Source organism: Ictidomys tridecemlineatus, chromosome 6 (assembly GCF_052094955.1).
Source record: "Ictidomys tridecemlineatus isolate mIctTri1 chromosome 6, mIctTri1.hap1, whole genome shotgun sequence".
Classification (NCBI taxonomy): Eukaryota; Metazoa; Chordata; class Mammalia; order Rodentia; family Sciuridae; genus Ictidomys; species Ictidomys tridecemlineatus.
In genome coordinates this window covers 62,581,717-62,650,727 of record NC_135482.1, presented here as the reverse complement: position 1 = coordinate 62,650,727, position 69,011 = coordinate 62,581,717, and the positions used below count along the sequence as shown (strand labels likewise).

At 48.6% G+C, this 69,011-nt stretch overlaps 4 protein-coding genes across 4 annotated transcripts; all 4 read right to left on the bottom strand.

Moving 5' to 3' along the window:
• Positions 1 to 5,707: 5,707 nt before the first annotated feature.
• Krt82 (keratin 82) lies at positions 5,708 to 17,686 on the bottom strand. The gene is made up of 9 exons (XM_005324987.4): positions 17,282 to 17,686; positions 15,371 to 15,579; positions 12,999 to 13,059; positions 12,260 to 12,355; positions 11,755 to 11,919; positions 8,454 to 8,579; positions 7,840 to 8,060; positions 7,514 to 7,545; positions 5,708 to 6,997 (listed from the first exon to the last, which is right to left on the bottom strand). The coding sequence occupies exons 1-9, from the start codon at positions 17,684 to 17,686 to the stop codon at positions 6,762 to 6,764; spliced, it is 1,551 nt and encodes a 516-aa protein (XP_005325044.2). The 3' UTR covers positions 5,708 to 6,761.
• A 1,949-nt stretch (positions 17,687 to 19,635) lies between these two features.
• On the bottom strand, positions 19,636 to 32,907 carry LOC101968623 (keratin, type II cytoskeletal 5). Its single transcript, XM_078014642.1, has 9 exons — positions 32,425 to 32,907; positions 30,466 to 30,674; positions 27,803 to 27,863; positions 27,237 to 27,332; positions 25,024 to 25,188; positions 24,154 to 24,279; positions 23,518 to 23,738; positions 23,018 to 23,052; positions 19,636 to 21,501 (listed from the first exon to the last, which is right to left on the bottom strand). The coding sequence occupies exons 1-9, from the start codon at positions 32,905 to 32,907 to the stop codon at positions 21,290 to 21,292; spliced, it is 1,608 nt and encodes a 535-aa protein (XP_077870768.1). The 3' UTR covers positions 19,636 to 21,289.
• A 1,701-nt stretch (positions 32,908 to 34,608) lies between these two features.
• LOC101969105 (keratin, type II cytoskeletal 75) lies at positions 34,609 to 44,937 on the bottom strand. The gene is made up of 9 exons (XM_005324990.3): positions 44,271 to 44,937; positions 43,545 to 43,759; positions 42,520 to 42,580; positions 42,071 to 42,166; positions 41,086 to 41,250; positions 39,101 to 39,226; positions 38,742 to 38,962; positions 37,405 to 37,439; positions 34,609 to 35,255 (listed from the first exon to the last, which is right to left on the bottom strand). The coding sequence occupies exons 1-9, from the start codon at positions 44,916 to 44,918 to the stop codon at positions 35,029 to 35,031; spliced, it is 1,794 nt and encodes a 597-aa protein (XP_005325047.2). The 5' UTR covers positions 44,919 to 44,937; the 3' UTR covers positions 34,609 to 35,028.
• An 11,804-nt stretch (positions 44,938 to 56,741) lies between these two features.
• On the bottom strand, positions 56,742 to 60,938 carry LOC101958101 (keratin, type II cytoskeletal 6C). The gene is made up of 9 exons (XM_005325121.4): positions 60,402 to 60,938; positions 59,634 to 59,848; positions 59,249 to 59,309; positions 59,002 to 59,097; positions 58,713 to 58,877; positions 58,103 to 58,228; positions 57,743 to 57,963; positions 57,514 to 57,548; positions 56,742 to 57,412 (listed from the first exon to the last, which is right to left on the bottom strand). The coding sequence occupies exons 1-9, from the start codon at positions 60,936 to 60,938 to the stop codon at positions 57,183 to 57,185; spliced, it is 1,686 nt and encodes a 561-aa protein (XP_005325178.2). The 3' UTR covers positions 56,742 to 57,182.
• Positions 60,939 to 69,011: the final 8,073 nt, after the last annotated feature.

Here is a 69,011-nt window from a genome sequence, read left to right as displayed (position 1 = left end):
ACCAAAAATCTTGGAGTGGTCCTCGTTCCCTCTGTTTTTGCCATATCCCTCGTCCCATCCATTGGTGAGTATATCTGGACTCTTGCCTCTCCACTGCTGCCATGTGGGTCTAAGACTGTCACTCCTCACTGGCTCCAACCATTCATCCTCCAGCTAGACTCCCTGCTTCCTGGACTGCACCTTCAGACTTCTCTCAACATTATGGTCAGGGGGATCCTTCAAAAACCTGTAAGGCCATATCATTTCTGCGCTCATAGCCAATGCCAAGGAAGATTCTCCAGCATGCCTCCCATTCCTGACCTTCCTACTGCTCACTCTGCTCCCACCATTGTGGGCTCTGGCTTGTCCATCAAACAGGCAGAAACACTCCTGCCTTAGACATTTACCCACTTGCTGGTTTCACTGCAAGGATATTTCCTCTCAAAAGCTCCTCAGCCATGTCCCTTAACTCTTCCAGGTCTTTCATCATGTTACCTTCTGATCTCCATCCAAGCTCCCTGCTCCTTTTTCCTTAGCACTTCTCACCATCTGAGGTCATCTCTTGCACAGAATTGCAGTCTATCATCTGTCCACTCTGGCTGGAGCATAAGCTTTAAGTAGTGACAACGTTGTGGATTCTGTTCTCCTGGGTGACCCCAGTACTTGGTAGAGTGAGGGCACATGGCAGGTATGCTACCTAGTTCTGTTGAATGAATAAGTACACCACAAAAGTTAAAATCAGGAAGAGAAAGGAGAGAGGAGAGCAGGGAGGATAAAGAAGAGGAATTGGGGCATTTGTTTTTGCAGATATTTTAGAAAGAGAATCTCCAGGCTTCACAGTGAGCAGGAATGACCCTGGAGATGCTGGGTGTGCAGAAACTCAAGAGCTCACAGGAGAACTAGTCCAGATTCTCCAGATCCTGCTTCTAGGGGCTTGAATCCATCTGGTTGAAGGAAAAGACACCTCACTCCTCTAAGGATAGGCAAAAGTTTCCAGGATATTGAGAAGGGAACCAGAGGAGCCCCACTGGAGGAGAAAGAGGGAGGGGGAGCAGGAGGATGTCATCGAGGGCACCAGTGAGGACAGAGAACTTGATATAGACTTTGGAATCAGATGGACCCGAGTTCACTCCAGTTTTGCCACCTGTCAGCAGTGTGATCTGGGAGAAGGATGCACTGAGGGGAGGATGGTGACAGCATCCTGCTTCAGGTGCATACAGGCCGTAAGGGGTGCTTGATTGTAGACAACTTGAAAACAGTAATGCAACCAGCTAAAATCAGTTTTTCATTATCAACGTGCCCTGGCTGTTCTAAATAATGCTGGTAGTCAAAGATCACTCTGATTCCATGGCATATCAATTACCTTGGCCGGGCGAGGGGTGTTTAACCTCTCTGAGCCTCAGTTTCCTCATGCGGATATGGAGTTAGACCTGCTTCACATCGTTCCAAGGATTCAACGTGGACACATCTGGGATGTGTGTTGTCAAGGCCTGGGGACCCTTCCCGAGCTCCATTGTTTTCCCTCCCCCTTTTCCTCCTTCCTGTCCTCTCTACCCTTTTCTCTCTCTTTAGCCCAAACCTCCCTCCATTTCTGGGCAGTCCTCCCTATTCCTGTCCTGCAACCCACACCCCTCCTGTGGCTCATTATCCCATTAGGCATTCCTGGGCTGTCCCAAGTTTCAGCTTCCTTGATCCCTGAGCAGAACCGGTGGAGTGGGGGTGACTGGGACCAGCCAAGCCTAACCCTGTCACCATCAGCACTTTATAGTTCTGAGGTATCATTTCACCAGATGATGCATAACACAACACTCAGACATTTTCAAGGGGGTGGCAGGTAGAGAGAGGGGAGGAGTTGTCCTGGCAACCCTGGGCTCGAGGTTTTGCTGCCGTGACAGTTTCTTTTTGCTGTCGTCAGTCCACCTGAATGTAATCCTGGAGATCTGGCTGCGCCCAGCCGTGGCTCCTCAGCTGTGTCACTGGCCGACTGCTGGGTCATCATGATGCTATCTGTGGAGTAGGGAGGCGGGCCGAGTGGCAGGGGAGGGGACCCCCTCCTGGTTGGCTGAGCAGGGTCTGGGAACCCTGGGCATGCGGTGTGGCAGGGTGTGTGTGGGTTGGGTGCGGGGGGGGGGCGGGGGGATGAAAGGGGGCAGTCCAGGCGCTGAGCAGCCTTTGCTAAGTGCCGCCTTCCGAGTGCTTCCGTTTTGCCTGGGGATGAGTTTGTGCTGGAGCAAGGCACTGGCCAGGGAGGAGGTCCTTTCTCACGCCGAGACCTGCCCCTGCTGGGAAAGCATGCTGGGAGTCCCCACAGAAGGAGCCGGAATGGGAGGGGAGGCTGAGTCCACTCTTGCCCATACCTCCACCTCTGCCCACTCAGACTAATGACCACTTGCTTGAAACCCAAACATCTCCCCAGGGGAGATAAAGTGCCTCTTCTCATTGGGCACCCTCTTCCTGCAGGAAGGATGAGGTTTTCAGGTTTAAGCCAAATTCCTCCCATTACTCATGCAGTGCCATCTGGCCGGAGTGAAAATGTTCCTGCTAGGTGCGGTTTGCTTCAATAACCCTTCACTGAGTGCTCCTGTGTGCCCAACACTGTAACTAGGTGCTGGGATGGCCAAGGGAGCCCTTTTTTCTGCTATCAGATCCACTGACTGAATCACTGTGCCATTTAGGAAGTCATTGTCCCCTGCCAAGATTCTTTCTGGGTGCTCAAGTAACCCTAGTAGAGAGAGGCAGCAGGTAGAGGGCTTGGGGCCACAGTGAGGAAGGGACCATTTGAGGCAGAAGCAGTGGGCACCTGGGGATGGGCCATCGGAGCAGGTCAGGGTGTGTGGGGACAGGAGAGGCTCTACGTGAGTACTTGAGAGCCAGGGGAGGATAAGGGACAAGGAAATGGGAAGACAGGAGCTCCATCTTGGTCCTTCCACCATCCCCGACCTGCTTGTTCCCACGCTGTCCTCCCTGGCACTCTGCGTGGGATTGAAAGCTGGATTCTCCAGGCAGAGTCAAACGTAGTGAAGTTCTGGCTTGCTGTAGACAGTTCTTAGCCTGCCTCCACCCCAGGCTGGTTCCTTTTGTATCCCAGCACCCAGGGAGCTGGCCCAGAGGGGAAGGAAGCTCAGGAGGTGTTTCCTTTGTCGAGGGGAATGAGAACACTGTGCTACCACCAGGAGGCGCTTTTGTCTCACCTGTTTTGAGTCATCACCACCCCATGGGAGGAAGGGAGAATGGGTTACAGCCAGACAGTGAGGAGTGGGGGAGTCCTTGGAATGTTCTAGAGGGGACAAACCCAGGTCCATGAGCTTATCTCCAGACCTGAGCAGGGGGCGTCCCACTGCTGGGATGAGTAGTGCTTAGTACATGGTTCCAGGCAGCCTCCGGCCCAGGTACTCGGGAACCAAAGTCTAAAAGGGGTGGCAGGCAGGCCAGAGAGGCCCCCTGTGAGGGCGAGGGATCATTTTAATTATTATTCAGCTCAAACACCTAAAGGGGGTGTCCCCAGGGCCTCAGGTGGTCTTCTGTGAGATGGAGGTGGCCAGTCTCTTTGGAATCCCAGGTTTCGGCGTACTCCTGGCCAGAGTGTTTCTGTTGCTTCCAGAGCTGAGTTATTAACGGGCTGGGAGCTCTGCTGGTTTTGGGGCCAGGTCCAGAGCAACAGGGATGCAAGTGGCACTGAGGCTCCTGAGACCCACCATCCCCTCCCTCCCTCCCTCGCACCTGGCACACACCTCTGGAATCACAGGCTCTGCTGGGCCCTGGGCACGTGTCCTTCCACTGGAAGCTCCCACTGGCTTCCTTCCCCTCACAGTCCTGCGGCTGTTGGGATTCAGGCTGGCCTGCTTCCTGCTACTTCTCCTGGGGATCTTCCAGAGTCCTGTGACTCAAGAGGGACCCTCGGTTATGTTTCCCATGTCCCTCTGCTCTGCCACCTTCACAATAGTCCTCTCAGCTGGAGTTTCCTGTTCCAGGCCCACATTATTGCTAAGTTGTACATTCCATGGTCTTGGGCCAGGCTCCTTTTTAAAGGAGCCTCATGGACCTGCTATACTCATTTATAATGTATGATTCAATGAATTTAATCTATTCCCAGATATGTGGAACCATCATTGCAGTCAATTTTAGAACATTTTCATCATTTAAAAAGAGAGAGAGAGAGAGAGAGAGAGAAATTTTAGTTATCTCCCAACTCCTATCACCTACTTCCTCCAGCCCTAAGCAGCTACCACTCAGCTCCCTCCCTCTCTAGATTTCCCTGTTCTGAATTTCCATTGCATTTATTATGTGAATGAAATAAAATAATAGGTGGTCTTTCGTGTCTGGCTTCTATCACTTTGTAAAACTTCTTCATAGTTCACCTATGTTGTGACAGGTATAATTATTCCATTCTTTTTTTATGCCCAAGATAGGATTCCATTGTATGGATACGGATCCTATGTTGTTGATCCATTCCATTCACCTGTTGATGAGCATTTGATTGTTTCCACCTCCTGGCTACTTTGAATCATGTCGAAAGTTTGTGTGGCCATGTATTTTCATTTCTCTTGGTATATACCTAGGAAAGGAATTGCTGGGTCATATGGTAACTCCATGTTCAAGAGTTTGAGGAACTGCTAGAATGTTCTGCACATCATTGTACCATTTTACAGTCCCTATCCTGGGCCCTCAGCGCTGGGCCTGCTGTATGTACAGGGCTGTCTTGTTCACCGTGGTGCTACCAGGTCCTGGATGGTCTGATCCAGGCCGGGCTTGATAAATATATATTGTGTGACTGAAAAAGTGAATGAATGAGTTCTATTGAACATGTTGCCACAAATCTGCACCTACAGGCTTCCTGTCAGATTCTGTCCTTGCAATCTTCCCTTTGAGCTTCTCTCTGACCCTCTTTTCAGCACAATCATTTGTTGCTTCTTGTGTTCTCATACTTTTTAGCATCATTATTTATGACTCCTTGATGAGGCTGAGAGTCCCTCCAGGGGTAAGAGGGTGTCTTTGTCATCTCTGTATCACTGGCCTCCAAAGCAGTGCTTGGCACAGGATGGGTGCTCTGTGGCTGTCAAGGGAGGGCTTCATCCCAGCTCTCAGGAGGGGGAGAGAGCCCTAGGGGAGGGGCTGTTTCAGGGGTCATTGAGGCAACAGGGAAGGGCACTGGAACCTTGCAGAGGGTAGAACCACTGCCACTGAATCTTGTCTCCAGGTCTCAGGGTTTTCCAAATGGGAAGAGGAGGTTGGAGTGTCCTGGGCTTCCTTCCTTGCTGGGCTGATGCCCATCTTCACTGGTTTGCCCAGGCCATGACTGTGTAGGCCCTGGGGGTGGTCCAGAACAGGGAATGGAGCCCAAACAGGCTTTGGGGACTGCTACATCTAAACATGATAGCGGGCCCCAGAGTTTTCTATAGACTGTATGCAAGGCCCCATGCAGTGAGGAGGCCTCTGTATAATATGGTTGGTGTTTTAACATGGCAAGTGACATGCAAAGTAGTGAAGTGTGATATGCAGGTTTTGAGTATGAATTGTATGGAGCCATATTTATTCCACAGGCCACTTGCAAATCAGGTGTGTGTTGTTTTCCCATTGGTAGAACGACTTTCCTTCCCATTCCCAAGCTTCCAGTCCCTAAAGATGGCTCATGATTCCTTTCAGCCTTATCTCATCCCCCGCCCCCCCCCCCCGACACAGAGCAAGATGAGCAATCCTGATTCTCAAAGTGTGAATAAAGTTAGTTTATTGGGAACACGGAGCCCAGGAGCTCCGGGCAGACAACTTGTATCCCTGGTGGGCAGGGCTCCTGGGAGGTGGGTGAGCCCAGCACCTTCTCCTCCCTTTCCCAGATTCCAAACTAGAGCCTCCAAGTGGCTGGGGCAGCTCCACAGAACTGTTGTGGAGAAATGTGTTCATGTAGACCCAAAGCCTCAAATATAGAGGAGCTAAAGGGAAGAAGCAAGAGCTGTTGGCTACGTACAGAATAAGGGGTGGGGAGTGGGGCTTGATCCCATTGAGTAAATAATGTCAGCTCTTGATCATCCTTCTGCCCAGAAACTATTTCAAGTCTTCTTACCCTTTGTTTCAGGAATATTCCACCATCCACTGCCAATATGGGCTCAGGCAACAGACTCATGTGTGTAGTTTGAGATCAAACAAATTCGTGTAAGTAAAGCTACTACCCAAAGACTGCTTTTTGAGTCTTGGTGCTGGCAAGACATGGGCAGATCCCAAATGATCTGAAATCGTGGCACTTGGCTTTGGAATTCAGAATGGGATTTGGTGATGGTCTCCTTTTGATGTTTACAATAGTGCATATTTCAGGAGGGTGCTAAAAGAGGTTTACTTTTTTTTAGGTACATGAGGGCCAGTGGAAAGAAAGGTGGGAGGCTTGGGTGGAGTGCGGAGGAGGAGGCTGGCTTTGAGGGGAAACTTGCATGGGGTTTTCTGCAAAGCAGAACTGTGATGTGCCCATTTGGTCTTATCTGAAAGTGAAGTGATTGGGGTTATTGCCATTCCTAGGCCACACCAGGGCTGACTGTCACTAGTTTGGGAGGGACAAAAGAAATGCATCCTCTCTCTCTGCATCCTACCTCACCTCAGGTCCCATTGCAGATTTTGTACCCAGCTACTTGAAAATAAAGATGAACTTGAAGGTCAGCTCAACCCTAAGCAGAAATCCCAGGGGTCTCTGGAGTCAATACAGGAAGGGCAGGATTTTGGAACAGCTTTTGGCCCTGGGGGTACAACATCCAGGGCCCTGTCCCCTGGGTTTCCAGAGTTGGGGGCCAGTGCTAACACTAGTGCGTGCAAGAGCTGCCCCCAGTGGCCAGTTTCATGTTGGAGCTCCGCCCACTCCCACAGCCCAGGAGCCCCTGGGCCTCACAGGGGATGTAGAGTTCCCCGGTGCCCACCACGCTGCAGCCCCCGCTGCTCCTGAGGACACCTGTGCTTCCAGGGCAGTACTCGGTCCTCAGCACGGGTGTGCCCACCACACAGGGCTCATACAGGACGGCGCCTTTGGAACTGCTCACCGCTGTGGGAACATGAAGGGATGCTCAGGACCCCACCCCATGTGGCTCTGAGGGAGCTGCCCTGGAACTTCTCAGCCAGGCCAATACCTCCCACCTGCTGCCACTCACCTCCAGCTACCAACTTCCATGTCTCCCCACCCTAGCAACATCCACTGCTTGGAGATCCCCATGGGCTTCTCTCTCTTCCTCAGAGCCTTGGAGAGGTCAGGCCTGATGTTACCCCCTCTCAGCTTCTCCTTGTCTTCTCTCTCTTTTGTGTCTACCCCAAACCCTTGCCCTCTAGCAAAGCATCCTCTGGTCTATGTGGCTTCTTGGGGACTCTGAGACCATGCTGGGCATCTACTCCTAGTTGTGATACCCCAAATATGGATAGTCCTGCCAGAGACCTTTTCCATCAACCCAGGGCTCTTTGTGAGGTGGGGGATGCCCCAGAGGTCTGGGTGGAGTGGTGCCAACTTGTAGGTTGTGTTATCAACTCCCACGACCTGGCACTTTAGGGCCAAGGTTCATCTACTTACAGATATTCACGGGCCCGATGCCTTCACACAGCCTGGAGAGAGGAGGAGACAAGGTGACTGCATCAGAAAAAATGAAGTGGGAAGGTGCTTGCCTAGCATGTGTGACGCCCCCCGGTTGCCATCCCCAGGACCACAAAGAAAAAAACAAAGAAATAAACAGAGCGAGGCACTCCAGGTGGAAGCTCCCCTTCTCTTGCCCTCAGCATGCCGAGCAGGAGGGCTCAAGGACTGAGTGCTGTTCTGGGTTTTCCACCACCCGTGGGTGGTCACAGCAACACTTCAGGCTGGGTAACACCCTGATCCCCGCCCTCCCTTGCAGAGCTCACCTGTGCTCCTCGCCCTCCAGTAGGCGCCTGTAGGTGGCGATCTCGATGTCCAGGCCCAGCTTGAAGTTCATCACCTCCTGGTACTCCTTCAGCTGCCTGGCCATGTCCTGCTTGGCCTTCTGCAGGGCCTCCTCCAGCCCCGACAGCTTGCACTTGGCATCGCTCAGGGCCGCCTCGCCCTGCTGCTCTGCCTCGGCTACGGCACCCTCGAGTTTGCAGCGCTGGGGGAGAGGGCACGGAATGGCCTCACTGGGGGCCCCTGAGTCCCTGAGTGGGATGCTCAGAAGGATAAGCAGACATGTGGTGGCACCTGCCAGGTTTGAATTTGCTGTGGGCTGTATCCTAGGATTGTGACATCTGGCTCTCCTGGGAATGGGGAATTGTTTTTTCTGGAAGACACTCCGGGGAGAGCTGAGATTCCCTCCTAGATAGGCTTAGCACTGGGGGTGGAGTGGGGTTAAGCTCTTATAGAAAGGATCTACTTCTTCACCAGTGGAGGCGGCCAGGTTTATTCCCTCCTCCGCGGTGCTCCCTGGGAGGGTTGGACCTGCCCCACAGCCTGCGGGAGAGTCATCTGTGCTGGGCTCCCACAGCAGAGGCCTCCCCCGCCTCACCTGAGCTTTGACAGTCTCAATATCTTGCTGCAGCCGCTGGATCAGCTTGTTCATTTCCAGGATCTCATTCTTGCGGTTGCGGAGGTTGTCACAGTGGTTCCCAGCTGTCTGCCTCAGCTCCTCGTACTGCCGGGACACAGGAGTTACACCTCCAGGCTCTGCACTGTGGCATCTCCTAGCTTCTTCCTCACTGTCCCCAGTCTTTTCTCCAGTGACTTCCTAGCTTGGTGCTCTCTGGTTTCTGATACTTGTCCTGCTTTCAATTCCCTTTTTATTTCTGACCAATGTTGATGTCCTTCCATGGGCTGCTCCTTATTTCTGTTTCATCCCTCAGTTCTGAGACTTCAGGCTTGTTAACTTCCCCTCCAAGCTCCAAGATCTTCACCTTCCCTATCAGATCCCCTTCTCTCTGCCCCAGAGCCCTAACCGTCTGAGGACTCTCTCCCTTTTAGATGTCCCTCTGGATCTTGGGAGGGGGTTCTGTGCTCAGCCTGGAATGCTAACAGATCAATAACTCAAAACAATCAAAACCAAAATGCAAAGTTATGTCTTACCTCAGCTGAACACTTTTGGAAAACCTTGTCCCTTTGCATTCAATTTCTGAAGAGTAACTGTATACAGATTACATTTGTATATTATTTAAAAAAAATTAGCCGGCTTTAGATTTTCTGATAGTGTATGGCAATATCTTTCATAAGAAAATACAAAGCAAGGGGATTATAGCTCAGTGGTAGAGGGCTTGTTTGACATGTGTGAAGTCCTGGGTTTGATCTCAGCACCATAAAAACAAACAGGTCCGGAAAACAAGGCAGCTGAGTCATTCCCCACTTAATTCATATTAAGCACAATCAAGTGGGCTCTTCTGTTATTGGGTTACTGTGGGGAAATCTGCAGCTGCCTAATAAATATCCACTCATTTTCCCTTAAAACAGAACCATTTGAACCCAGATAGGAGAATATTTCCCAGCTTCTGATCAATGAGGTCTATGGTCATTGCTGGGTAGGGATTCTAGGAAAGCTTTTTAAGTGGGGAATGACTCAGCTGCCATGTTTTCCACCTTCTAGTTTTCTCCTTCTTGCTGAACATGAGTGATGTTTGTATCTTTCTTGAGACATGAGGCAATCATGAGCCTGAAAATGTGTGTTAAAGATGGTAGAATAGGGTCTGGGGCTGTGGCTCAGCAGTAGTGCACTTGCCTGGCATATATGAGGCACTGGGTTTGATTCTCAGCACCACATATAAATAAATACAATAAAGGTCCATCAACAACTAAAAAAGTATTTAAAAAAAAAGATGGTAGAATTGACTGGGCAAGTGGCACATGCCTGTAATCCCAGTGGTTTGGGAGGCTGAGATAGGAGGATTTCAGATTCAAATCTAGCCTCAGCAACTTAGTGAGGTCCTGAGCAAATTAGCAAGACCCTATCTCTAGACCAAATATATATATAGGACTGGGGATGTAGCTCAGTGTTTAAGTGCCCCTGGGTTCAATCCCCAGTCAAAAAAAAAAAAAAAAAAAGGCGTAGAATGGAATGTTGGAATGAGATGGACATCATCACCCTAAGTACATGTATGAAGACACCAATGGTTTGAATATACTTTGTATACAACCAGAAATATTAAAAATTGTGTTCTATATGTGTAATATGAATTGTAATGCATTCTGCTATCATATATAACAAATTAGGAAAAAAAGTATCCTGAGTGGTATGATCCTGGGCAGTCTATTTTTTGTACTGTATCACATGAAAAAAAAAAACAACTGAATTTAACTATTTTTTCAAAAATTTCTGATTCTTATAGCTAACTAAAAACAATCTTTAACCAATAGAATCATCTTTATGGTTCTTATGGGATGATGGGAAACTGAGCTTGTGTCCCCTGAGCCCACTTGACTGATGGATAGTCCAGGAGCAACCAGAGGAGGGGCCAGCAGGGTGAAGCTGGCCATGGATGGGCCACAGACGGAGTCACCAGGGCTGGCTCCAGGCCAGGGTTTGTTATTTCTGATTACCACAGATCTTCAGAAAATAGGCAGAGCAGTACTTGAGGCCCTGGCTGGGTGGGTTACCTATTACCTTCAGAAAGAGCCCCAAAATATTTGGCACAGCCCTGTAGACGTGTGGCAACCCAGCCCCCAACTGTCTGTCTGGACCCAGCTCCCTCACAGCACACCAGAACCTCACTTTCTTGCCTCTGCGTCTCCTTCCTTCTGCTCCTCAGCCTGCTTCCCCAGTGCTCTGCTTATTGACATCTCTATGTACTGACAATTCTTCTGCTGTTCAGGTACAACGTGTTGCTTCTGTCTCCAGGCCCTTGAATCTGCTGCTTGACCTTGGCAATCACCACACACTCTTTGTCTCTCATGGTGATTAGTTATACACTCCCCCTATCCCCCAGAAATATAACTCCTCGAGAACAGGGCTGGTCCCACTCTTGGTATCTGGATATTGCCCTGCTCCATAGGGCCATCTTTCACTGGCCCCCTATCTAAGCCACCCTCCACACACTCCCTACCCTCTACCTGACCTGTTTCCTCCCTAGCATACACCACTGTCTATCATACATCCTCTGGACTTCCTTGTTTCCTTCATTGTCTGCCCCCTGCCTCTGCCTCTAAGAAGGAAGTGACATGTGGGCCAGGTTGCTGTCTGTTCTGTTCGCTGCTGGATCTCCAGCTCCTAGCACCACCCGATGGATCCTCAATGAACAGTTGCCTGAATGCAGGAACCAGTGAGTGGACGCATGCGCGGTGCCTTTCACAGACAGGGCAGTGACACTGAGATGATAGTGTTTGTTAACTCAGATTGCCCTCAGGGGCTCCCCTGCCCTCCCAGCAATCCCCTAATTACTAAGTCTGGGCCCACCTTAATCACTGTTTCTGCTGTACCATTAGTAACCACCCCATGCCACCAGCCTCCCACGTCTCCAAGCCCAGAGTCCTCTTTGCCATCATCGCCAATTAGGTTTATTGAAGGCTGTTTAGAGGAGCGCTTCTGGTGAGTCTGAAGGTAAATAAAGCTGGGCACCTTGATGACAGGCCTGGCCTATCTGTGGGGGTCCCTCCTACATGCTCTGTAGGGAACTGGCGTGAAGCTTGGCAGAAACAATAGAGCTGGGATTTATGGGATTCCCTGGCTCCGTGGCATGGCCCAGTGCTCTGTGCTCCTTACTCGCTTCCTGGGGCCCAGAGCATGTGGGGGTCCTCCCCTGGCCCTACCTATTTCCTCTCTCTTCTCCTCTCTCCCTTGCTCCCTTTTCCTCCCTACCCCCAGCCCTGGCCTCTGCACCCCAGCTCACCCGGCACTGGTACCAGGCCTCTGCCTCAGCTTTGCTGCGGCTGGCAATGTCGTCATACTGGGCCTTGATCTCGGCCACGATGCCGTCCACGTCCAGATCCCGGCTGTTGTCCATCTTCACAATGACTGAGGTCTCGGAGATCTGAGACTGCAGCAGGAGGATCTCCTGGGGACGGCCAAGGTGAAGGAGTGAGCTCTGAGAATCAGCAGCAGGAAGGGGACAGCCTGCTCTGGCCTCTCGTGGGAGATTTGCACAGGTCTCTGCTGTAGCTGTACCAGGACTTTAGCCATCAATATTCTCCTGGTCCCTGTCCTTTAGTGAGCCAGAGCTTTCCCTGAGGAGCCTGAGAGCCTGGGATCTGGATACTCCAATTTCTGAGAGTCTCACTCCCTGAGCTCCAGCTGTCCCCCGGGGATCTATCTGTTCCAGGCACCTGCTGGGCAGATGCCTTCTTAACCTCCTGGCCCCTGACCAGCCATCTAGAAGGCAGCATGGCTGCAGGTACCTCCTCAAACAGGCCTTTCATGAAGTTGATCTCCTGTTCTAGAGCCTCCACGTTGGTCTCCAGGTCAGCTTTCACCAGGAAGGCTGTGTCCACATCCTGCAGCAGAACAGTGACAGAATCATGACCTGGAGCTGGGGGTGTGCAAGGACCACAGTCTCCACCAGCCAGGTACCAGCTGGTGGCAGGTGGCAGGTGTGTCCATGTGGAAGTGAAGGATGGAGCCAAGGTGGAAGGACGGGTCCCCGGCCCTGGGACCCCTGTGCCTAGACCTGACACCCTGATAGAGAAGGATCTGAAGGTTGTAGGGGTTTAGAGGAGCTACCATGTTGGCCTACTATGTTCTCAGCTCTGATTGTAGAGCTCAGCCTAGAAATCCCCAACTGTCTAAGGAATCCTGGCAATCAGTTCCTCTTTGGGCGTTTGAGTCAGAGTTTTGTTTTGTTTTTGATTTGGCATAGCCACATCTTCAACTGCTTGGGCAGGTGCAGACATGACCCTACCTGGCTTTGGCCTACTGAGCTGGGAGTGGGGGACAAACCAACCCTTGCCCTTATGCAAGGGGGATGGGAGAAGACTCCGACCTTCATCTTTTTCAGGGTCAAGGGGTTGGCAATGGAGGGTGGGAGGGACTCTTTGGATGGGATGGCTGTAGACATGTTTGGACACAGTCTAGGGGCTGGGTATCTGAGGCTGGCCAGTCCGGCTCAGTGGCTTCTGCCTCCCTGTGTAGACCCCTCACCTTCTTCAGGGCAACAAACTCGTTCTCAGCGCAGGGGCGCAGGGAGAGCTCCTCTTCATACCTGATGGAGTGGGCGGGAGAGAGTCTTTAGTTGGCATGTGGAGTTTGGAAGGGGTCTTGGCATCAGGTATTTGGGGGCCACTGTCTGTCAGTGACTGACCACCCTAGGGAGCCTCTCTCTGGACACCTCTAGATAATTATTATCAGAGCTTCTCACAGCCACTTTCCAAGAATACCCCCTCCCACTTCCCTGTAGCCTGTTTCTGTGGTGAGTCATCCTCTGGGAAGTCCTCTTTGAAGCTATCCTCATTTCTTGCTGCTGAGGAAGCTCCTTCATCTAGTTGATTTCTCTGGGAATCCTCTGCTGACCTGGCTGCTTTTCTTGACCTGAGACTGGCTGCTGTCTCTGAAATACCCGGCTGACCTGGGGCCTCCTCCTTGCTGGGAGGGTGCCGAACCTGATTTCTACTTGCAGTCTGGTGACAGAGGTAGCAATTACCCACTTCACCAGACCCACGGAGGCAGCCCGACTATTTCCTGCAAACTGCCTGGGGGCTCCGCAGCCCACGCAGGGCTCCTCTGAGGGGATCAGTCAGGATTCAGCCTGGCCCTGGTGACTCAGCTTGGTGAGCAGCGTGGATCTATTAGAAGCGGCTCTGTGCTTCCTGACGCCCATTTCCACCTTTCCAGGAGAGCCCCTGCACAGGACTCAGGGACCTATCACCTGGGTTTGAATCCTGGTTCTGTCACATGCTAGTCATGGCCAAGACGGGTAAGTGACTTGGCCTTTCAGCTCCTCTCCTGTGGAAGGAGGGTAACTCTGGTCCTGCCACACAGGGCCGTTGAGGGTCAGTTGATGTCTACCACACACTAGGACAGGGCCCAGCCTGAGCCTGGGCTAAGTGTGGTGTCAATGATGAAATACCAGTGGCATCTCCTCCTCTCCTTTTGGCCATTTTGAAAATCCCAAGTTCTCCTCTTGAACTGCAAATCATGTCTCCCAGAGTAACCTTGCTACTGTCTTCTCAAGAAGGGCATTGCTCCTTCTGCGGGGCCAGCCTCCACTTTCCCACAGCCTGCCACAGTCTGTTAGAGACGTTCCCCTTTCTTGGCACACTTTGGACCTTCCTTGTCTCCTGCTCCCATTTCTACCCGTTTCTGAGGTCTATTCTGGGCTCTCCTTTTGGAAGAAGCCATCAGAAGGGACATTATCCCTCAAGGCCCCAAGCAAATGGTGCCTCCTCCAGGAAGCCTTCCTGGCTCCTCCTGCTCACTCCCTCTCTTGGGATCTGTTCCCTTTCTGTTCTGTTCTGCATTGCAGCTGTTTGGGTATAGGTGTATAGGTCATTGTGTACTAGATTGGGCCACCTAGAGGGAAGAAGCCACCTTTTCCCTTTCTATAGAATCTCTATTTCCCAGCACAATGCCTGCCACTGAGAGGACCCATGTTGGCACCTACAGCACGAGTGTCCCCGACATGGCTCCCCTTCACTGGCTCCTATCTCTTAGGAACTGCTGCTCTTGGAGTGTGTTTCTCCTCACTGAAAATGTATCTCTCCTGACTCTCTCACCAGCATGTGTTCCCATGAGGCCCTGCACCTGGGGCAGACTCACTCAGGACTCATCAGGAGGCAATTTATCTGGCCTCCGACTCTTGCAAGCACTGAGCTGCTTTCCTGCTGGTTCCCCATGAACATGTGCTCACCAGTCACCTCCTTCAGGCTGTGAATCACACCCGAGGTGGGTACTTGGGGCAGGAGAGAATACACGAGCCCCAAAGCACTGAGAAAAAAGGAGTTCAAGCTCCTAATAGTGTGTGTGTTGTGCACGTGTGCACAAGTTTTCCAGATCATTTCCAGCTGTGCTGGGGAGGGATGAGGAAGCCGGAAGTCAAGGGTGAGGGGAAGTGTGGGCTGGCTGGATGGTTGGGGGGCAATGCTGAGAGGGCTTATCAGGTGTAGGGAACAGCAGGTGCATAATCTTGGAGGGAGGGGCCTGCGGATCTTTTGGGGGACTAGGAAGAAGTTCTGGACCTACAAAGGAACTCATGAGGCAGAGCAGGTAGGTAGCTCAGAGTAGAGATGGGGACTCCTTCATGGTGGATGAAGCATGCTTAGGGAGAAAGAGCATGAGGGCCTTCCTTATTTAGGCAGGGTGGTGGGAAGGGAGATGAAGACAAATGCACACATTCAGGGCTTCCACCACGCGCTACATACATGATCCTGTAGGATGCTCTGCCTATATTGTCCCACTTAATTATTGTTCCACCTAATGAGCTGTTTTCCCATTTTATGGGTGGGAAAACCGAGGCCCAGGTCGTTTCTATAACTCATCCTAGATCCCCTCATGGGATGAAAGCTGAGCCAACTCACTTTTTCTTGTAGCCCTCCAGCGCTTCCTGGAGACTGCAGAGCTCCGACTCCAGCCTCGTGTGGTCCCCTGACACGCAGTCCAGCTGCCTCCGCAGGGCGCAGATGTAGCCCTCAAAGAGGGGCTCCAGGTTGCTCTGGCAGCACCTCTGCTGCTGCATGAAGTTCCACTTGGTCTCCAGCAGCTTGTTCTTCTGCTCCAGGAACCGGACCTGCAGCCAAGAATGGGGTGTCACCAAGTAGGGGGGACCCTGGGAACCAGGCCTTGGAGAGGGTGGTGGAGTGGCTTTTGACCTTTCCCAACACATCAGTGCCAATGCACTGGGATTCGCAAAAGTTAAGGTCTCTGCATCGACTGGCACCTGATGTGTCTTTGTGTCTCCTCGACTTTGGGGACAGTAGAGGATGCCTACCTTCCCTTCAGGAGCTGTGTGTTTTAGCCGAAAGAATATCGCCCAAGAGGCCTGGGCAGGTCCGTAGTGTAGCCTTCTCCGCCTGCCTCTCACTACCCTGTAGCCTAGACCAAAACCTTTACCTCTTCAAACTTCACTTTGCTTCCCAAAGCTCCTACTGGGACTGTGAATGGGAGAGCACCCTGCAAGCCTGCGTCCTAAGGTCCCTCTGTGATGCTTGGGAGACCAGGCTTCTGGGCACTCGGGGAAGACCATCAGCTCAAGGGTGATGCTTTAGGACTCCAGCTGTTCCCACCCATCCTGTCCCATCCTACATGGCTGTGTCAGAAAGAAGTCCAGGTCACAGGAATAGGGACAGTTGCTGGCCCACCTCCCCCATTTTTGTGGACTGGAGCTGAGGTTAGAAGCAGCTGAGTGGGTAGACCCTGGTCACCCGCTAGTCATGGGCACAGGGAGCATGGTCTCTGGGCCTTGCCCTGGGACTTATTCCCTTATGGTGCTTTGCCTCTCAAGAACATTGTAGAAGGGAAGTTGCCCCAATTCTGGCCAATGGCCACATCAGCAGGAGGATCCCGGCCTCACAGAAGGTTGATGACCAGGGCCCATGTTGTTGGATGAGTTTATAACTAGAACTTGAAAAAATTAAAAAAACTAAGTGTGACTGAACAAGTTTATTTCTGAAGCATCCCTGTGGTGTGGAGTGCTTCCTTTCATCCTCCCCCCCTTCCTCCTTCCCCCATGAGGCACCGGCATCCCTGAGGCTGAGCAGCAAGGGCCTTGCTCAGGGATCTGGGCCACAGGAGTGGAGTCAACTAGGGGCCAGGACTCCTGGCTTCTGTCCCACAAGCCTGGCCACCAGAAACACCAGCTCAGCCTGTGGCATGGTCCCGACCCCAAGAGCCTCCCTGGACTGGGGATAGGCTCAGGGGCAGCTGAGGGATGACACCTGGTTCAGCAGCATTTAGAGGCAGTGTGTCCCCCTCCCTGCAGCCTTTCCAAGCTGGCTCTGGGGTTGACAGATGTAAGACTTGGATGATGGCCACCTTGTGCTCCCAGCTCTGACTGCTCTTCTATTCCCTCACCCCAGGCCTAAACCAATGGCAAATTTTGGGGGTCATAGTACCTATCCTCAACTTCAGAGCCTTCAAGAGCCTCAACACAGCTCAGGCATACAGAAGGCAGTTGGATTGTTAAAGCCTCATCAGGAAGGGCATTTCTTTGGTTATAATCTGCCTTGAAAGTTCCTCTTACAGTCTGACCTCAGGCAACCTTAGTGATTTTTTTCTGAGATAACATCCAGAGAGACATAACTAAAAAAAAATGGACTGGAAGCAGAAACATTCAGTGCTGATCCAAACACTTACAAAAATGAAGGCTGGAGTGGTCGATGGGCAAAGGACAGCTTGTGTATTGCTGGCCTTTCCTTGTCCCTTGACTGGCCACCAGGTACACTCTGTAATGAGTCTCGTCCCCACTCCTGCACCTTGGGCCCACGGCTTACCTTGTTGATGAAGGATGCAAAGCGGTTGTTGAGACACTTGATCTGCTCCTTCTCATCCCTCTTCACCCTCTGCACCGTTGGGTCGATCTCCAGCTCCAGTGGGACCAGAAGGCTCTCATTGATGGTGACAGGGGTGATGCAGGCAGAAGACCCACAGGTGGCCCCTGCTCGATACCCAAAGCCAGGCAGGCTGCACCTGGAGGCCACTCGGGGCCTCCCGAAGCCCACATTGCACAGGCTCCGGGAGCCAAGGCAGCCTAGGGCGCGGAGGCCCCCACCAGCCCCAGTCCGGCATGGGCCCTTGCTCACCTCATAGTGGGTGACCACTCGGGGCATGATGGCCGAGCATGAGCTGAAATTCTGAGTACCATACCTGGAGCCTGCCTGGAAAGAGCGGCACGACATGTCAGGAGAGAGAGAGGCAGAGAGACGGAGCCCTGGAGTGGAGAAGAGGGGGCAGGAGTGGCCAAGTCGCGGTTTGACTTCCCCCTTTTATCTCCTAGAGGGGTGGAGGGCTGAGCTGGGTCAAACCCCAAATCACCATTAAATCTGGTTTACAAGCTTGGGATATCGGCAGCTACTGGGGAGCAAGGTGGATAATTAGGGTAGCAGAAAGCCAAGAGAAGGAGCCAGTGGCCCATGCTGGTGGGGCCTATAAAAAATCCAAGACTTCCTTGTTTATGGGGGCAATGAAAGGGTCCATACAGACAGAGATGCCTGCCATAACCCGTGGAGCAGCCTCGAGGAAGGGTAGAGTGGGACTTTACATCATTTCACAGGAGGGAAGGGGAGGGACATGAAATACACACCCCAACTTCCCTGGGATTCAAGGGCAGATCAGACACATGGAGGATGCTCTATTTGCCCAGGGCTGTCTCTGTCTTCCTATAGACCCTCCAACCCAAGTGTCCTCCATGGGCTCTAGGTGATCCCAGGAGTTCCTAGGGAGGTAGACTTTTGGGCTGGAGGGAGCCTCGCTGGATCTTCCCCTTCTCAGGAGGCAAGGCTCTGGCTCTGTTACAGTGATCCCGGCCCCACCCGGGGTCTTGAGGGCGGAGGGCTCCAGGCATATACACTTCTCTCCAGGGACCCATTTGCATGCACACACGCACACACACACACACACACACACACACACACACACACACAAATGCTGTATAGGAGACTCAAGAGGAGTCTGAGGATGGGAGAGGAAGGGATGCTTTCCCCCACACATGTGGGTCCCCCAGGACATGATGTTGATGGAGCTGGTCGGGGGATTCAGCATTGGTCTGGGGTTCTGTTTTGTGTTCTGGAGCCTCCCTGAGGTACATTCCAGCTTGAGGACCTCTCTTCAGACAGTGCCTGCTCTAAAGAATGTGCCAGGTAGATGTGGGTCAGGCTGTCTTCCCAGAACTAGGGCACAGACACAGTCTCTTGGAGAGGCCTGAGGCCCCTGCCCATTTTCTTTCCTCTTCTCTCATCCATCTTCACAGTATAAACTCTGCTTGGTCTTGCCCTTCCATGCTGAGACTTTTTTCCCAGGTCAAAATCAAGCCAATGATAATAATAGTGACATTGACTGAGCTTTACCATGTGCCGGGTCCCTCTGAACTCTTCCTATCCATTATCTCATTATCCCCCACAGCAACACTTCGCTGTAGCAACCATCTTACAGACAAGGAAAGTGAGGAGCAGAGTGAAGGGCTGTGTCCCCGTCACTGAGCTTGTCAGTGATAAGGTTGGGATTGAGTCCTGTTCCTCCTAACCCTACCTTGCTCTGCTGCTCTGAAGGCCTGGGTTGGGGATGGGGAATCTGCACCAACATGCTTCACATTCTTTGCCTGTAGATTAGGAGCCAAGAACTTAAACATTTCAGCACCTTGAAAATTCTCAGTCTGATTGTGCCATTTCACACTGTTCCCTCTTCAGTAGTCTTGACTTGGGGCCTTGAAGTGAGGGGTGTCATGGGAGGCCTGGGGAATGGTGGGAGGTGGAGGGTGGTGTGGGCTGGGACACTGTTGCGCAGCGTCAGGGAAGGAGACTCTCACTCTACCCTGGTGGGCCCAGGAGGTGATGTTCACGGAGCTGGTGCTGCTGAGAGATTGGCCAAATGGCAGACTTGCACTTTAGCGGGCGGGGACAGGGCTCACTGGGACCACATGGGCACAGTGGAGCTCCCCCAGCCTATGCAGACACAATGGTAGTCTCAGTGACAGTGCTGGGCTCCCAGAAGCCCAGGACCAGAGCTCAGGGGCAGAGGGTAGGATGGTTCATGGCATTCATGGTGGGCAGAAGGCATGTACTTACTCCCAGACCTCCTGATTCTGAGGCTGCCCTCCAGGTATAAGACAGGACACGACTCAGTCAAGACCTAGAGTGCTCGGTGACATTTTATTGAAGCAATTTCAGCAACTTGGCAAGCGAGAAAGGAGCAGGGAGTCAGAAGTTTTAACTTGTTTTCAGGAGCTGTGAATTGGGTCTGCGTGGCGGCCGAGTGGCAGGCAACCCCCTTCCCTTTTGATCGGTTTTGGTTTTGAATCATGGTGGGTGTTTGAGGGTTTATAACTCTTCAAAGGAAACAAGGAAATCACCCATGAAGGCCAACTCCAAAAAGAACTCAGTGCAGCCCCTCACCCTGTTCACCTGCCTCTTCCCTCTGTTCCCTTGGTGGGACTGGACTATCATGTCCCTTCAGAGGGAGGGGACTCCAAAGCCAGGACTGCCTCTCCTCCAAGCTCACCACCTCAGTTCCTCCCCGTGGGGCAGAGAGTTTGAGGTGCTGCCTTTAGAGAGCTTTGTTCTCACTGGGGCTGGGGACAGGGGAATCCTCATAGCTCGGAGACATTTCAGAGGCTGGGATGTGGGAAAAGAAAGGTTGGAAGAGCAAAAACAGAAAATATGTTGCAAAATGGGAAGAGTGTGAAGGATAAAAAGAGAGAAATAGAGAAGAGAGGCGAGGAGAGGAGAGGAAGGGTGGGCAACGAGGGAGAACACACAACGAGGGGCCCTGAGGATGAGTAGGAAAAGCAGTGAGGGTGAATAAGGTCAAAAGGAAAGAGAAGCTTCCAGAAGAAATAGGTGGTTAGCATAAGGGAAACGGGGAGAGGGCCGAGGCTGGAGCATTGTTTTGCAGGAGGCCTCTCACAGGGCAGTTCTCTATACAGGCTAATTGGATTCCTTTTTCTGGTGTATCTTGTGCGGGCATTTTGGGCTGAGTGGCTGCCTCCTACCCCCTCATCACTGGGATCTTTCTGTTCGGAGTCAGCCATCTAATATCAGTTTCAATGAGGCAGATATGGAAGGAATGTGGCTATAAGCGCATGCAATGCAGCTGCAGGCCACAGAGAACTCGGGCTCTTGATAAATTTTTTCCCAATCTAGTATGAATAATCACAGTTGGTACTGTTTTGAGGGCTATTGATTCCTTGTTCAAATATTTTACTGGGGGAGTTGCTGGTGGACTTGGCTGAGGGCCTGGACAGAGACAAAATAAAAGGAGGAGAGAAGGCAATATGTGTGACAGGTTTTGCAAAGATATTTCCTGGTCTGAGGGCCCAGCAGGAAAAGTGTCATCTTTAGGGAGAAACAACCTATGTAGAAAATTAGACCTAGATGGCCCTGGACTTCTTTAGGGTCCCTGGGTCAATTTTAAGGTTCCCATGAAGGACTGAGCAAGAGGAATCATCTTGGGATTGTAGTGGATCTGGGTCAGACAGGAGGAAGAGATCCTATGACATCTCCCAATTCTGGGAATTTCTTAAGGGCAAAATCCTAGCCCAGGTCTTGGCCCAGAGCAGTTGAGTCAGTGTGGGCTGGAATGGACCCGGGAGGGCTCTGAGACCAGGATGGATGAGCTATCTCTTTGGGGCCTGTGACAAGTGATGGACAAGGTGACCTTTAAATTCATAGCCACTTGCCACTCCCCTGCCTGCTGCGGTGGATGTGAGCATGGGATGCGGGCAAAGCATCAGGCCTGAGGCTGGAAGCTTGGACCTTGAGGGCGGCTGCCCAGGACAGGTGGGCGCCTTAGCTCCTGTAACTCTTCTTGGTGGAGGACGACGTCTTGGAGATGATGCGCATGCTGGAACTGCTGCTGCTGCCACCACGGCTGCTGGTGGAGCTGAACCCGCTGCCCCCACCGCTGCCACCATAGCTGAGGCAGCTGTTGTAGCCGCCCCCACCCATGCACAGGCCGCTGCCCCCGCTGTAGCCTGAGCCTCCAGAGGAAGAGACCACAGCTGTGGAGGGAAGACAGGCACGTTAGCAGGTTCCTCTCTTTTCCCAAGATGCCCCTCTGGGGTGGGGTCTCATGCCTAGGCCTGTCCTCCCACAGCGTCTTGCTTCAGGCAACACTCTCCCCCCAGGGAGCCTTGGGAACAGTGGTCAGGTTGAGGCAGGGTGGGCATGGGCCCATCATCCCACAGTTTTTAAAGCCCTTTCACAGCTATGACCACACTGATCTCACTGAGGCCTGAGAGGGCATCATTACAGTGACGCCCTTTTAAAAAGAAAAGATGAGATGCAAAGAGATCAAATGCCTTGGCCAAGGTCATGCCTGCCAGAATGAAGACTTCAGGCTCCTGTGCTGTGTTGGTTCCTCTTCTCTACCAAGAGGCTGTCATGTGGGGTGCAACATGAGGCCTCGGATTTAGGGAGAGGACCGCAGACTGCCATGCTGCAGAACAGACCACCTGATGAACCCCTCCGGAATTGGAGTCCCCTTGACCACATCACTGAGAGGCAACACTTTTGTGTCTATGCTATGTTTTCAAGGATAAGGAGCTCCCTTTTGACGGGGGCAGCCTCTTGACTTTATCCAACATGAGAAGGCTTTGCTCCAACCCTCACTTTCAGAGTTGGCTTCTCCCCATGAAGGTCCTATGACACCCCCATTCTGGAAATTCCTTAAGGGCAAAATCCTAGCCCAGGTCTTGGCCCAGAGCAGTTGAGTCAGTGTGGGCTGGAATGGACCCTGGAGGGCTCTGAGACTCGGATGGATGGGCTATCTCTGTGGATTCTGTCTGGAGGAGAGGGATGGCCAAGGTGACCGACTCCAATTGGTGGCAGGCTCTCTTCCAGGCTCCCAGGTGTTCTGATTCAGGGACGCCCAAGGGGCTTTGATTTCCATGACCAGGACTCAGGGCTCCTGTGGCATCACACAGGATGCCCATCTTTTCCTGGGTCGGGGATGTGGCTCTGTGACATGATTCCTCCTGGTCTCCCTCCTGGGAGTCCAGGCCAAGCCAGGCCAGTGACTGTTCTACTTGTTCAGTTAAAGTGCTTAAATCTAAATAAAAGTCTTTTCCTTGAACCTGCTTCACAGCTTCTTATTATGTTAGTTTCTGAATCTCAGAGAAATCAGGCCATTGAACTGGGGACCCATCTCTGCTTGAGCAGTCCTGTCCCATAATGGGATCCTCAGGGGCCAGGCTGGTGTCACACTCCTGAGGACATGTGACCCCACTGCAGCCAGCTTAGGGGGTGAGGGGTCACCTACTGATCCTGGGGAGATTATTCCAGAGTGAGGAGAAAGTCTCTGAGCTCTACTCCAATTCCTTCCTTAGGGACATGGAATGTCCCAGTGCTGAGTTCTCTTGACCCCATTGGGAGGAGAGGGGTCTTCACAGAGCCCCGAAGAGGGTCTTAATGCCACAGAATGTTCATTTTCTAACCACAAAATCTTAATTAGTGATGTTATTAGCACTCATTTTGCACCCCCCCCCCAATTTCTTTCATCCCAAGACAGTTACTCACAGATGTTCACAGATCCAACGCCTTCTCCAGTGAGTCTGTGGCAGGTGGGGAGAGAAAGGGACATTTCATTGCTGAGAAGTTAGAGAGTCCTGGGTTCCACTTACCTCTTTAGCTTGAAAACTAAAGAAAATATGTGAGGAGACATTTAGAGGTGGGAGGGATTCATGCCAAAGGTGGACCAGGATTATAGGGCATCTCTGGGAAGACATGGGGCCTCTGAGGCTGGTCGTGAGTGTGGCTAAGTTTGCTATAGGCCGTGCATGGAGATGGCCTGCTTAGGGGTTCCACAGGGTCATGATCACTCCTCTTTCTGATACCTTTGGCCCTGATGCTGCCCTAGGTCCAGCAGGAATGGTGACAGTGGCTGCAGCTACAGGATGTCTCTAAAGGAGCAGTGGCATGGAATTTCTCTGTGGGGGGCTGACACTGTGGGACTCATGCAGCTTCTGTAGCATAATGACATGCTCTGGTGGCATCTGCTTTGGCAGAAGTTGACCCACCTGCACTCCTCGCCCTCCAGCAGCTTGCGGTAGGTGGCAATCTCAATGTCTAACGCCAGCTTGACGTTCATCAGCTCTTGGTATTCTCGGAGCTGCCGCGCCATGTCCTGCTTGGCCTTCTGCAGGGCGTCCTCCAGCTCTGCCAGCTTGTTCTTGGCATCCTTGAGGGCCATCTCCCCACGCTGCTCCGCATCAGCAATGGCGGCCTGCAGGCTGGCGCACTGCCAGCGGGAGATGGGAGATTGTGACACCATTCACAGAGAATGTAATAAGAAGTGGACTTTATGACAAAAACGTGGAAGGATTCCCTGAAATGGATTTAAGGTAAAGGAGGCTGGAGCCGGAGTGCTCTCTGTCCTCCTTGGATAATTAGAACCTCCCTCATCAGGATGGAGAAAATGGTTTTCTGAGGCCCTTTTCAATGCCACACTTCCCTGGCAGAGGGTAAGTAATGCAAGCCAAGGTGTGGCCATTTGAGACTCCACAGGAAAGGACAGGTCTAGTGGATACATTTTTATATATATGGAGACCACAGGTCCAGGAAGCTTTTCTCTGCATGAGTTGAGTTAGGCCCAGGTCCAGCTCTGCCCAAAGGCAAGGGCATGGATGGGATGACCTTTGGGAGCTAAGACTGACCTGTTTCTTCAGGTTATCAATCTCCGAGCGCAGTCTCTGCATGGCCCGGTTTAGCTCGGAGATCTCCATCTTGGTGGTGCGGAGGTCATCCCCATGCTGGCCGGCGGACCGCTGCAGCTCCTCATACTAGAAGAAAAGAGAAACAGGCCTTGAGTAATGGAGGAGAGCAGGTGGTGGCTCCTAGGCTCCACAGGCTTCCTTTGTCCTGCTTGGAGACTCCTGGCTTTGCCCGCATCCTGCTCCATCATAGCCCCTCACTCTCTGTGTCCACAGGCTTCACCCCACAGCTGACCCATGGCCAGACTCTTCCTTCTCCCTCCACTCCAAGCACTGTATCCTCCCCCCCACAGCATCACACTGGGTGCCCAGCCCTTTCTGTTTCCATAGCTCCTCCATAGTTGTTTGTCCGGACACCACATCTCATCCTTCAAGATCCCCCAGCAGAGTGTCTACTCCACCCTGAAGAATCTCATTCTGTGACCTCTCAGTGTTGCCACCCCAGCCAGTTCCACCTCTCTTCTCTGGATGCTCTAGCTTCTACCAGGAGGTGTTAGACCTTCATCGTGACCATGTCCCCTCCTCATCCTCCTGTTGGAATTATGTCTGAAACTGTCCAGTTGTACCTGTTCTCTGATACAGGGCATTGAAAGTGTGTGTCCATCTGTCCTAGCAGAGGGACTGATCATTTTCTGCCTACATCTGGCTATTCCCCAGCTCCTGATGGTGCTAGATTAGAGGGTGAGTCTCGAGCTGAACTCAGATGCCTTTGACCCAGCCTGGAACATCTGAGAAGACAAGGCTCTCATCTTATTTGTGTTTGAAACCTTGGCTCTCTGTGCTTGTTTAATGGATTTTCTCTTGATAGCTCACCTTGGTCTGGTACCAGGACTCCGCTTCGGCCCGACTGCGATTGGCAATGTCCTCATACTGCGCCTTGACCTCGGCGATGATGCTGTCCAAGTCCAGGCTGCGGTTGTTGTCCATGGACAAGACCACGGAAGTCTCAGAGATCTGAGCCTGAAGCTGGGCCAGCTCCTATGATTGGGCCCAAAGGAGAGAGCTGAGGCGGGGCATTCATGTGCCTGTTTGTGTTGGAAGACAGACCCTGGCATAGAGGGTCTTGTATTTTTGGGTCATGCTCCCTGATTATCTCTAGAAGCCTTCAAAACTCGGGAGGGACATTAGGAAGTTTACAGCTACTCTTTATCATCGGCTCATCTGGCCTGGGGAGCAGCAGCACAGGTAACCCTAGCCAAAATTCTCCAGAAACCACTCCCATTGCGGGATGGCGGGGGGGTGGGAGGAGCACGCCTTGTTATGACTGTTAATGTTCTGAGAAAGCACAGCCCTTCATACCACAGAAAGAAATCAACTTGGGAAAGAAAACTGAGTCAGAAGGAGCCAGGCAACTCGGCTATATCCTCATTCTGTTTCCCAATTTTGCTCCTCAGGACTGGGAAATGGAAATGAGCTTGGATTAGCAGAAAGCACATAGGGCTGAGAAATCCAAGTCTGGCTCTGCAGAGCAAGTTTGGAGAGCATCTCTGGGTTTCAGAGAGGCTCATTGCAATACTGCCTTGCAAGACTTCCGTGAGGGCTCAGTAATAATGCATAAAAGATATTTTTTGAACAGTAAGCCCACAATTAATTTGATTTGATCTATTTTCAGAATTGACCAAGGCAGTGGATTTTTTCACTTCAGATGGACAGTATCAGCCCCACCCACCTGGGAGCAGGATGGGAATGCCACATTCAGCTCCCCAGACATCCTCAGTCCAAGCTGGTATGTTAATAAGACTCCAGAAGATTCTGATGCTTTGGAATCTGAGAATTGCTGGTCCAAAGCATAAATCAAAGCAAAAATGCCCCTCTGTCCTCTTTAGTACCAGCTGCTTCATACATTTTCTGTTTCAGCAAAGGGCTATTTTGTTCTTAAGCTGTAGTTTGGTTTTTCCATACAGTTTCTCCTGCTCCTTGACTTCACTGTGGGCGGGATGGGGGTGAGGGCCTGCTGGGCAAGGGGCCCCCTCAGATTTAGGAGCCAGCACCACGCTGGTTGCCATAATGAAGAGAATAAGCAGAGCAAAGGATAGCTTTTTGTCTCATGCGAGCTGTGAGATTGTCACTGGAGGCACCTGGTCTTAGAGCTGAATGTTCTGGTCTTGGAACAACATGGCAGGCTGCTGGTGGGCGCCAAACATAGGTAACCCTATAGATGTCAACTGCCCTACCTGGAGACTTACCTGGGGTACACAATCCACCTCCTCTCCCCACCTTGACACTGCTGTCCCACCTCCTCACTCTGCTCTAGCCATGCTGTTCTTCCAGATCCCTGTGGCTGAGACACAATCCACCTCCCCTTGTCTTTCTGGCTCATATCTTCTCTTCCTTCAGACTTATTAAATGTCACTGGCTCCTTGCCTTCCATGGCTGCCTCTTGCCAATTTTCTTCTTTGCCCCCATTATGTCTGAAATGGTAGTTATTTGATTATCTCACCATTGCCTGACTCCCTAGCTATAAGACCTAAGAATCTAGGGGTTCCATTGGGTTTTCTCAGTTCCATCCTAGTCGTAAGTGTCTGAGAAGAGTATCCTTGAATAGAGGTGCTCAATAAAATCATGTCTTCAGGAGAAGCAGGCAATTGCGTTGCAGGCTTCCAGAAGCACCTGCAGGCTTGCTAATTGCTGCTTGATTTGCGTAATTGCATCATTTTGCAGTAATAGCTCTAGGTAGAGCAGCAGGTAGGGTTGGGCTGGGCTGAGCTGGGCTGGGCTGGGAGAGCCAGGTTGCTAGATGCTTCTGTGAAATTCTCAGCCATTTCAATCGCAGAAGTCCATTCTTTTGTTTGCCCAATGGAACATGGTTGGTTCAAGTGGTTGAGGCTAAATTTTCCACCTCCCCCTACCTTCTAGCTGTTCTAAGGAAACTTGTTTTCTCCCTTGTATGGGAACTTGCATCTGCCTCATGAATTACACCCACAGATGGAGAGAGGGACTGTAGCAGAAGACCAGGGAAGAAATCAGCAGCCCCTGTCCCAGCCACCAGCCCTTCCAGAGGTAGGGGGAACACTGGGCCCTCTTACCGCCTCATAGAATGCCCTCAGGAAGTTGATCTCATCCATCAGGGCATCCACCTTGGCCTCCAGCTCCACCTTGTTCATGTAGGCAGCATCCACATCCTGGGCACAGAACATGCTATCACCTTGGGCCCACTCTTGGGCCCAGCTAGCTGCCTCTGGCCATGAGCTAGAGGGGTAGCTTCAGCTCCTGAGGGGGAACCTGTCTCTTCCCAGCTGAGGAGTGGAGGTTGGAGGAGGGGGAAGATCCATACCATAGGAGGAGCAGAGTCCTCAGGGATTCTTCCTGATTGTTAGCAGGTACCATGTGAAAGGTCTTCTATGGCACCTCACATGGTGAAGAGACCCCATCCTGGGACCTTGGGCTCCCACTGCCTCTGGGTTCTCCAAGCCTCCCTGCAAAGCCCACCTGGCTTCCCACCTTTATAGCTGCAGCTCTGTTCCCCCTCCAACTCAGCCCCTGGAAGTTTCTCTTCTCCCTTTGATAGTCCCATCAAGCAGAAAGTTCCAGACCTCTGTGATCTGACCCCTGTCCTGCCCCTGTCTCCCAGCCTGGCTCTCTGTCCCCTCACCTTCTTGAGCACCACAAACTCATTCTCCGCTGCTGTTCGCCTGTTGATTTCCTCTTCATACCTGTGGGAAGAGTAGAGAAGGAGTGGGAGTGGAGGGGGGCTCTAGAGAGAGGTCATTGGAAAATATCCTCCTCTAGCATAGCTCTCCAGGACACATATACCTCGCCAAACACTGCCCCAGTCACAATAAAGCCCAAATGCAAAATGAGAATAGAATAAAACCACCCCTCATTCCACAGCTCATCTCCTTAGAATACTTGGGTCCCCGGATGAAGCAGACATGCTTCCTTATTTTATCTTATTTTCTAATGGGCTCACCCCAACACAAACAGAGGTAGTGAGAGGAAGAACGGATAGAGCAGTAAGAGGCTCCTGGGATCTGACCTGGCTCCTGTAGCCCACTATACTGTCCTGTCCCCTCAGGTGTCCTCAGCCACCTGAACCACACCTAAGGAGCAGAGTCCATTCCGCTTGTTGTCTTATTCTTGGGTTTTCCCCTAGGCAGCAACACACCCCCTCCTGCTCAAGGGGGCTATGGAGATACTTTCCTGCTCACCCTTCTCGGAGAAGGGAGCCTCACTTCTATCCCAGGTGACCCACTCCCCACCTGAGCCTCCGAAGCATCAGTTGCATTATGCAGCTGGGGTTCAGCCCTTGGCTGTCCCACCTGCCACTGAGTCACCCTGGGCAACTTCACTGGCTAGATCCTAACCTCTCTGAGTTCTTTACCATCTATGGAATAGCAAGTCTTTAATTTCTGACAACTACCAAGTCTGAACACATACAGGTGTGTTACTAGAATTTCACTGCTGCGTAGGACCTGAGCACCACACACAATCCTGCCACTGAGACTTCAGTGCTGTGCCTTCTTCCATATTCTCTGGGAAAACCAATTTTGTGCTCCTTATTGTTGCCTTCAATTGCCTTTTTATGAAATCTGAACATTTTTCTTCACCTGACTCCATGCCACTGTCCTTGTCTTTGATGTCTCCCAGCTCATAGTCCCTCTGCTGCACAGGCCACCTGGATCCCACAGGAACACTGCCTGGCTATTAACCAGGAACATGCTCTTCAACAGATCCCACGTCCCTCCCCCTGTGCTTTCAGCTTTAGTCTCCTCTTCCTCCAGAAAGCCTTCTCGGATTAAAACCCTGTTACCCCATGTTTGTACGTGCATTATAAATTACCCATCTGCACCTGCTTCTCTTACCTTGGTCTGTATCACCACACACAGATGCCTAGTCATAAGGACAATCAAAATAGATAACATTTAAGGACGTACTATGTCAAGCACTGGGTGCTCTACCAAGCACTTTCCATGCAAGTTTTGATTTAATATTCTCAACTCCCTTATAAGTGGAGCACTATTGTCACCCCTATAGCAGATGAACTGGGGTTTGGAGAAGTTAAACAGTTTTCTTGAGATCGTTCAGCTAGAGAGTGCCATTGACTAGGTTCTATAGCACTGTCGGATAGAACTTTTGCAATGATAGAATGCTATGTATCTTTGTTCATTACAGGAACCATTAACATGTGTGATTGAGCACTGAAAATGCAGCTAGTGTGACTGAGGAATGGGATTTTAAATTTTATTTAATAAATTTAAATGTAACAAGGGAAGTTTCAGAAAGACTCTTATCCAGACAATAAGAAGATTAACAGCATTGATTTAAAAAACAAAATAAGAGCAGGAGAGGGGAGAAACCAAGACTTTGAACTTTCGAAGTTCAAGTTTCTAACCCTATAATAGCTATTTTGTGTTTTTGTTTAGTCTGGCACATGAACTTGATCTTTTGACAAATTAACTATGTCATATTAAATTCAGTCAGTATGTGTCCACCACTGATCAGTTTTCTTGATGTATAATTGATCAATAAAATCGCATAAACTTAAAAAAATAGTTACATGTGGATAGTGGCTACCATGTTGGTTAGGTTTTAGCAGGATTCTGTTTTAGAGTCCTGAACTCTCACTTCTACAAACAGTAACCAAAACTCATTATCAAGTTACTAATTTTGGTTGGGCTAAGATAATTGGAAATCAATTAGAACAAGAAAAATAAAAAGCAAAAATAAGAAACTCATGTTTATGGGCATGAGCATACCATGACCCTTAATGGTGTGTGTGTGTGCGTGTGTGTGTGTGTGTGTGTGTGTGCGTGAGCGTGCACACGTGCGTGCTTGAGCATGCATGTGTGCAGATAGTCCTGAGGGAAGTCTGCAAATAGGCTTTCTTCTCTGTTCCTTCAGCTTCTTGGCCAGGGCCATAATGCATAAAGACTGTCAAGGAGCCCTGGGATTTGGTTGAATAAATGTGCCAGTGAGATTCTCTGGGTTTAACCCTTACCTCATGAGTTGCCACCTCAGAGCCTGACTTTCTTCATCTGCAGAGTTGTGTTTACCTAGCCCTTCGTACCCATGTCAATCATCGTCATCTGTAATTCTAGCTCCTCCCTAAGACCTCGACATTCTTGACCACCGGGTCCCAGTTCTCATTCGACTTTTGTGTCTATTTCTAGTTCACCCCGTGCCCCAGCTGTGCATCTCATTCCCCACTGGACTGGGCATCTCTGAAGAGCAGAGCCTATTTCTCTGCTGTCGCTGGTCTCTGCCAGAGCCCTAGGGCAGGACTCTGGCCCAGGAGCTGGCTGAGCCTCTACTCACTTGTTCTTGAAGTCCTCCACCACGTCCTGCATGTTCTTCAGCTCCATCTCCAGCCTCCCCCGCTCTCCTCCCAGGCAGTCCAGCTGCCGCCTCAGGTTGTTGATGTAGGCTTCAAACATGGGCTCGATATTGGCTCTGGTGGTTTTATGGTCTTGCAGGAGGCTCCATTTCGTTTCCAGGACTTTGTTCTGCTGCTCCAGGAACCGCACCTACCCAAGCCAGAGGTAAGAGACCATGAGGGCTTCTGTGCAGTAGCTTCCCAGAATGCTCTGGGATATAGGACCCCCAGCAGTTCAGGAAGTCTCTGCAGGACTCAGAATCCACGTGGCATTCTCCTCTTCTTCCCCATTGCCTGCAACGATCCTGAGGTTTAGAGATTTTGTTGCAGGGGGCTTAGGGGACGGGTGGTAGTTTGATTTGAAGGGGGACGAAGTAGGGAAGTAGGTGCAGGAAGCCATCTGAACACACCAAACCATACTGATGTGTGCTAACGTAAGAAAAGAACCCTCGGTCACCATGTCACTGGTGAGATTTTTATTTCTATTACATGAGTAGGAGGTTTATGGCAGAAAATTCCATCTGTCCATTTTCTGGGAAAGGATTTCTCAGGATCTAGAATGTAGGCTACTAAGTCTGCACACTCCAGAAATTCTGAGTAGGGGGTCACTCATGAGTTGTGTTTGGGGGACCTGGGCACAATTCCAGTTGTGTCCCTCACTAGCCATGGTGGCCTTAGAAAAGCCCCTTTCTCTCTTTGCTTTCTTGAGTTCTTTGAGGTTTTGTGCTGTTAATTTGAGTTTCTTAAATTAGCCTGAGAGGCATTACCCTTCCCCTTCACCAAAGCCTTTCCACTGAAAGGAACCAAAATGAATAAAGGAACAGTTTCTCCAAGCCTTTGGAGATGGCAGTGTCCTTATAGAGAGTTATTAACAAATGCATCCTTTCTAGCTTCTCCTGTTGTTGGGGGAAGGAGAACATCCTATCTCTAAGCCCCTCCCTAGTCCCAGGTCCTCATCTCCCTCATCCCCTCCAGATGAACCTGGGAAAAGCAAGGCCCAGGATATTCTCTTCATAGCCGGCTCCTGAAAATCTCCCCTCTGTTAGTACAACCCAGGCTAGGTGGGGTGACATGGGTGACAAAGCTAAAGGACCAGTGCCTTGGCAGTGCTCTTGGTGAGGTCTGTGTGCTCAGTGGTCTTGTCTATACCCTTTGTCAGACCTACAAAGGGACCTTAGAATCCATCTGTCCAACCCAACTCACACCCGAGAAATTGGCAACTCTTGCAGCAGTAGAACCAAATTGGAACCTGGCAGGTTGCTTCTTAGCTCAGCATTCTTTCTTCCAGATTCCAGATATGGAGTCTGAGAGATCAAGATCCTTGAACTGGTTCATCCCAGGCAAAACCAACCAGTCAGGTGCAATGGTGATGCAGGGGCTCTTTCCCAGAGTTGGGAAGTCCCTAGAATCCCAGAGTGGGATTCAGGCTGAAGTCATAAGTCTCCTTTTTACCAAAGGACGTATGCTAAATGCTCTGAGTGCCCCCTCACTGCCCACTTAGCTTCCCAGGCATCAGTGTCACCAGGCAGATGCCTACTGCCATGGGAACACATGAGTGCTGACTCAGCTGGGTAAGAAAAAGAGACGCAGCTCACTTCCATGAACTTGTAAACTTGACCTCCTTCCCTCAAAATGCATTCCCCTTGTGCTCATGTTAAGCCAAATACACGAGAAGAGCAATGTCCTCATAGTGGGTCAGAGTGCTCTTGGGTCTGAAGAGGGAAATTTTTTTGGTCTCAGCTCAGCAAAGTGGGAGACCACTCTCCCTCTCCCCACCAGCAGGCTGCTTAGTCTCTAAGACTGCAGATCCTGGGAAGTCATTATAGACTTCAGAAAAACACCAGAAGGCTAAGATCCCCCAGCTTCAGTGCTTTCCAGGTGGGGACCCATGTGTTTCTCACCTTGTCGATGAAGGAGGCGAACTTGTTGTTCAGGGTCTTGATCTGCTCACGCTCCTCCTTGCGCACCCGCTGGAGAGAGGGATCGATCTCCAGGTTCAGGGGTGTCAGGAGACTCTGGTTGACTGTGACCTCCTGGATGCCCCCAGCTCCAGCCATCATCCCACCTCCCATTCCATACCCACCAAAGCCTCCCCCCATTCTGTACCCTAGGCCACCGACACCCAGCCCACAGCTAGCACCCCCAAAGCTGCTGCGGCTGGAGCGGTAGCCCCCGCTGATGGAGATTCTCTTGCTTCCTCCCAAGCTGTGGAGGCTCCTCGTCCCGAAGCCACCCCCAAAGCCGCCCCCAAAGCTCTTTCCACTCTGGGACATGGAGACAGAGCTGAAGCTGGGCCGGCAGCTCGCCGGGAGGAGGCTGGCTGAGGAGGCACTGAAGTTCCGCGTGCCCCCCGATTTGATGGTGATGGAAGATCGTTGGGTCATGGTGGGAGCTAATGCCAGAGGGCGAAGGAGCAAAAATGAACGAGGAGTGTCCAAAGTCTGTCTCTCTAAGACTCTCTTTGACTTATATCCCTTTCAAGAACTGGGCTTGGCCAGAGGAGATCAAAGACCACTCTGTTGAGTTCACCCCAATGGCATGTCTGGCCACAGCCCATTTAACTGCCCCACTAATCACCATGGGGAACACCCTACCCAGGGCAGGACCAGGCCTGGGGATTCTGGCCTGTGGCAGGCCTGGGTTCCGAGCCCCCCAGCCAACCCCATTCCAGCCACAGGCCACAGACACTCCCCTTGCTTCTCATCTGCAGCTCCAGCCTCCATTTCCAGATCTCAGGTTCTGAATCCAAGAACCTGACTATGCCCATCCCATTCTGGTCACTTAATAATAAAAAAATTCTGTTTACTGAGGATGCAGTCTGTGCCAGACCAAGAGGCAGCTCTGCCAGGAGAGTCATTTCCTTTGATTCTCCTAACTCCGTGAGGGTAGATGGTGAAGATGACGGCCCACGCTTTTCGAGCAGCTTCTGCGGGTGGCTGCCTTACACCTGTGCTCTTGATTAGCCTTGGACATCACTATGGAGTAGCTATTTTTATTCTTGAAGCAATAGAAGCTGAGTAATGAGGCAGCCTGGCAGAGGCTTGTGAACCTTCCGGCCAATATTAGAACTTGGTGGTCTGACCAGGTTACGTGCCTGGAATCATTGTGACTTTCCCAGAAGAGAAGTCAGGCCCAGGGACAAGGGGAGGCTTCACTTTAAATTTCTATCCCTCTACTGGTCCCTTCCCTGGTCTTAACTTGCCCTTCCCTGGGGACTGGAGGACCAGGGGATTGAACAGTTGTTCTCAGTGTTCCTCCCCTTCCTTTCATCTTCATCCTCCCTACATTTTTCATACTTGTCTCTCTTTTGATGATGACTGCTCCCTCCCCTGTCCTTTAATGTCCTGCTCTTTCGCCCGCACAAGTGTTTCCACATCCCTGGTTTGTTCCTCTCATCATTTCCACTCTTGGTCCTGAGCATTGAGCCCAACCCCTCCAAACCCACCTTAGCCTCACTCTGGGTGAGCCCACCAGGACACCCCAGGCTCAGGCCTGATGGGAGGGGACCAGGGAACTCATAAAATCAGGAATGTGGAACCTTCCTGGATGTCTCACTGCTGCCTGCAATTATGGTCTAAATGGCTCCTCTGCTTGGCCCCAGGGCTGACTTTTAACTCCTCTCTGTGGCCTGTTATTTCTCTGCTCAGGTCTGCAAGTTTGAAGCTGTCAGGGAACAATCGACTCCTTTGCTGGCAGAAGGCTGGGCCGCCCACCCTACGTCAGTGTCCCAGGAACAGTCCAGTTTGGGCAGGGGACGGCATCGCCCTGTATGACATACTGAAAGGGAAGCTGGACAAGGCCTCTGCCCAGGGGCTTGGGCTTTCCAAACAAGGTATCCCAAAGAGAGGTAAGAAGAAGTGGGAGAAGCTAGGGGAGGAAGACTGGTGGTCTCCTGACCTCCCCATACCTCTCTCTTGGCTTCGAAGGAATGGGGCGAGGGCTGATGTGCTGGGAGCCTGCTTGTGAGGAGTTCTGTGCTGGGACAGCCTGGGAAGGAGGAGGATTGTTCTGGGTCCATAAGCTTTGCAAACAGAGGGCCTGACGCCAACACATTACACATGCATTTAATAGACACATTCCGGGGAGGGAACAAAGGAGCACTCAGACCAGCAGGCAGTTTATAAGCACCCTGAGCCAGACTGGGACAGGCTGGCATTGAAACAGCCTCGGAGACACAGGCTCCCCATCACTGCAACTGGAGGGAGGGAGGGAGCAAGGGGGAGCCGAAGGGGTGTTTGCAGACTGCTGAGGCCTTGCAAGATAAGCTTCTTGCGAACTTTGGAAGAAAGAGGGCTTTGGTTTTTGCATGGCTAGCACAAAACAGGTTCCAGGAGGAGCCTGGAGACTGCCTTTGGCCAGGGAGTGGGGTTCAGCCAGGTCTCCAGGCTTCCCAGCAGCATAGGTGGGCCTCGTGGAAGGGAGACAAGAGGAAGGACCTGGATGTCCAGGTTTAGGTGTGAGTGAAACAGGCTTCAGGGTGGGGCAAGGGTGCTGAGGGGCTGTGCTCAGTGCTTGTAGCTCTTCCTGCTGGAGGATGTGGTGGAGACAAACTTGACACTAGAGCCACTGCCCCCGAGGCCTCGGTTGCTACTGGCAGTGAATCCTGAACCCCCTAGGCCGTGCCCGCCGCTGGTGGTGAAGGAGTAGCTGCTGCCTGCACCGAGACCCAGACTTCCACCTCCAAGGCTGCTACCACCGCCATGGCCACTGGAAACGGTGGAGGTGACTACAGCTGCCGGGAGAGAGGAGACATGATGAGAATCAAGCACAGGAGGGACGACACCGGGGCTGCCAGGGTCTGTGTCCTGAGGAGGTCCTGGGGGTGGGTCTGGGGTGTTCTCGCAGGCAACAGTTTTTCCTTGCAATCTCCCCACCTGCTTAGTGAGATTCTGTCCTCTGCTGCAGCCTGCCTTTCCAGAGCTGTAGTGTGGGTGTTCTAGGTTAGAATGGCTTGCTGCCTCTCTTCTGTTACTTGGTACCTCCCTTCTCCTTCTAGAACCTATTGGAGACTACCACTCTCTAGGAAGCTGTTTCCCTGTGACTCCACCACCATCTCCCTGCTGCTCCATCTGATACTAGGTCCCTCTCTGGACCTGGCTCTGAGTCTCCCTTCCTTCTGGCAAGTTCTAGGGGGCAATCCTGCTGCTTCTCATCTCCAAGCCTTGGCCTTATGAATCCCAGAGAGGGGCTAGAATATTCTTGAAACACCAAAGATGAACCTGTTGTTCAGTTAACTCTGCCTCTTTTCTCCGACCAACCTGGTATTCTCCTAACTCATTGCCTTAGACATTCGAATACCCTGGTTTCGGTCTTACAGAAGAAAAACTGAAATGAAAAATGAACTCTTAGCAGATGAACCATCATTCTAAAAACTCGGTTAAAACCCTAACTCCAACCACCTGAGAATATGGCCCATTTGGAAATAGGATCTTTGTGGATGTAGTCAAGTTAAGACAAGTCTTTAGAGTGGGCCCTGATCCAGTGTGACTGGTCCTGATTAGAAGAAGGAAGACAGCTAAAGAAAGTGCACGGGGACAAAGCCACATGATCACAGAGGCAGAGACTAGAGTTAGGCAGCTGTAAGCCAAGGACAACTGAGGATTGATGGCTGCCACAAAAAAAACTAGGAAGAGTCAGGGATGGATTCTCCTCTACAAGTTTCAGAGGGAGCACAGCCCAGCTGACACCCCAATGGTGGACTTCTCGTCTATAGGACTATGAAAATATGCTTCTGTTGTTGTAGGCCAGCCCGCTTGTTGTAGCAGCCCTAGGAAACTAATGCAGACTCACAGGTGTATTTCAAGAGAAATGAACCTCAATGTTTTGCCATTTGTTCCCCAAATTAGCTTCAAGGGTGTCTGGAACCACTAGACGAGGCATTAGGGAAGGCGGACGCTGGGGTGGTTCAGAGGGCTCTGGCTTCTAGGATCACTGGTTTGTATAGTCAGTTGCTCTTATGAATCCTTCATCAAGAAAACCAAACTCACTTGTAGAGTGTGAGTTGCCAAAGTTATTTCTGTTGGCCTCCCGATGCCAGCACTGAGCTCTGTGAGAAACAACTTCTGCTCTTATGGCACGCTGGGAACACCTCTCCTGCATTGGGGCCGCTATACCCAACTGCCATGTCCCATGATGCCCTGGCTGCCTGGAAACCCCTGGCAATTTCCTGTGGTTGGGCTCTGCAAGGTGGAGCCACGCACTGAATTCTTCCCAAACTGTTTGGAGGCAGGGTCCCCTGATGGGCCAGGCCCTGGTGCCTAGCATGAAGGCTGCCTCCAGAGACCCAAGGCAAACCAGTGATTTTTCCTAGGTTCTATCTACATCAGACACTCATCTTGGAGGTCTGAGCTAGACTTGTAGCCCCCAGTCTCAGGTGTGGAATTCTGGGAGATGAGGGAGATGGCAGAGGTTTTCTAAACCCATGTGGAACAATTACAGCAACCCCCCTCCCCAGTCATTCATAAAGAGGTCAGAAATGTCATATTAAAGCCTCTCTCCAAATATGGATTTCTTTTAAACAGACTCAAAACCTTAAACTCAAATTGGATTAGAGAAAAGGGAATGAAGGAAAGGAAAAGGGGATGGGAATAGGACAGATGGTAGAATGAATCAGACACACATTTCCTATCAGTGTAACTCCAGATCATGTACAACCACAAGAATGGGAAGTTGTACTCAATGTATGTATGATATGTCAAAATACTGCATTGTCATGTATATCCAAAAACAACAACAACAACAACAGCAAAACCCTTAAAACTTCTCAGAACGTAACCTTTCAGTGGAATCCCCCTAATACTTTTTCCCCTTCTGCAAGCCCACCACCTCCCTTCCCTCAAGCACACACACTCCAAATAACACAAAAAGGATGTCATACTCACAGATATTAACTGGAGAAACTCCTTCTCCACTCAGCCTGATTGGGAGGAAGGGAGAAGGAAGGTTACTATGGTGTCCAGCAGCTTGTGGCCATTGGCAGTGACATTTTTGCAATTACTTTAAATACATTAAAACCCCTTTATTATTTTTATTGCAGAAGTTATGCAAGTTGAAATTTTGTATTAAAAATAATCTAATGAGTGACAAAGTGTGGAGATTGAGGTTCATAGGAATGAAACCTATAATCTCAGGAGCACATTTTTTGTTAAGTTTGTCACACATTCTAAGGAAATAAAAGCTGATCACAGACTGGTGTCAGTTGGAAAGGCAGAGCTTGTCTTATAACAAGACTTCTCTCTCAACAAGGGACTATTGTCATATACTAGGCCAGCACTGAGGTTGTTATAGGGAGTCTGAGTCATAAAAATAATAATACCAACAACCAGTCTATTATTGTCTTAGCAACTGGTATGCACTCATAAATGAGTACTTAGAACTCTAATAAGAGCTAACATTTATTGAGTACCTGGGACTTACATTATGCTACTTAATTCTTTCAACAACCCCATTAGGTAAGTATTATTGTCTTAATTTTACAGAGGGAAAATTAAAGCTTTAGAGGTTAATTATCTAGCCAGTGGTCAGAAGGCTGGGTTTGAAGCCAGGTCCATCTAACTCCATAGCCCTTAACCAAATGCTACCCATCATTTATTGAACACCAGTTGCATACAAGGCATTGTTCAAAGAGTTTCATGTACAGTCTCTTATTTTAAACCTCTGAATACCACATGATATCAGAACTATTATTATCTCCTTCTATAGGCACAAACACAGATGTGGAGAGCTTGAGAAATTTGCCTGTAGTTATATAGTTAGTAACTGGCACAGCACCAAGGAACAGCAAGCTCCATCTGAGCTTTGGGGAACATATCGTATAGTTTCTTTGTTTTGTCATTGAAGAAATTGAGGGCCAGGGAGGGGAAACTGACTTTCTGAAGGTTACATAACTAGGTAGTGGGAGACCTAGAAGCCCAAACTACTGGGATAGTATATGCTGGGTCCAGAGCCTTTTAAACCATATTTTGAGATTTGCCTTGTAACCAGATTTCTCCTTTGATAGAATGTGATTCCTTGGATCTGCAGAGGTGTTAGATTTTTATGGGGTACTAAACGTAGTTGCACCTCAAATTATTTACCAGCCTGGAAGGAAACTACACCTAAATTCTTAGTCACAGCCCAATCCTACCTGTGTTGTGGTCCCTGAGCACCCTAAGCCCCTCACAATGGCCTGAGGGAGCTCCTTTTGCTTGGAGGATGGAGTTGGACATCTGCCCCTCACCTGCACTCCTCGCCCTCCAGCAGCTTGCGGTAGGTGGCGATCTCCACGTCCAGGGCTAGCTTGACGTTCATCAGCTCCTGGTACTCACGCAGCAACCGGGCCATGTCCTGCTTGGCCTTCTGCAGGGCCTCCTCAAGGTCCACCAGCTTGGCCCGTGCATCCTTGAGGGCCAGCTCTCCGCGCTGCTCTGCGTCAGCGATGGCCGTTTGCAGGCTGGCGCACTGGAAGGAAAGGAGGGATCATGAGTCCTGCTGCCAGGCCCAAGAGGCATGGTGCCCCCAGGTACAGTCCTGTGAGACAGCAGGAAGACCCAGAGGAAATGAACATTCGAGGAGCTCTTGGCCTTGTCCAAATTTTACCTGTTTCTTGACACTGTCGATCTCAGCTCTCAGCCGCTGGATCATCCGGTTCATCTCGGAGATCTCTTGCTTGGTGTTGCGGAGGTCATCTCCATGCCTTCCCGCTGTGACCTGCAGCTCCTCATACTGACAAGACCAGAGCAGACTCAGTCACCCAGCCAAATGCCTGGCCTAGGCACTCCCTGAGGGCCACCAACAGGCCCGCTCATTCCCCAGTCCCTTGCTCCTGCCTCTCTCTCTATTCAGCCAGTGCTCCTTGAGCGTCCTGCTTGTCCGGGAGGTAGCAGGTAGCAGGTTCCTAGAGGTACTGCTCTGGGAACACCATGAGCAGTACAGTCAAGCCCCTGCTCCCCCAAGGCTCACAGCTCACTGAGGGAGGCAGCCACTAATCCCATCAGCATATTTCCAAAATTACACTTTCAAATGGTGAAAAGTGTCCTTTAGGAAATAGGGTCCTTGAGAGTGTCATAAAGGAGCCTGACCTAGACTTGGAAGTGGGGAGGGGGTGATAAGTCTCTCTAGGGCTGGAGATGCTTGAGCTGTAATCTGAAGGAGGGAAGAAAGGGTTGAAGTGGTCAGTTTGTGGGGAGAACATTCCAGACAGATTGAAACTGCGTGTGAGAAGATCTTGGGGGGCAGGAGAGAAGATGACAAGTTCTAGGAGTGAGGAGTGGGCTTGGTCACTGTCCCTGGGGAATTTCTGGCCTCAGGCATGTATCCAGACCAAGTGTGTGCTAGGGAGATGAGGTTGATGCTGCAGAGACTGCAACTTTTTTTTAGCTGTGGATGGACACAATGCCTTTATTTATTTATTTTTATGTGATGCTAAGGATCGAACCCAGTGCCTCACAAGTGCTAGACGAGCGCTCTACCTCTGAGCCATAACCCCAGCCAGAGGTTGCAATTTTGACCTTTGTAAAAGAGTCTCCAATCTCAGTGGTTCCAGGTCTAATAGTGCCTATCTGGGACACATTCACTTAGAAGAAATCATTCTACCCTATGTCCTCTGGCATACCAGAGTCACACCCACACCTTTCTTGACAGAAGGAGCACCTTTGCCAGAGCCAAGAAACTGGCTCAGTTTTGGAAGTTTGCTGCCTCAAGTATAGCCAGCTTCCTCTGTTTCTAGATATTCATGACTAGAAGGAACAACGTAAGGAGTTGCTCACTGTAAACTTCCATCACTTCACCTTGGAGTGAAGTGCACCCTGCCTCTTCTCACTGCCAAGGAACTGCCCTGTAGACACCTGGCACCTGATACCCTCCTTCCTTTCTACAATGCTGCCAACCAGAAGGGACTAAGGCAGTGCAAGGGACAGGTGCCAGTGTGTGGGTGATTGGCTGCCCTCTGAAAGGGGCCTGGGTTTGGCAGGGAGCTGGTCTTAGAAGTCTACTACACCGTTCTAATGGTAAATGCTGCCTTTGGACAGCAGCCCTCTGTGGTCACCCCACTTCCCCTTTCATTCTCTTATCCACAAGGTGCACGACCCTGCCTTCCAGCTACTGGTTCAGCCCTCAATATTTTCCTGCTTCTTTGCAACCATTTTCCCTTCTTTGTTTCCCTACTGGGCTAAAGACCCACCTCTTTTAATAATGGCAGCTTTTTATTACTGCCATCTTTTTCCCTTCCATAACTCCCAGATCTTGGGTTCTCTGTGGTTTATTCATTTATAACCCTGTAACCCTGCTTGGCAGATGGTAGGAGCTCAGTATATATGAATGAAATGAATGTTCCCTTTAGAAAGTGCCCTGTGACTATTTCTTGGTTATTTTAGAGTGGAGCCCTGCTCTGGGTTCTGAGCACCCAACAGTGCCCCGGCAACATATGATGTGTCCACAGGCATTTCAAGCTAGTTGCTCACAGCATCAAAGATGTTCCTGCCAAGTGGAAAAAAATGGAAATGCTTCCTGAGTGAAGTGATGATGTGGAATCTCAGGGAACACTGACCCGTTCTGGAACCTATCGGCAAGGTGCCCACACTCACCTTGGTCTGGTACCAGGACTCAGCTTCAGCTCGGCTACGGTTGGCAATATCCTCATACTGGGCCTTGACCTCAGCGATGATGCTGTCCAGGTCCAGGCTGCGGTTGTTGTCCATGGAGAGGACCACGGAAGTGTCACTGACCTGGGTCTGCATCTGGGACAGCTCCTGCAGGGCATACACTCAGTCACGCAGGTACAGAAAGAAGGGATCTTGGATCCCCACCGTGACTAATTGTCTAGAGTAGGAATTCCTTCTTTGGTGTCCCTAGCAGAGTTTCTTTCAGCTGTCCAAGGGGTACTTCCAGCCACTGAAGGGATTCCATCCTGTCCTGGGAAGTTTCTGGGCCATTGACCTGTGTGGTGGGAGTCTTTTTCCCACTGTCACCTCTCAAGTTTCCCATCAGTGTGCCTTCCCTGGGTATGAGGATGGCTAGAGTCTTCTGAATCCATACTGCATAGACTTGAATATGACATCTCTTTATTCAAAAAACCAGCACGAGTGGTTTCTTCAGGATCAGGTGATGTTTAGGACCTGGCAACCCCTAGGTCCTTCCTTCCCCTCTCCCTTTGCAGACGCACCCAGATCTCAGCCTTCAATGGGACAAGGTCCTGAATGAGGCATCTTCAGGGGGCAAGAGGCCCCCTGGACAATGAGCTGAAGGGCAGCTAGCCTCTTTGAACTTTTCTGGGAGGGGGAAGGGAGCAGGTAGGCCTGGAGTCCTTGGGAATACTACCCAGTGACCTAAAATTTGGAAATCGGCACATCATCCTTGGTAGGATTGCCATGCCATGGAGTCGGGAAAGAAGGGCTAGCTTAGTGTGACAAAGTTCCAAACAATTCTCCCTGGTCCCCACTGTCCCCAAGACCCTTAGCTTGAGGCATCTGTCAAGGTGCTGGGCAGAGACACTATGGGAATGACATTCTGCCACACCCGTTTCTTTCTAGGCTTCAGACCTGGGAGGAACAAAAATACTTGCAGACTTACTGCCTCAAAGATCATCCTGAGGAAGTTGATCTGGTCTGTCAGAGAGTCGACCTTGGCCTCTAGCTCCACTTTGTTCATGTAGGCACCATCTACGTCCTGGAGCAACAACATGGAGGGCTCCTCTGAGGTCCCTGCCCCAAGCAGTCAGCCCCAAAGTAGTAGAAGAGAGACCTTCCCAGCCCTTCTAGCTTGAACCCGAGAGAACTCAGTGTCTGGGGCTTTGGGGTTGGGAGTGAGCCATTACTGAGGCTAGGGGCTTGATTTCCCTGGTTTAACAGAAACCTGAGCAGGTTTACTGGGGACTTAAACACTGAGGGAGCATTCGGGCAGGTTAGAGCTCTCTAGACAGCCTCAAGACTGAGTGACATTTCTTGGGTGTCACAAGGGTCAGACTTCCTCACACTCTGAGATTCAGTGCTAAATCTCCTCTGAGAGATATTGCCCCTCACCTTTTTCAGGGCCACAAACTCATTCTCAGCAGCCGTGCGCTTGTTAATTTCATCTTCATACCTGTAAAGACAAGGGCGAGGGGGTGGGCTATTGAGCAAGACTTCCCTTTAACTCTTCCCAGGCTGGTGGAGCAAGAATTAAGAGACCTCAAATCCTTCCCACCTCTGCGGCTGACCTGAGCGTGACTATGGGTGATTCACTTAACCTCTATTTCTTCCTCTATAAAAGGGGGATAATTTCTTCTGCTAGGTATTAAAAAAAACTTTTATAAGGCTAGAAGATGAGCATAAAACTAATAGGAGTAGAAATGCATGCTTGGGCAATGTCATCCCTTTATAGAAGCACAATTCGAATTTTCAAAAAAGTTTGCTGCCTCAATTATTGGCTAAAACTATAGAGTGAGCTTTGCTTGTTCAGGACACTGTTCCAGGCAGAGTTTGACATATTTCCCTGAACTTCAGGGTGGCCATTGAGCAGTGAGATTTTTGTAACTAGGTGTAGCCCAAACTCGGAAGCCCAGGGTATGCCAGGTAAGTTAGCTAGAGCTGTCCCCTTCCATTGACTACCTCCCCTACCATGCAGACACAATTTGCCTCCATGAGGAAGGTCAGAGCGGCTTGTGGAAGCTCCCACTTCTTCCTTGCTACCTCGCCTCACTCCTGAGCTAATGCCATCTTATTAATGCAAGTTCCTCTGTCACTGAGTCCACATCTGATGGAATGAAATAACTTGCTGAAGGTAAAATAGTATTGTGCTTCTAGCATCAGGAGCAGTGTTTTTAGTTAGATGATGCTGGCAACCCTTTGCAGTCATATCAACAGATAAGAATGGGCTCCGTTAATAGTTACCCATGAGATGAAGGTCTCTTTGTGACTCCCTCAATGCTGCTTTATCTATGGGATCATGATGACAAGTTCTAAAGCTCTCTGCTGGCACTGGTATTTGCTCCTTTGGACCTCTCTGGTCCTCAGTAAAAGGAGCCCTGGAATGACCATGTGAGGCCAGGAGCCTGTCTCCAATTTACCTGACTTTGAAATCTTCTACCACCTCCTGCATGTTCCTCAGCTCAGCATCCAGCCTGCCCCTCTCTGTGGTGATCCCCTCTAGCTGCCGACGGAGGTCATTGATGTAGGTATCAAAGAGGGGCTCCAGGCTCTGCCTCACGGTCTTGGTGCTCTGCTCCTGCAGGAGGGTCCACTTGGTCTCCAGGACCTTGTTCTGCTGCTCCAGAAAGCGCACCTGGAGAGGAGCAGAGAGAACCAATCTTGAGCATCTTGGGGAGGTAGCAGTAGATGCTCCTATTCAAAAGGGAGGGAAAGATGTTTTTTCACCCAATGACGAACCAACAACTATGTAATTGACAGCTCCAACCCCAAATGAGAAAGCCCATGAAGCTACCCTAAAGTTCCTCAGGGTTTCTATGGAGCGGGTATAGGCGCCCAGAGCTTCTATAGAGAAGCCTCCATGCCTGGGTTGTTTTGCACACCTCCAGCTCTGGTGAGGGTTTTCACTGAAAGCTCTCCTGTTCTCCACATTGAACCAGCACTGAAGACCCCCAGAGAGGACAGTGGAGCATTTCCACAAGGTGGGTCAGCTAGCCTGACTTGAAAATGCCAGGGCTGCATGACTGCTACCTGTTGGATTTGAAACACTTCCCAGGGGACCCTTGTGTTAGTGTCTCCCTCTGGGCTGGACCCTCCCCCGGAGTCCGTTTACCCAAAGGCAATGAGACAGAGGAAGTCTGTCCCACCTTGTCGATGAAGGAGGCAAACTTGTTGTTGAGGGTCTTGATCTGCTCCCGCTCCTCCTTCCGCACCCTCTGGATGGTGGGGTCGATTTGCAGGTTGAGGGGAGTCAGGAGACTCTGGTTGACGGTGACCTCTTGGATGCCTCCGGAGGGACAGGTGGGGAAGCCAGGGCCACCAAAGCCCCCTCCAATGCTACCCCCATAACCAAATCCACTGCTGACCCCAAATCCACCACTAGCCCTGTTGCCAAAGCCACTTCGGAAGTTGCCGCCGCACCCACCGATGGAGACCCGCTTGGACCCCCCCAGGTTGTAGAGGCTGCGGCTTCCAAAGCCCGCCCCAGCACCACTGATCCTGCCCAGTCCTCCATTGCCCCCAGTGGAGCGGGCCACTGAGACGGAACTGAAGCGGGAGCGACCCAAGGCTGGCGTGGTGGCCGAAGCTGTGCTGAAGCCCCTGCGGCTGCCGGTCTGGAAGGTGATGGTGGACTGCCGAGACATGGTGAGTGAAGATGGTGGCCGGGAGCTCCCGAGGTAGGCACAAGAAGAGGATGGAGAAGACAGAAGCTGGGGAGCCGTGGGTCCGTGGGCTTTTATGGGCACCCAGGAGGGGCGGGGCTCCCCTAATGAAGGGGGCCTTGCTGATGGCATCCCCTAGGCATTCGCCAGGCGTGAGCTCACACTCAGCACCCCCTGGGAAATGGCAGAAAAGCCACTGGTTGGTTCCCTGCCTCCCTCCCCCACGTGGAAACTCCTTTCCAGTTGCAACTTGATCAGCAGACCAGTGAGAAGCAAGTTAATTACTTTCAGTCATGTCCTAATCATGCATCTTTTAATGGACTCAAAAAACACTGCCTCATTTCTAAACCGCTTTCTTAGGCTGGGACCAACTCCCTCCTGTCCAAACAGCTTGGGTCAATACAAGCCACTGCGATTCACTGTTTCCTGTTCCTTGGCGTGCTTCCTGTGCTTGAGGGTTTTCTCAGAAGCTACTGCCGGTTCCTCCCATCCCATCAGGCTGGCCCTCCAGATCTTGAAAATTCTGCTGCACACTTCCACAGACATCCACCTGGTGTTGCTTGTCCTGTTCTTTTGCTCTTAAGCTTTCATTTCTCTTTCATAAGTCACATGTGATTTTCTGGTGCATGAGTGTGTATGTGCATGTGTGTACACACGTGTGCACCCTGCCTAAGTGACTTTAAAGGCCAGCCCTCCATCTTCTGTGGACAGAAGTTGTGGGAGTAGAAAGAATTGGGTTTGAATGCTAGTCCAGCCGATGACAGCTGAGGGATGTTAGGCATGTCATGCAACTTTTCTGAGCTTCAGTTTGTGTGTAAGATAGTTGTGTAATGAGTGTCATTGTGAACACTATTTTTGCTTTGACTATGTAAGTGCTCAATAAATCTGTCTTTCTTTCTTTCTCTTTCTTTCTTTCTTTCTTTCTTTCTTTCTTTCTTTCTTTCTTTCTTTCTTTCTTTCTTTCTGTACTGGGGATTGAACCCAAGGGCACTTAACCACTGAGCCACATCCCCAGCCCTTTCACTGAGTTGCTTAGGGCCTCTCTAAGTTGCTGATGCTAACTTTAAACTCATGACCCTCTTGCCTCAGTCTCCCAAGTTGCTGGGGTTACAGGTGTGCACCACTGCTGCCAGCTAGTAAATGTTTCTTGAGTCCTTTCCTTCCTGATATTCAAACAAGTATTAATGAGGGGCCAGCTCCATTCTATCCTGTGGGGATTCAAAAGAAACACAACATATGAACATTGTTTCTTTAGTAATAAACTCATGGTCCTGTGAGATTCTAAAAAACTTTTTTTTTGGTACTGGGGATTGAACTCAGGGGCACATGACCACTGAGCCACATCCCCAGCCCTATTCTGTATTTTACTTAGAGACAGGCTCTCCTGATTTGCTTAGGGCCTTGCTTTTGCTGAGACTGGCTTTGAACTTGTGATCCTCCTGTTTCAGCCTCCCAAGCCGCTGGAATTACAGGCATGTACCACCGTACCCAGTGCTAAAGAAATTTTGAACAAGATGGTATTGATGGTGTCCAGTGAAGCGCTACTTCTAAGCTATCTTTGAGGCTTCCTTCTTCCAGATGGGTCACAGACATCCCCTCCTCCCAAGGATGGGGATACCCAGCTCTTTACTCCTTCATCAAAAGAGCTCCAAATCTGCATCTAGTGGAAGATTTTTTTCTCCCTCACCCCTGCACTAGTGACAGGCTGACAAGGAGTCTATAGTGCTCCTTGTCCCCCTTCTTCCTGCTTCTCCTCCCCTTATCTCTACTATGGGGACAGTCACCCAGAGAAATAGCTAGATTATCTTGATTTTGTTGACCTTGTTTCTTGCTGTGGGTTTGAAGGATGGGTGAGTGAGAGAGGAAATGATAGATATTCAGTCTCCATTGTGTGGATAAGGAAATGAGGCAAGTGATTAATGCAGAAGGCAGGCTACCATGACCTCGTTGGTGAGCAGAGCCAGGTGCCATGGTCCTTCCACACAGCTGTCCTTTGAGAAGCACATGGGTAGCCAGTGGCTGGCAGATGCACTCACCTGCTTGGAATGGCAACTTGGCACTTGGAGTGGTGGATCTCTGTCTTCAGCAACCTCCTCCCTGAGGCTCTGGTCAGGGGCTGGGCCTCTGCTCCAGTTAGACGTTGTCTGCGAGTCTCAGGTTCCACAGGGAACCTCTGAATCACAACTTTTGTTGACATAGGCCAGGAAGAGCTCAGGAATTCTCTCAAGGGCTTGCCAATGTACCCAGGGCCTAGCCTGGGTGGTGCAGGTCTGTCTTCTCCAGTGGGAAGAATAAATATCTTTGTTTTCTATACTCCTCCTTACATGACAATCTGTCTCCCAGAAGGAACGCTTGTTTGTTTTCTGAGATGAGCTGAGTAAACTCCTTGGAGCTTTCCACAGAATAAAGGCTGGTGAGGGTCTGAGCTCCGGAGTGGAAGTGGCTCTGAGATGCCCAAGGGAAGGAATGGAAGTCCCACTGTCTCCCTGAGTGCCACCCGGGGGAAGCTGGCTCCAGACTGCTTCTTTTGTGCCTATTCCGTCCTTTCCCACTCCCCCTCCTGGGAATCCCACTTTCAGGCATGGCCATCTCATTTCCACTCCTGTTTCTGTCAGCCATGACCTCTGGTCTGCTTATTCTTATTCTTCCTCCTCCTCATCTCTCTAATGTTCCCACCAGGATGGTGGTTTTGTAACCACATTGTCTTACTAGTGGCAGTTGGTAAGCTACATTGACAGAAGTGAGTCTTTCTTCCCTCTTCCCCCTTCTGACCTTTCCCCTGCACTGTGACTTTTACCCTAGTGGACAATGAATGCCTAGGACACCAGGCCCACTTGACAGCCTGTGTCATCACACTCTTGAAAGCTCGAAACTTAACTGTTATTGTCCTTTGCTCTCTGTCAGAAAGGGTTTTGGTGTTGTTTTAAACTCCTTCAGTAATTCTGCTCAAAACTTCCCATCCCAAGAAACCTTCTCAGATAAACTGGGCCAAAGTTTATCCTTCAGGACGCCTGTGTGTGGTCTGTTCTTCAGCGTGATGATTTTCTGCTGGCCTGGGGGTTAATCTACCACTGAGGCTTGGATAGCTTCTTTTCTCCCCAAATTGCCTCCTAAGCTCCCTAAATTGAACTGTGGCAGAAGTTCGTGTGATCGAGAGTATCTGCCTTATAGTCCCTTCTGTTCTCCAAGCATTCTTGAGTCTCTCCAACTCTATATTATTGAGTATGTCTGGGTGAAGTTTTCTTGAGGTTTGGGGGAGTGATGGGTTCAAGGGCAGGGTATGCACTCTGGCATCCAAAGCTGGGACAGCCAAGCCCTTTATTTTCCCGAGGTGTGCCCCTCCTGCTCAGTGTGTTCCCATCTGCCTCAGAGGGACACAAAGGCCTTTAGCAGGTGATTGATTCCAAGGAGGCTGTGCCAGTGGCAATCAGGTGTGGAGGTAGAGGGAAGATATAGAGATACACCTCCTCAGGGTTTGAAGTTGGGTATGCACCATGGAGCATTGGCTTTTAATCAAGGCCAAAGGAGGAGCCTAGACAAAATGCATCTCTCCATAGCAGACTGGTCTGATGACCCAGGCCACAGTCACTGCCCTGCCATTGCCCAATATGCAAGATTGCTTCTGCACCCCTCCTCCTCTCTGAGGGAGTCCTGGCTTTAGTGAGTAAGTATATATTAGCACCTGTCATGTGCCAGTACTCACTGTGCAGACATAGGAAGTAATATCTATGAACACAGCAGACGAAAGACCCTACCCTCCTGGAGCGCATGCTGGAAGAGGAGGGGGAGCGGAGGTGTTTTGCAGGTGCAGTTGTAACCCGGGTCTCCCCTTGGTATGCCCCTTGGGCCAAGTTTGGAGAAGGTAACTTTTGCAGTGGACCCTGAGGTAGCCCAGCTAGAAACATTTATGTACCTTGACTATTCATGCAGGGACAGCCATACTTCCTCAATATTTGCAATGTCTAGTAGGTGCCACCCAGCCTGCCTCTAAGGGGCTCAGACCTTCCTCCTCATAACCTTCTTGCTCCTGCATTAACTGATCATTATCAGTCTCCAAAGAGCACTGACAGATCAGTTGATCTCCATCATCTCTTGAGATTCAGAACTTGGTACTTTACCTACATGTAGCCAGTGTCACTCATCTGCTCCTTCCACTGGTCAAACAGATCAGGCCTTTTACATGGATCCCGATGGATGGGCTGCTGCAGATCCTTCTGCAGGCTACAGACAGCCCTTGAGACCACTTTGGTATACTCTTATCATTCTTGTGTTTAAGAAAAGCAAGATGGAGCTGTCCCTTTGCTTCATGATCAAGTGCTTGACACAGCCAACAGATGTACCTGTACAAAGTTCAACACAGGGACTAAAAACTTTCACAAAACAGCAATCTAACACGCATGGGGTGCCGACTGAGTGCATCCGGAAAGAAAAGTGAAGCAAAGGAGCAGAATTTGTCTTTTAAAACCTGAAGAAGCCATGCAGATGAGGGTCAGCATGGGAACAAAAACTATAATTCTGTAATTCTGCTCAAACTCCCCCATCTAAAGAAAGCTTCTCAGATAAACTGGACCCAAGTCATGTGCTTGCTGATTCCTAAATCTCTCTGCTCCCCACATTTGCTCTGAGCTTTCCTGACCTTATAAAATCCAAAGAGAAAAACTTCCTGCTGCTGGTGACACACAGTTGGGGACTTCTTAGGGGGAGGAGTGGCTAAGATGTCAGCATCTCTGCAGAAATCACTGGAGGGTTTTAGACAAGCAGGCTTCCAAGTGGGCCTTGGCCATTCCTCCCAACCACTTTCACGGCCTTGTTTGTTCCCAGAATGGGGATGCTTCATCCACCAAGTCTCTCTAGTTTTTGCAGAGATGGAGCTGCCCAAGGAGGAAACTGGTGAGAGGAAAGTGCGGGGTGAGGGTGGGGGATGAGATGCTGCTCCAGTTTTTCCTTAGAGGAGGGCACCCAGCAGCCACTCTGAATTGAACAGTGCAAGACCTAGAAAACCGGCATGCTGAGCACTGGCACAGAGCCACAGCCCGTGGGCACAGACTGGTGGGCTGGATGATACTGGCACACTGAGGGACGCTGTTGACACCACCTCATTGGCTTGTGACTAGTCTGGTGGTTGCTGTTTAGGGTTGGGGGATGTGTCACCTGGTAGGAAGTAAGAGCCAGAAGCAGGCACCTCACCCCTATACCGGGCCTGGTGCTGCCTCTGTTTTCATGAACTTGAACATCCTGAAAACTCATGACTCCATCTTGCATCCTGGCTTTCTTCTCTCAACCTAGTTGTCTAAGAAACACTTCTGACTTGAGCCTTCAAATAGACTGCACTTGTGCTTTCTTTCTTTCTTTCTTTCTTTCTTTCTTTCTTTCTTTCTTTCTTTCTTTCTTTCTTTCTTTCTTTCTTTCAAGAAATACATGTTGGGGAACTGTGATATGCTTGGCACAGGGACATAACAGTGGATGGAGAAAGTATCCCACATTGTAACAAGAAAGTGGGTCATACCGGTGAGCTGTCACCTTAGGGGTAGTCCAGATGTGCACTGGGAGACTTGAGACACCCAGGAGGGTACCTTTCTTGGTGACCAGGCAGTGACCAGCTGTGAGTGCGTGGGCAGTGCCCAGGCCTTTTTTATCTAACTCAGGTCCAACAAAGTTCATGAGGTGCACAATATAGAGGTCCCATATTTTATGGGTGAGGAGAGTGAGGCCCAAAGTCCTACAGGAAATTGAGAATAAAACTGGGACTAGGATCATCATCTCTTGTCCCCTAGCACAGTGCTCTATTCCCATGCCACACGGATCCCCAGGTTGGAAAATTATCATTTTCCATAATTCCCACGTCTTAGGGGCTTGCTGAGCTGTGGAAGATAAATCCAACATGTCTGAAGCAATAGTCATATAATGATGGAATTAGAAAATGTGAAATTCAAGGAGTAGTGAGATCCATTTCGGATGGGACTTGAGGATTTCAGATGAGCCTTGCTCTCACTTTTGGCTTCAAATATCACATTTTGGGCACTCACAGAAGACTGCTGGAATCAGCCCTGGAGCATAGAAGGGGAGGTTCAGCAGGCTGGCTTGGCTTAAACATTTCTCAGGGTTAAATCACAGAGTGAATCCACCCACACTTGGGATGGGATTGCATTCATCTGTAGGACATATACCTTCCTCGTCTGTATCAAGCTGCACTCCTACATGAGACATCTAGGTGATGCACTGTTTACCTGGGTGTTTCCAAGGACAGGACCATCTGGATGTGGGTTGTGTTTCCCATGATCCATAGGAAGGCTAATTCCAAAGGGCACCCATACTCGTCTAGGAGTTCCTGCCTCACTCTGGGCTGTACAATGCCCAACTGACCTGCAGTAGCAAATCAGTCACTGGTAACAAGGTGGCAACAATGACATTGATGATGATATTGGGAAACAGAGCCATTGAACTGAGACTGGTTGACTAGATATAACTGTAGAACAAGAACCTCTTCTTGCTCTTCTTTAAGAAGGGTAAATATTCAAAAGCCTGGATATAGAGAAAAGGAACATTAGGGCCCATGACTCATTAGTACAAGGGAATTAGTCTCTTTGAAGAAGGACATGGCACAGGGCTGTCTCATTAGTCAGCTCTTTTGGTATGCAATCCAAGTGCAATTGATCAACATGCAGCTTGCAGAGGATAAAATCAGAGAGATGTCCTACTGGAATCTATGGAAGAACTGGTGTCCACGGAGCAGATCAGCTCTGTGTCCATGATGCAGATTACATCTGAGCAGCCAGGATACTACTCTCTCCTCCCTTCCAGGGAAAAGGTTAAATGGCAATGACCTCATGGGCAGATGCCCCAGTGCCCTCTGTGTGATTCCTGTGCATATTCTGGATGTGCTTCATCAGGCCAATGAGAGAGAGAAATTCCTTTTAAAGGAAATACTTGCAAGTGCCTTTCATTCACCCCTGAGCACTGGTTTATTAAGCAAGAGTTGGCCAGCCTTGAGGGAGCCCAAAAACTCATGCAAATGACGAATGAATTGGGAAATAGGAGGTATGAGGAAAGGAGAAAGGAATTGTGATCAGAGACCAATCTGTTTCTTTGTCATTATTATTATTATTATTATTATTTTTTGATTTTCAGTTCCAACAGCATTTATTTTTTTTTAATTTTTAATTTTTTTATTGGTTGTTCACAACATTACAAAGCTCTTGACATATCATATTTCATACATTAGATTGAAGTGGGTTATGAACTCCCAATTTTACCCCAAATGCAGATTGCAGAATCACGTCGGTTACACATCCACAATTTTACATAATGCCCAATAAGTAATTGTTGTATTCTGCTACCTTTCCTATCCCCTACTATCCCCCCTCCCCTCCCCTCCCATCTTCTCTCTCTACCCCAACTACTGTAATTCATTACTCTCCTTGTTTATTTTCCCATTCCCCTCACAACCTCTTATATGTAATTTTGTATAGCAATGAGGGTCTCCCTTCATTTCCATGCAATTTCCCTTTTCTCTCCCTTTCCCTCCAATCTCATGACTCTGTTAAATGTTAGTCTTTTCTTCCTGCTCTTCCTCCTTGCTCTGTTCATAGTTGCTCTCATTATATCAAAGAAGACATTTGGTATTTGTTTTTTAGGGATTGACTAGCTTCACTAAGCATAATCTGCTCTAGTGCCATCCATTTCCCTGCAAATTCTATGATTTTGCCATTTTTTATTGCTGCATAGTACTCCATTGTGTATAGATGCCACATTTTTTTTATCCATTCATCTATTGAAGGGCATCTGGGTTGGTTCCACAGTCTAGCTATTGTGGATTGTGCTGCTATGAACATCGATATGGCAGCATCCCTGTAGCATGCTCTTTTAAGGTCTTCAGGGAATAGTCCGAGAAGCCAATTTGGAAAGCAGTTTGGAGATTCCTGGGAAAGCTGAGAATGGAACCACCATTTGTCATTATTATTATTGAGACGACTAGGGAGTAAACTTAAATTTCACCAAGAGGGATTCAATTACTTCTACCTTCTAATGCCAAACAGGAATGTGTTTCCTGGAGGGAAGTTTTAGGGATGAATATAGATTCTCTCTGGAATAATTTATGAGATATTATTGGGTAATAAATGGAAGTGAGGCTTCTAGTTTGTTTTGAGTGCTGAATATTTCCATAAGATACACATGTATATACTCTGCTATGATAATGCTATTTAGGCATCATGGTATTTTATAGATTTAGTATTGAAGCAGGGTTCCCCTACATTTTTAAAATTTTGTCCTTGAAGGAATGGGTGCCTATTGAGCACCCCTGAAGCTGCCCTACCATTTCTCAAGGACCTTCACACTTGGCATTCATTGCCTTGCCTCTTGGGCGCTCTCTCTCTCTCTCTGTCTCTCTGTCTCTGTCTCTGTCTCTGTCTCTCTCTCTCTCTCTCTCTCTCTCTCTCTGTGTGTGTGTGTGTGTTATGGGTAGAGTTTTAGCTTGGCCAGGTGAGAAGGTTTGCTCACAGGACACCCATAAGTCAGCCGCACTTAGCAATGTACCTACGTTCTTGTAAATTATTCTTTAGGGTCCAGAACCTTGCTATGCCATAGGCTGCCTTTGACTACATTGCCAAGTGACTGCTGGATGGATATATGACAGAGGGCACATAGGAGTGAATTGTGAAGATATTTTCAGAGGCAAATGTAACGAGCTAATGATGGTCACACTCTACTCCTTCTTTCCTCATCGTCCGGGAGTAGACAAGAAGTCAAAGTGGGAAAAGTGGAAAGGAGGTTTCAGAGGGGCTTGGTAAGAACTCTTGGAAAGAGGCAGGACAAAACTGGCCAGAGTTCAGAGCTGAAGGAGGAGACAGTGGCAACAGACCCAGCCTGGGAAAAAGCAACCATTCATCTTCCTCCTAGTGTGGGCTGGACTCCCCAGGCTAGAGGGGAGGCGTTGCTTGGTGTTTTCGCTGGCGTGTATGTCATCAGCTGAGGTCATGGGACAGCATTGCTTCACTGAGGTGAAGAGAAAGCTCCCGCCGCTGCTTTTTGGCAGCCCAGGGCAGGGGTGCCTCCACCAGAGGGCAAGAAATGCAAGGGGCTGGAGCCAAGGAGAAGGCGCAGGTCAGTCTCTCCCTATGGCCAAAGGCCAAAGGGGAGCTGAGGAAGCCTGAGTCCACGTGAGACCACACATCCCAGAGAAGGGGAGGAGCACAGATTACGAATCGAGGCCCATCAGCCCTTGGACCCTGCTCTGCCTCTTCGTTGTCCTGCTACTTAACTTTTCTGAGGCTTGGTTTTCTCATCTTTAAAATGGGGATGAAGTTTAACAAGGTGATTTGGTACAAGAACAAGGTACAGAAGTCAACAATATTCACATGCTACCTTTAGATAAGAGAAAATGATGCAGCAAATAAGAAGAGTAACCAGGAAGCACTGAAAACAAACCATGAGTAGGACTTTCTGAATCAGAAAACAATGTATATAAAAAGCTATTATACAAAGCTCTACTATGGTAGGGGCACAGAGATCAATATGACTGAAGAGAAAATGTGGGAATTCAGTGTGTAATAAAAGTGGTATTGCAGTGGGGCCAGGCAGCAGGACACTTATTCTTCTGTAGCAGCAAAGCACAAAAAGAAAAATAGTAATTATCCAAGTTCTCACTCCTCACAATCAAACACTTAGTATTTTAACCTCTTTGTGTCCCTCCTTTGTTTCTGGGTTAATATCTTTTAATAAATAACAAACATAATAAATACATTGTCTTTTAAAACAACCTATGGGCCACGAGCTGGAGGATCAGTCTTGAGAAACTGTAGGACTACATCGAAGGAGGGCAAAGAGGACCACAAAGACTAAAAGCCCTTAGGAGAGCCCAGGCTGCTGGAGTGGGGCAGGTGCGTTGGGGCAGGTGCGTGAAGCAGAGACCTGAGATGACGGTGAGGGGAAGGTGCAGAGGAAAGGGACTTATATTTGGTCCTTGCCTATTGTCTGTCCTTCAGCAGAAATCCAAAGCAACAGTCCAGCCACCCTTGCCCTCATCACATTCAGTATGAGGACAGATCTACCATCTAGGCAGGGTTACCAGATGTAGCATAAAAATATAGATGTGCAGTACAGGTAAACAACAAATAATATTTTAGTATAAGCGCATTCCATGCAATATTTGCAACATACTAAAATATTTTTATTGTTTTCCTGAAGTTCAAATTTAACTGGGCGTACTCTGTTTTGTCTGGATGACCTTATTCATAGGTGACAGGGATAGTAATAATGCCTGCTCTAACCAGAAATCAGCTGGCATCCAGTTGGCCTCTTCACAATTGGGTCCTTGCATGGCCTTCACAGAAGGGGTACCTGTAGGTGGCCTACTGTCCTGGAGTTCTCCACAGGGAGAGGAGAACTGAGTCTGTCTTTCCACGTTGGGATGTTTCTCTATCAGCGTCTGGGCTTTGTCCAGTGTGGCAGTTTCAACGTCTGCTTCTATCTTGCCTTGACCTCAGACTGCAGTGGAAGACACGGAGGGAAATCATTAATCCCAAAGTCTCCCCAGCTCCCAAGCTTCTACCTAGTGATCTGTCCAGCATTAAGACCCTTGCCTACCTGTGACAGCCATGTAAACAGATTAGACCTAATCTGATTAGAGAAGGTATCCATTGTGGCTTGAAATTAGCAAATTACCATTACAAGGAGGAAAAGATGGGTATTATTGTTCTAGTGGAAGTTTCCTGTGCTATGTATTCTTTTTTCTTATAGATAAGACATGCTGTGGAATGTCTGATTAGCCAGGCTCCAGAATAAGCTTGTATAAACCTGACCTAAAATCTAGAGAGTTTGTCTCTCCCTAACGGTCAAAATTATAACCTTGACATTGATATCTAGACAGATTTGAATGAACCTCCCATATCTAGTTTTGCTTGTCAAAATTTGCATGGATGTGTAAAATTTAAAACAGTTTTAAACATCCTAATGCCAAGTGAAAAAGATCTTTAGAACCACATCCTCACTAATCTGAGTCATTGACCAACATGGAACATGGTTTAAACTCATGGTTTAAAATACTGTGCCAACAGTATTTTAAAACAAAATCTTTAACCAACACTGTTTTGAGATTTTAGTGATTGATTTTATTGACTTTTACAGTTTCACTTTTTTTTCAGGGTTATTAAGGTATAAGGTTTAGACAGATAAATTCACCATTTTTGAGTGTATAGTTCAATGTGTTTAACCAGCCTCTTGCAAGAGGCGGCTTCCTTGAACTCAAGTAATCTGGGTTGTGTCAAATTCATCCAACACATTTAGCAGCATGTGGCTTCAAAACCACACTCTGAGGTCTCCGATGCTCCTCTCTGTGCTATGTGGTTTGATTGATACATCTCAGGGTTTGTATCAAAGCGATCTCTGCAGCAGTTATATTAATAATCATATAGAGAGGTGAGTATTGTGCCTTCTTGCCAACTGTTTCTATTTTGAAGGATCTGTGTAGTGTCTCTCAGGCGTGGGGAAATGGGAGGTGGAGTCTCTGAAGAAGTCTCAGAGATAAAGGAGGGGACAAAGCCACAAAATGATGGTAACAAAAGAAAAAACAAGTGAACCTCAGTTATCAGATTGTGCTCATCCACATTACAGGACCCAGTTTCCCTCCTAGTCTTAATGCTTTTTAAAAGACTCTACCTGGGGGGAAAATCCTGAAGTGTGGAAGGCTAAAGAACATTGGTGATCTCCACCTAGAAAATTCCTACATCACGTTGTGTTGAAGGATATGGTAAGTATGGAGCATGGTGCACTGTCAGTGGGAGAGGGATGGTCCCCCAAAGATGATGAATAGTTTGTGGAAAGAAAGATTTAGACTCAATATGGAGCAGGATAATTTAACCAAAAACCCCCAAAAACTTAAAATATATTTTAAATGTACTTTATTTAACAGAACAAATAAAGCCAAAGAGACCAGAAAAAAATAGGGTGGGGATACAGACTCAGAACACCAGAGGGGTTATGTCACATAGCGTTCATTGCCAAGGGAACAGCAAGACGATACATGGGGCAGATGAGGAATCCCGGAAGGCAGCTACAACATCAGGGCAGTTAGAAATCAGAGGGAGGACTCCTTGTCTGCAGTGGACTCATGTTCAGTACTTAAATGGAGCATATGGAATAGGCATCACAGAATAATGGCAATTCATATAGAAAGGAACATCACAACAATGTTGGCATGTCTGAGTGACAATGGTTGTTGACATTCTACAGATAAGCTGTGGAAACTCAGAGGAGCAGGTAGACAGAGGAGCCAGGAGGGTAGGAGCCTTCCGAGCCCCAGCAGGAGAGCAAGGTGGAGGCAGGGGAGGAAAAGATCCTGAGCAGAAGGCTCTGCACCAGAGGGCTGAGCAGGGTGGGGACAAGGGCCAGCACAGGACTTCAGTGCTTGTAGCTCCTGCTGGAGGTGGTGGAGGAGTATTTGATGGTGGAGCTGCTGCCACCAGAGGAGCTGAGGCCACCCCCGATGCCTCTGCCACTGCCAGAACTGAAGCCACCTCCAAGGCCATGACCACTGCTGTAAGAGTAGCTGCTGCCTCCGCCCAGTCCGAAGCCACTGCCGGCACCACCAGCGCTGCCATAGCCGCTGGACATGGTGGACTGCACCACAGCTGTAGGGAGGACAACAGGACACAGACACCGTGAGCTCACTCTGTCCCCTGAGCCAGCTCACTAGGTCAACAACTGGGAGGCAGACAAGCCAAGTACTTACAGATGTTGACAGGTCCAACGCCCTCGCCACTCAGCCTAGGAGGAGAGGAACACAGAGGATGAGTCCTCCGCAGTCCATACCTGATCCCAGGAGAAGCTTCCACCCAAGGCTCATGGAGACCGCCATCCCCTGTTCCAGAGTCTCCTGACAGCACCCATCACTGCTGGCCACAATCCCCTGCTCAGGGCCAGACCCCTCCCACAGGTGCTCAGAGGGGTGTGTCACCCACCTGCACTCCTCGCCTTCCAGCAGCTTCCTGTAGGTGGCGATCTCCACGTCCAGGGCCAGCTTGACATTCAAGAGCTCCTGGTACTCCTTCAGCAGCCTGGCCATGTCCTGCTTGGCCTTCTGCAGGGCGTCCTCTAGCCCTTCCAGCTTGCTCTTGGCATCCTTGAGGGCCATCTCCCCACGCTGCTCCGCATCAGCAATGGCAGCCTGCAGGCTGGCGCACTGCAAGGGGAAGCAAGGAAATGGGCTTTGAGCCTGGGCCTTCGAGCAGGCTCGTCCCTGCTCTTCCTGCCTAGTGAAGAAGAGCCCGGGAGGCTGGACTGCATGGACAAGCAGCCCCGACCCTGTCTCTGCCCTGTACCTGCTTCTTGACATGGTCCATCTCCGATCTGAGCCTCTGGATCATGCGGTTGATCTCAGCAATCTCCTGCTTGGTGTTGCGCAGGTCATCCCCATGTCTGCCTGCTGTGACCTGCAGCTCCTCGTACTGTCGTGCAGGGGGAGAGGGAGACAGAGAATGCGAGAGGTTTTACATGTGCACAATGGTGTCTTGACTCGGAATCAGACAGGGAGTAATCTCCACCTATTGGCTTCTCCTCAATGAATTTTAGAAAAGTTGATGTTAAGTGGCTGGACACGGTGGAACCAAGGTACAGAACATCCTGGTGGGAACCAGAGACAGTTATGTCTCAGAGACTGATGTTGTGCTCAGTGTCTCTGAGAGCCATCAGTAAAAGCTGAGCTTAAGCAAAGATGACTTGGTCCTTTATGGGAGCTTCCTCCTGCCTGGGGGTGGTTCTTCTGCTTCCTAGACAGGGACATCATATCTGAGAGCTGTTCTAATAATGTGGGGTACACATTCTGTGAGAGGACTTTAGCCTCCTTTCAGTAATTCCCCCATGAAGTCAGGAGGCTTCTCGAGCTCAGGGTGGGGCTGGGGCCTCCTTAGTGGCTGCCAAGTCACTGCTCACCTTGGTCTGGTACCAGGACTCAGCCTCAGCCCGGCTCCTCTGAGCGATCTCCTCATATTGGGCTTTGACTTCGGCGATGATGCTGTCCAGGTCCAGGTTGCGGTTGTTGTCCATGGACAGCACCACAGAAGTGTCTGAGATGTGGGTTTGCATCTGAGACAGTTCCTGCAGAACACAAGGTCCTAAGGTCATCTTGGCCTGGATGATTCCAAAGTGCCCAGTTGGGTCATAGGCCTCCCCACCCTGCAGAACCCATCTGAGTGAAGGAAAGCAAGGTGGAGATACTCACTGCCTCAAAGATGGCTCTGAGGAAGTTGATCTCATCTGTGAGACCATCTGCCTTGGCTTGCAGTTCCACCTTATTCATGTAGGCAGCATCCACGTCCTGGAGAAAGAGCACACAGTGTGGAGTCATCTGAGCCCTCCTCCCCAGCCCCCATTTTATCACCATGGCAATGGTCTTGTGAGATGGGAGGGGGATGCAGAGTCCTGTCTCTCCTTGAGCAAGAAACTAGAACCCTGATTAATCAGCTCACCTTCTTCAGGGTGACAAACTCATTCTCTGCTGCTGTGCGTTTGTTGATTTCATCTTCATATCTAGGAGAAGAGGGTTGACACACATCTGAGCCAGTGGCTGGTTGAAGCTGAAAGGCAGCCTGGGATCTAACATTTTCCATAGATAGAGAATATCCAACTCTATGCCACAGAGATACTGAAGGTGCCTACATTTTTCAGATCGTTTGCCTCCTGTGTTTACTGATACCTCACTTTTTAAAATTTTATTTGCTTCTAGCCTTTAATTTTGGTTTTCAACTTAATGGACATATAATGCTTAGTAACCATATCCACATCTAGCCCTGGCCACTCATTAGTCTCAAGGTATGAGCGTTGGGAACCTGAGCCCATTCTTCTTAAACCTACTTTTTCTTATTGTCCTCCACCAGGTCCTGCATGCTCCTCAGTTCTGAGTCCAGGCGGCCTCTCTCCTCGAAGATGTTATCCACCTCCCTCCTGAGAGTGCTTATGTACCCCTCGAATAAAGAATCCAGGCTCTGCCTCACAGTCTTGGTGCCCTGCTCCTGGAGCAGGGTCCACTTGGTGTCCAGGACCTTGTTCTGCTGCTCCAGGAAACGCACCTGGAGGGGAGCAGAGTGTGAAGAAAGAAAAGCTTGCATTTCTTGTTTCCATGTTCTCCTCACTCTTGTATGTCACCTGCTGTCCCCTAAACTTTTCCATGTGCGCTGCTCTCCTGCGGAAAGAGTTCCAGAGTGAAGTACCCAACCTCATTCTTCTAGGGAAGATGGGCCCATCCTGTAGGGCCCAGGCAAAAAGTGGAAGAGCTGGCTGGAGCTGTGAGTGGCCTGGTGCTGAGAGACATGAAGGCACATGAGCTGCCATCAGGTGAACACATCTGCCTTCCTGTGCCTCAGTCGTGCTAAAGTGGGGCACAGAGCTTGTCTCTCTCTGCTATAGTAATCATGGAGTCCTTTGTGGATCACCTCTGAATGAGAATCAGGCTCTGCCTGCCAATCCAACTAAGAAAGGGGCCCCCAAATGCAGGTCTCAGGAGCAAATGGGAACCCCTGCAAAACACCAAGGTATTTGTACAAACCTTGAAATATCTTCCGTCTTCTTTTGGTATTTATTACTAGACTCATAGTGGATTTTTAGATAGAAATCCTATCTCACCTTGTCGATGAAGGAGGCGAACTTGTTGTTGAGAGTCTTGATCTGCTCACGCTCCTCGGTCCTCACCCGCTGGATGGTGGGGTCGATTTCCAGGTTCAGAGGAGTCAGGAGATTCTGGTTGATGGTGACCTCTTGGATGCCTCCAGGTGGGCACACGGGAAAGCCTGAGCCCCCATAGCCACCACCACCAAAGCCAGCAGCACCACTGAGCCCAAAGCCACTACCAGCTCCACTTCCAAAACCAAGTCCACTGCTGAAGCTGAAGCTGCCTCCAACTCCGCTGCCATATCTGGCACCCATGGAGCAGCTGCCCCCTCCAATCGAGATCCTCTTGGAGGCCCCTGTGCCATAGAGGCTCCTGCTGCCAAAGCCTGTGCCTCTGCATGATGCTCCCATGCCGCCACTGCCCCTGGAGCGGGACACGGACATGCTGCTGAAGCCAGAGCGGCAGAGCCCTGGGGCTCTGGCTGAGCTGGCACTGAAGCCTCTGTGGCTGCTGCTGGTGCTCTGGATCCTCGTGGTGGACTTGCTGGTCATGGTGCCTGGAGACGAGAAGGCTGGGCAAGGCAAGAGAGACCGAAGGGCAGAGCAGAGAGGAGCAGATGAAGGAGATGGGCTGAGGCAGAGCTTATATATGGTGTGAGTGGGCTAGGCTCAGGGCTGGAAGGTGAGCTTGCAGATTGGGAAGGGCTGGGCTTTACAAACAGTGAGATCACACCTGGATTATTAGAAAAGTTATGAAATAACCAGATTGCATTTTTGGCTTCCTTTAGTCAAGGAAAATGCTTCTGCCTACAGCTGTTACTTGATATCAGAACAATAAGACTATTCTCAATTCACTGTAGCTGGGAGTTAGTCAGTATCCTAACAAAGGTTGTCCCATGTCTCAGAGCATCCTGAGTGTCCTCTCCCCAATCTTTCTTTTCTCCTAACAGAGAAACTAGGGATCCAAAGAAATCTACTGCATAAGGCTTAACAGAAAGATTATCATTTTCTCCATTGATTACAAATGATAATCATAATTTGTTTTTTCTTTATATAAAATGTGAGCCAGAAGAAACAGAGGTTGCCTCTATATCATGAGCATATAGAGGTGTGAGCGTTGGGAGCCTGATTACATTCTTCTTAAACAATTTCTTTGTCATGGACACCCTTATTTCTTCCATAATCTGCTCTATTCCAACTTCAGACTATTTTAAAACAAATCATAGAGACTGTATTATTTTTCAGTAAATCATTCAATGTCAGCATCAAATTGATACCCTTTGAACATAGTCATAAACCATTTTTAAATCTTAAAAATATATGCATTCCTTAAAGTCAACAAATGTCTATTGGATCTCCCAATATCCCTCTAGATAGTATTAATTTTATATTTTATTTTTTCCAAATCAAGATTCCCAATAAGCACCATGTATGTATTACGTGAGTGACATATATTTTAAATGTCTTTCGAATAATTAAAAATTTAAAATACCCCTTCATTTTCTCCTGATTAATTTGTTAAGAAAACTAGGTGAATTGTAGTATATAGTCTTTCAGTCTGTGGATATTTCTGACTTCGTGTTCCTGGGGTTCATCTGACATGCTACTTTGTCCTTTCTATTTTCTACCAACTGATAGTAAACAATAGAAATGTATTAAGATTTCTCTCTATATATAAACATTCCCTATGTGCACATAGTAGATTGCCTGTTTAAATATTAGACATTGTTATCTACACATTCACTCATATATTTACAAATTAAATTCATAATGCTTTTTAAAATATTTTGTTAATTGTTTTGTAGTACATGTTGAAGGAACAACATATATGTTCATGGCCATCCTCAATCACCCAGTTCCTATATATGAAGGAAATTAATGTTATCAATTCCTTTTGTATCTATCTCACAATTTTAGTTGGACATTTCAGTGCTGTTACAAGGGCATATATGAATAAGAGCCCACTAGAGAGGTGGGGGTTTATATGTGTAGAGAGAGAGCGGCAATGCAGAAAGGTATTTAAATAAATAAATAAATGTTTACCTTATTTTTCTATTGCTTTCATTTTGGGAGTGTGGATCCTGTCATGGTTCTCTTCTGGCACGTTCTCCTCTTTGGATGAGGTGAATGCCTTCTAGAATTGCCATTTGCAAAAAAGTATTCTGAGATGAGGGCCATTTCTGTGGTAACAAGAATTCTCATTGTAACATAGGTCTGTGTGAATAATTCCTTTATTTTTAACTCAACCAACCCTACAAAGATCACTGCACACAGAAGCTCATGGTTTGCCATTTCTCTGCTTTCTTTGCTTTGCCAACTAAATGCTACCCCGAGGTCTTTTCTCTGATGCCTTATTTAGCTGTGCCTTCCCAGTTTTAAGAAACTGCTTGATGAATGGGGTCCTGACTGTGGCTCGAACACCCAGTTCTCTTGGATTCAAACAGGGATTCTTGGATTTCCACCTGTGGACATGCCCTCTATGTTGATGTAGGTGAGTTTCATGAGTCAACAGCGACTGGCTTGTAGCAAGACCTCAGTGTTAGGCTTTGTTTGGTTTTCCATTGTGGTTGCCATGTTGTCTGATTTTGATTTGTTTGTTTTGAGAGTGTCCTTCACTGGAGTTTTTGTTCTTTGAAAGCCACAGCTGTGGGCATCTTTTCTCTGAGCTTTCTGAACAATGTCATTTTGATTTTGGTTTCTGTGAGAACGTTCTTTTATTTTTTTGACTTAGGGATTTTTAAATCTTTTATTTTGTTTTTTGAGGGTGGAATCTGCCTTTATGTTTCTTGTCCTCTATACTGTTTTTAGGTAATTTCTAAGAAGGGGGAAATGCCTCTCTTTCCCCCACTAGGTGAAATTCTGAAACTACCCATTCATCCATTTGTATTTAAGTTATACCATATTTAATTTTTTTTAAATTAACCTAACTTAATTAAAATTTTTTTCCATTATAACTTCATGAAAACAATATTATTTAATTAATTGTTATTGCTTTCATGGCCTTGATCTTCCTTAGAGTCATTTTTGAATCACCTGAAGATTTCCTAATAGGACATCATTTTTTTTCCTGTCACTAGAAATTGCAAAACATATTTGTCTTCTTCTTAATATAACAAGCTATTTTATTGCTTACACAAACTTTGCATTATTGAAATCTGCAAGCAGATTCAATGAAAGTGATGAATATAGAAACCTACATTTACCAGTATTTTCTCATCATTGTTTCATGTATCTACTACTTTTTTGGTTGAAATATCTTACAGAAAATAGAAATCAACTGACCTATAAATGTCTGTTTGTATGTCTAATAATAAATTTATAATTTAATTGCCTAACATTATTGTGTTTTTCATAACTGACAGTGATCCCTTAATGAAATCTAATGCCACCTCATATTATGACCTTCTAATTATCTCAAAGATTCATTATTATGGCTGCTTTTCTTAAAGCAATGTCCTAACTAGGTTCACCTACCACATTGGCTGCATCTCTTAAGATTCTTGATCTGATAGCCGGAACCTGTCCTTTTCTTTGATATGATGTTGATCTGTGGATAAAACTTTTAGTTTCTTTCTATAAAATGTCCTTATGCTGGATTTGGCTCATTGTTTCTTACTGGTATCATCCAATTTTTCTAGCCTCAGTTTTTCCTAGGTACGACTAAGAATCATAGTAGAAACTTGATTAGATTAGTGCCATTGTTATAGGCAAGATTGTGTGGAAGCTGCTGAGGTGTCCTCCCTCTGTTGTGTCACACTGCAAGGAACATAATGTTGGTTGTCCAGTTTTTATTCATGTTAAGACTGATGAGGGGATTTCAGTGGTTTTAGCTTGCTCCTTCCATTACAAAATACACAAAGTTTTCAACTAAGATTTTATTTATTTATCGTGGAAAAAAAAGCACACTTAGAATTATTAGTTGAACTCAGATAAGATGATTCCAAACTCTTCAGCAAGGCCCAAAGCATCATCATCAGGAGCCAGTAGAACACATGCTTTCTTCTCTTCATCAGCCTGACCAGGGCACTGACCTTGAACACATCCGTGTTGTGGAGCTTCTTCACAGCCTGTTGGATCTGGTGCTTGTTGACCTTGACATCTGCAATGAGCATGAGAGTGTTGTCTTCCCTCTTCATGCTGACTCAGTGGTAGGGGACCTTGGTGATGGTGCAGAGGTCAAGCTTGTTTCTCTGGGCTGGCTCTTCCAAGGTGTTTTTTCTCCCTCTGGAGTGATGGAGGTGGGTGATGTGGACACCTTTCTGTGCTCCTCTTGGCCTTCAAAATCTTTGGTTTGGATTTGGCTTTGGGAGGGGCAGGAGCTTCCTTCCTAGGATTCAGTGCCATCTTGGATAAAGGCTCATGTAAGATTTTAATGTTTATGATCAATTCTCAGATTTACTACTTCACTTCTTGGATTTCATGACTTCACTATTTCATTATAAATTTGTCTTTTTTTTCTGATTTTTATCATGCCTTCATTAACTAGATGGGATTCATCTTCAAAGAAGACCTCTTCATTTACTTTTTATTTTATTTTTTTTTTATTTACTGGAAGGTCAAAATAAATGTCTGATTCTTTTCCTTTATTTGCCACCCTTGTGAGTAAGGAACTGGGGCTCTAGCAATCTCTCAATGTAATCAAAAAGGTTTTCTGTTAGGCCATTTCCTTTTTTAGATAGACATGACAGTAGAGTGTATTTTGACATATTGCATGTACGTGGAGTATAATTTATTCTAATTAGGATCCCATTCTTGTAGTTGGACATGATGTGAAGTTTCACTGGTGGTGCATTCATATATGAACATAGGAAATTTATGTGGATTTCATTCTAGTTTCTTTTCTATTCTGATCCCTTCTCCCTTCCCTCCATTCCCCTTTGTTTAATCCACTGAACTTCCTTCCCCTTATTGTGGTTAGCATCTGCTTGTCAGAGAGAACATTCAGGCCATGTTTTTTGTTTGTTTGTTGTGGACATAATTATGGATTCACATTAAAAATATATATTTGGAGCGCTTCAGTCCATTGCCGTCATCAGTCCCCTCTGTGCTTAAATTATTCTGCATGACGCCAATGGGAATTTTCCAGATTGGCTTCCAAATCCTTTTTAAAAATATTTTTATTTGTTGTTGATGAAATTTTTTATTTTATTTATTTCTTTGTATGTTGTGCTGAGAAATGAACCCAGGGCCTCATATATGCTAGGCAAGCCCTCTACCACTGACCCACAACCGCATATTAGATATTCTTTTGACAGGATCCCATTCTTTTTTGAAAGCTTCCTTGATTTCTGGGATCAGATGGCTCAGGCTTACCTTGTACTCACCTTTCAGCAGATGTGGAATCAGTCATTTCTTCAAGTAGATCTGATTCTTTTTATTGGAAGATAATATAAATAAATTTAGTGGCTCGGGTGCTCATCATCACCACGTTGTCATTGCTGCAAATCCCTTTTCAATGGACAGAGCTAAGAAAAATGTATCAAAATAGCAACAATTCAGAGCATTATGCTGATATTTTCAAGTCAAATAAGTGATTACAGGATGATTTTTATACCATTATATACATTTTCTCACATTGAAAAGCTTGGCTGTGATTGACATTCACACATCCTTTATGTGCTTTATCTTATAGCATACCTACAGTATCTCAAAATAACAATACCAATGTTACTATTAGAAATAAGTCTTCTAAATGTAGTTTATGATTCCTTTGTGGAACTCTTTGTTCTAGAATATATCATAGTGTAGATGCAGATCTAAATTTTATATTTTGAAATCACTTGACATAAACTTTTTTCCTGTGTTTTTCATTTTTGAAGGTGTCTTTCTTGCTCCTTTTAATATTTAAAAACAATGTGTAAATCATTTACATAATTCAAGTAAAATACAAATAAGTTACATTCACAGAAGTCTTACTGCTATTCTTTTCTCCTTTCTCTACCCTGCACCCTTCCTTCTCCACCATGGGTAATAATTCTTCTTCTCCTTCTTCTTCTTTTTTTTTTTAACCAGGGATTGAACCCAGGGATGCTTAAACACTAGGCCACATCCCAAGCCCAGAGTCTTCCTAAATTGCTGAGCTGGCTTTGAACTTGCGATCCTCCTGCCTTAGCTATATGAGCTTCTGGGATTACAGGCATGTGCCACTGCACATGGCTCTTCTTCAATTTTGTTTATTCCTTGTGTTCCTTGCATTTTAATAACAGTCCTATATGTCTATATTCTTCCTTTTGACTTAAAATTAAAGCATCCTATATATGCTGTTCTGGAACTTGCTTATGCCTGAACATATCTGGAAGACCCTGCTTTTCTGAGTTCCCTTGGGAGAAGTAGATGATCAACTGACTTAGAAAGACAGAGTGAAGGAAAACTTTCCTGAGCATCCAGATGTACTCTAGGATAGTTAGCAGTTTTCAAAACAGAAGCAAAAATAACATCCTCCCTGAAGTGACAGAGCCAGGGGGCTGATATCAGATGACAGTGGCCTTAAAGAAAGAGCTTTTGAGGAGGGCAGGAGGCTGGAGACCATGAGACACTGGGGATGATGTGGTGTCTACAAGAGCACACCTCAGGGAATCACAAGAGGGTGATTTTTCCTTCTTATCTCTGCTTTCTAACACTGCAAGAAGGAGCCTCATGGGCAGATAGAGCCAAGTTCCTGGATCATAGACTCTCAACCTCTTTCAGTGAAAGATGAGCTTGAACCTCCATCAGACTTCAGGGTGTGCTTGGTTTGGAGCAGTGCAGAGTGGGAAATGGGGAGCTCTTGCTTCCTGGTCACCAGGTGGGATCCCTCCTATGGCACTTGGTGTCCTAGAAGCACACAGAAGGCTTTCTGATTAAGACCAATGCTTGCTATAAAAGTATTGGAAGGTCAAAGGAACAAGTCAAGGCTGAGAGGTGTCCAAGGACCTGATTAGAAATCTATTTCCAAAGAGAGTTTCAGAGATGAAGGGATGAGGATGCTGGGGGTCTGGCAAGTGATGGCACCATGGAGAAGGTGAAGGGACCGCTGAGCAGGAGCCAGGAGAAAGGGATACAGTTACTGCCAGAGACAACACCACAACCCCTTTTTCCTCCCATCCTTTGATCTACTGCCAGCTTTTCTTAAGGCCAGTGACAACTAACAGTCAGCCAACAAGGAAGTCTGCAGGGCCGGCTCCTGGGGCATGGAGCAGCCTGTCTTAGCAATCTTTGGAGCATTCTCCCCTCTGAATGGGCTGCACCCTCCCTCACCTGAGACTGATTCCATGCCTGGGTGGCTGCAGTTCACACTGGACCATTCACAGGTAATCGGCTGCATCACAGAAAACTCAGGTAGATGGACTTTAGACATGCCCTCTAACAAGCAGAAGTTCTTAGATTTGAGGGTCTTATTTGTTATTAAAAAGATGTATTTGCTATCTTTTTCAGACACATGGACTGAAAAATCAAATCAAATATCTGACCAGTCTGTATTAAGGCATTGTTCCTTTCCTCAAAAGCTATCTATGTTGTTGTAAAAAGAATTAATTTCTTCTTATTCAGTCCCCACGGATGGAGGAATGTACTTTAAATGTTTCCTTCCCATGGACCTTAAATTTATGTTAAAAAAATTTTTTTTTGACATGGGCTCTCACTATGTTGCCCAGAGTGGCCTCAAACTCATGACCCTCCTGTCTCGGCCTCTGAGTATCTGGATTACAGGTTTGTGCCACCACATCCAGCTTGATGGGCCTCAAATGCAGAGACTGAAGCTCAGAACACTTTCTCTTCAGTACTAAAATGAATAACCATGTTTCATCTCAGACATTCCTAAAATTAAATCATTGTCAGGGAAATTATTTTCTCTTTTTTACAATTCTTTCTAGAGATGTTTCTAATAACTTTCAAATACATGCTCAATATCAAACTTTCAGAAAGTACACAAATTCTGAAAGTATCAAAGACTTGGTGACCTGAGATAAGTGCTATAATTATTTTATCATATATTCTTATATTCTATGATTTCTTTTCTTCTCTCTCTTTCCTTCTCTTCTTCCTTCCTCCACTAGTAATTTTGTACAAAATTAATGTTAGTTAAAAATACAGAAGGCATTTTAAACCCACACCTTAGGAATTTTTTAAATAAACTTTTTTATTTGGGGATAGATTTAGATAGAAAAATTGTGATGATGGTACAGAGAAGTCCCCTGTACACCACCAGCTTGCCCTATTATTATTGCTTCATATTTGTAAGGTACATTAGGTACAATGAAAGCACCAATGTAATATGTTATTAACTAGTCCATACTTCATATTTTTTCTTAGTTTTTACCCAATATCCTTTTTTTGTTCCAGAATCAAGCTATCATATATAATACATGTCATATGCCTCTTTTGTCTCTCTTGATTGAGTTTGTCAGGTTTCCTTGTTTTGATGACCTTGAAAGTTTTGGATAATACTGACCAAGTATTTTGTAGACTCTTGATTGGGCTTTGTCTGGTGTTATGTGAGTAGTCTGGGGTTCTGGGATTCTGGGGGGAGGACCACAGAGGTAGAGTTTCATTCTCATCACCCTACAACAAGGGTTCATGCTGTCAACATGACTTGTCGCTACTGTTGTGAACCTCAATCACCTTGCTAAGGTAGTTTGTCAGACTTCT

Bases quoted from the DNA above. Each gene is read 5' to 3' on its own strand.
- Krt82 (XM_005324987.4), bottom strand. From the start codon at position 17,686: ATGTCGTGCCGCTCTTTCCAGGCAGGCTCCAGGTATGGTACTCAGAAT. The intron at 15,580-17,281 runs GTAAGCCGTGGG...TCTTGGCTGCAG, and splicing joins TTGCATCCTTCATCAACAAG to GTCCGGTTCCTGGAGCAGAA. The intron at 8,580-11,754 runs GTGAGCTGGGGT...GTGTCCCGGCAG, and splicing joins AGGCCTGGTACCAGTGCCGG to TACGAGGAGCTGAGGCAGAC.
- LOC101968623 (XM_078014642.1), bottom strand. From the start codon at position 32,907: ATGACCCAACGATCTTCCATCACCATCAAATCGGGGGGCACGCGGAAC. The intron at 27,333-27,802 runs GTGAGGGGACAG...TTCTGTGCCCAG, and splicing joins AGTTTGTGGTGCTCAAGAAG to GATGTGGATGCTGCCTACAT. The intron at 24,280-25,023 runs GTGAGCTATCAA...CTTTTCTTCTAG, and splicing joins AGTCCTGGTACCAGACCAAG to TATGAGGAGCTGCAGCGGTC.
- LOC101969105 (XM_005324990.3), bottom strand. From the start codon at position 44,918: ATGCCATCAGCAAGGCCCCCTTCATTAGGGGAGCCCCGCCCCTCCTGG. The intron at 42,581-43,544 runs GTAAATTGGAGA...TTGTCTTTACAG, and splicing joins GTAGAAGATTTCAAAGTCAG to GTATGAAGATGAAATTAACA. The intron at 39,227-41,085 runs GTGAGTGTGGGC...TGGTCTTGTCAG, and splicing joins AGTCCTGGTACCAGACCAAG to TATGAGGAGCTGCAGGTCAC.
- LOC101958101 (XM_005325121.4), bottom strand. From the start codon at position 60,938: ATGACCAGCAAGTCCACCACGAGGATCCAGAGCACCAGCAGCAGCCAC. The intron at 58,878-59,001 runs GTGAGTATCTCC...TGTGTTCTGCAG, and splicing joins TCAGAGCCATCTTTGAGGCA to GAACTGTCTCAGATGCAAAC. The intron at 58,229-58,712 runs GTGAGCAGTGAC...CCTGCACGACAG, and splicing joins AGTCCTGGTACCAGACCAAG to TACGAGGAGCTGCAGGTCAC.